Below are 72,089 nucleotides of genomic sequence, written 5' to 3'. Positions count from 1 at the left end.
TAGACATCCTTCTTTGTTATGTTGTTCAAGCGGCGGTAATCAACGCAGAATCGAAGTGCGCCGTCTTTCTTTCTCACTAGAACAACCGGTGCTGCCCATGGGCTGTTTGAAGGCTGGATGACGTCCTCACGAAGCATTTCTTCGACTTGGTCCCGGATGGCTTGTCGTTCTCGCGGTGACACACGGTAGGGGCTTTGACGGAGAGGCCGGACGTGTTGATCCGTTATAATGCGATGCTTGGCAATTGGTGTCTGTCGCACCTTCGGCGATGTCGAAAAACACTCACTGGAGCTTTGAAGGAGATTGCGGATCTGGTCTTGTCTGTTCCGGTGCAGGGCTGGGTTGATGTCGAAAGTGGGTGAGTTCTCTTGGTCAGGCGAATCTTCTGCGGAGGGGTCGGAGAGGGTGAAGGAGTCTCGTACATGGGATATTTCGCCGAAGAAAGCAATCGTCGTTCCGTTGTTAATGTGCCGGTCTTCCCTGAAATTAGGGAGCAGTGCTTCGGCCTGGCCATTGCGGAAATGTGCGATGCCTCTTGCGATGCTGATTCCTCCGTCTAGAAGCAACTGCCTGTTCCCCTCGATAATGGCTTCCGCGTTAACGGCTTTCGTGGCGCCTACGGTCAAGATAACGCTTGAACGGGGTGGGACGCTCACTTGTTCTTCCAGGACACTCAGGGCAACATGCGGTTCCATGGTCGTCATTGAGTGGATGCGTTCGTCCGTCGAAAGCGTGATGAGCTTAGAACGTAGGTCGATGATCGCCTTATGCTCATTAAGGAAATCGATTACGGGTATCACTTCACGGGAACATTGCTGTAGTACTACGAAGGTAGCACGATAGGTATGTCCCTTGACGGTCACTCGCGCTGTGCATCGCCCCGATGGCGTATGAGGTGGTTTCCGGCGGTGCGAATGTGTGGGCCATCCCATGCGGTCATGACTTTCCTCAGCTGTGCGGCGAATGTTCTTTCATCACTGAGTAATTGTCCCCGGTGTCGACAAAGAGCGGCAACTTTCCGGCCGTTGATAATCACTTCTATGTCGGATGTCCCGGCTCTTGCATTGCATGTCGCTCCCGTCGTCGGGTCACCGCTTCGTCGCGTATGCGAGTCGCGGGTGGGGCTTGTGGCCGAAGCTTTTCTGGGTGGCGGCGTTGTTTTGAAGGCAGTTTGCGTCGTGGTCGGGGTTGTCATTTTGTGCGGTGTCGGTGCAGTGAGTTTAGGTTCTTCATGCGGCGTCGCGGGTGCAGCGTCTTCATGGGGCGTGGTCGGTGAACGATCTTCGGCGTTTCGCTCTTGAGCAACCTCACCTCCGGAGGTTGCTTTCTTTAGTTTTCCCTACGTGGGCTGGGAGACCTTCTTTGTAGCGCGGCTACTTAGCTGCGGTGTGGCGACGCAAAGCGCGAGGTTGACGGCGATGGTGAGCGAGAAAGGCGGTTAGGCGTGTACTCCCCTCGACGCAGGTACTCGTCGATTTCATTTCATTTGTTGAAAGTTGTTCGTGAGCGTGCCCGACAAGATGGCGACCTGCAAATTTGACCCGGACAGTTAAAAAAAGAATTCCCGGCCACTCCCGAAATTTGACCGCGGCCGATTCGGACAAAGAGTTATGTCCAACCGTAATTGAGCGTACCCGACGCGATGGACACCTACAAATCTGGCCGGGCCAGTCAAAAAAAATTTGCCGGGCCACTAACGTAATTTTAGCACGGCTGATTCGGACTTAGAGCTATGCCCTGTCATAAATGAGCGTGCCCGACACAATGGCAACCTTCAAATTTGGCCGGGCCAGTTAAAAAAAATGCCGGGCCACTCCCGAAATTTGACGACTGCCGATTCGGACTAAGAGCTATGTGCAACCATAAATGAGCGTGTCCTATATATGGCGACCAGCAAATTTGGCCGGACCATTTGCAGATATGGCTGGGCGATTTCGAAAAATGTTGCCCGGCCACTCCCGAAATTAAACCATGGCCGATTTGGAATAACAGCTATATACAACCATAATTGAGCGTGCCAGAAATGTTGGCGACCTGCAAATTTGGTCGAGTCATTTCCAAAACATTTGCTGACATTTGGCCTTGGCCGCTTTGAAATAAGAGGTAGGTCCCAGCATAAATTGCGTGCCAGACACGATGGCGACCCGCAAATTTGGCCGGGCCATATTCAAAAAGTTTGCCGGGTCACTCCCGAAGTTTGAATTTGGCCGATTTTGTCTAAGAGCTGTGTAAAATCATAAATAAGAGTGCCCGACGTGATGACGACCTGGAAAATTTGCGGGACAGTTGAAAAATTTTGTCAGGCCACTTTCGAAATTTCATCTTGGCCGATTCAAACTAAAAGCGATTTCCAAACATAAACGAGCGTGCTGGACACGATGGCCACCTGCAAATTTGACCGGGTCATTTCGAAAAATTTCATTGGGCCACTCCGGAAATTTCACGTTGCCAGTGGCTGTAGAAGCCGCTATTGGATACACAGGAATAGGCGCAGCTCAGCTGGGGCCTACGAAGCGGCACCAAAGGACAAACGGGATCACTAATACCGGAGAAGTAGCCGGCGATGCGCCTTCATTTCCAACCAGGCGTTCCTGACCGGCTGGGAACGCCCAATGTTTCGAAACCTTAGCTAGAACACTGAGGCTTCTTTTCTGGTATTTCCAATTTCTTCTCGGCTGCTCTGTTCCCCTCTGCCAATGTTGGTTGGTTTATGAGAAAATAAAGGGCACACTAACTGTCTCACAGTTTAGTGGACACCTCATCGTGATGTGAAGAGAGGGAGGGAGGTGGGAGTGAAAAAAGAGTGCGAAAGAACTGCCATAGTGATCATGCGGCGCCGTGTGCTCAGTGCACGTTGAAGATCCCGGAGCGGACCCTCCCCTGCGGGGCCTGGATCACCTAACCTCCTGGGAGGAAGGGAGACCGTGTTACGCTCCGCAGACCCTGACACGCAGAAGATCGCAACCGACCGGGTCGCCGGCGTCATGGAGGGTCGTGGACTCATGGACGTCTGAGTGCAGCGGGGCCGTCCACGGGCCAGGAGGTCTATGGGTTTCAAACTCGTTTTAGTTATTAAAGTTTTTCCTCCTGCAGGTGGACGAACTTATTGGGGAGCCCACCAGTAGGGCACCCCTTTCCCTCTTTTCTCTTTCACTCCAACGTTCCTTCCTTTCCTAAACAAGCGGTTGAGGTGTGCACCGAAAAGTGAAATGGTTACCGGGCCTTACGTTTTCTAATAACCAATCTTCTTCCTCATGCGCTTTTAAATCTTTCATGTTATCTCCCTCTTTGACGAGTATACCGTTTGCCCCGTCATTCTTCCACGCCCTCCTTCTCGTCATTTTCTTCCTCTCTGACCGCCGTAAATCTTGCAGCTTTTCGTTTTTTCTTCTTTCACCTCTGCTTTTTGTGTGTCAGAAGGCACAAAGTTTTTTTTAGAAAAAGTAATCGATGTCCATGTTCTGTCACAGCAGCGGGAAAGGGCCTTCCACCTGGACCAAGGTATTGAAGATTGGCCTCTAGCTGCCGGCCTTAGCCGGCGTGTGTAGATCTCATCTCGTGATTTCGTTGCTTGCGCCTGTTTAAAGCGCTGGGTTATTTCTAATGCGACAGCGTTAAGGCTCCCGTTGTGCTGAAATTCCGGCGTCGTCGGCATTGCGAGCGAAAAATAGGGTGAGGTAGGATGGCTCAATTGGCCACCCTGTCCTTTCGAGGTGGCCACCCTGTGGCCAACCTCCGGTAAAAGGTTCTGCTTGGTGTCGTGAAGCCCACCATGGTCAAAAAATGGCCACAGAAGCAACCTGGATGGGCCAACAGGGTCATGTGACCTTGTGGCGTTATCACAACCTGCCCACCGGAACTGAGAGCAAACTGACCGTCGTAGCAGGCGGCTGTTAAATGCATGATGGATCGTGCGAGATTGCTCGGTAAGGCGGTTTGGATCTCACAGGCCCCATCGGTATCAGCATATGCCTTTGCAGGGCTGTGCTGCACCCCTTAACCGCTGCACTACAGCGCAAACAGTGGTATCAGGGAGGCCGCGCTCTTCATCTCTGACCGAAAGATCTAGCGTAATCTGATGTTCGAGGCAAGAGGAACATCCATGACTACGGACACCACCCGCAGCAGAAGACTTGGGCGTTATTTTTTGAATTGTCAATAATTATTTCTTCAACTACTACTAGTGTTTAAGGCGCCGCTAAATTGTCACCTCTAATTTTTGGCGTCGTGCAACGTTCTCTTCGGCTACGTGTGTGCGATCCTTTTTTTGCTACACCAGCCACAGTTCCACTAGCAGTTCTCGGCTCAACTGCTCTGGGTAAGAAGGTGCTCACCGGGACAAAGAGCACACACGACGCGAAGAGATATAGTGCTCCATGGAGAAGTATCAAAGTGAAAATTGCTTCACTGGCATCACGCTGCAACGATAGGGTCTAAGTTGCGCCAAGGCGAAGGAAACCACAAAAAATAGCGGATTGATAATTGATGACGACTACCGACTGAAGGAGGAAATCGGAGCCAGAAAAGCCGTATGCGAATAAGAAAAAACGGTTTATAGTTTATGCCTCTAGAATTTCGCCTCCATTGAAATTCGACCACCGCTGCCGGGATCAAACCCGCGTGTTTTGGGCCAGCAGTTCAGCGCCATAACCATTCAACCCCCGCGGCGGCTTTAAGAAAAAATGCGGCGGTGGTCTTCAAAGAAAAAGCTTTTTTTTTCTTACCCAGAGTATTTAATGCACGCCGACTGTACGGATCGCCTAGTGGGTCCCTTCTGTCCTACCCGTGGCTTGCAGGCAATGAAGAACGAACAAGCCGAGCTACGGCGCCTACGCACCAGATTCGTACATTTTTCTACGCTAGTTTAAAAATACTGCAGCTCTCCGTAGTTCGTACAATTCGCTATACGTCCTAACAGCCATGATTAACTCCGAAAAAACGAGAGAGAGTTGCAACAGCGACTGCTGAGAAGACTAAAAATAGCATACAGGGAACAAACTTGTGACCAAGAGGCTTTCAAAGCAGTCAGCAGCAAAGCGTAGTTTGTTCGGAGTGTAACTGTTTTGACAGGGCATACATATCTACCATTAGTTTGTGCTATCAGTTTTCATTCCCCGGAAGACTCAGCTTCTATTGGTTCTATAATATTTTCCCCTCTGCCTTTTCACCTGACCTTTTGTTCAATATTTTTCTTCTAAATTTCTATCAACCATTTGTTGTCGTTTCGCGTACTCGTCATATAGCAATAAAAACACACGAGTAAACTGAAGACAGAAACTTTAAGAAAGACAACTGAAGTGAAGTTACCATAGCAAATCATAATTTTTCTCTCAAACACTGAGGTTGAAGGTTACCACAAAGCACTAAGCAATCTGGACATGAGATGTCACTGGGAAGGCGGGGAAACGCTACGCACAAGTAACTTGACTGACCGCACCTCCCAGTAACGGCAGCGTTATTCGCTGAGTTATTATAGCAGCGCTATTCGCACAAAGAATTTCAGAACTGCGATATCAATTTGTAAACGATTGGTATAACACACAATCTACAGTACTATTCAGCAAAGTGGAACAAGAAGGCGAAATGTTGACAAGCAATATACAAAAAGCGCATGTAAGTCATTTTCAGGAAGTGTGCGAAACTTCTGTATTGAGAGGTGGTATTCATTCAAAACGTGTGAAACCCTAAACTGAGCCATCTGAAATTCATAGTTTGTGCGTGATCTTGGGACCTGCGTAAGTTCCGTTTGCCACATTGAGCGTAAGGAAGCATTCGTTTGCAAGTTTGTCAGCGTTGTTGCCAGCGTTGTCCTTACGTATTTCGGATTTAAGTCTTGGCAGTAGTTAAAACTCATACAGCTTGTATAATATCACGATTTGGAGTTTAGTGAACAATGGAAGTGTGTGGGCATCATAAGGCTGCTTTAAAATCGGTCGGAAAGCATTTTTTTGAATTCAACTTAGCTTATACAGCGCCTTCAATGCCCGATGGCAGTAGCGAAAATGCGATTGAAACAGGGCAGTATATATTTAACCGTTTTGGCGGACTGGGAAAAAAAACGCCCACTTTCCACTCATATAACCACAAATACTCATGCGGGCTTAAAAATAATATTGTTTATTAATTTTCCTCTTCCCCAGTGGCCGTCTTCATCAAACAATATAATAGTAATGCGGCACCGGGGAAATGTATTGCCTGTCCGGAACCTTTGTTTGTTGTTCCTCTCCTTAGTCTCTGTGGAGTTTCTTTAACTGCTGCTCGCATAGCGGTGAATTGTCACACAAGTTCTCATTTGCATTGCAAACAATCTGTTCTTTTCATTTTGCTCTGCTACAATTTTCATTTCTATGAATGAGTAATTCTGCTACGGAAAGGTCTTTAATCGACATTCTCTGATCTCTTGGAGGAAGAAGAAGACGATGATTAACAGGCCGGCTATCTGAGTCCGGTCCTTAACTTTTGGCGTTTTTTTATTCGGCATTCAGTCCTCTTTCGGTTTGTGTCCCCGACATGCGACGATTTGGGGGTACATGACCACCGGCAGAAGCAGCGACCTCCTAGGCGCACTGCGCCGTATCCACGCCGAGACGGAGCATCACCGCCACCTGAACTCCATGCTCCACTGATGGCAGCAACGGTAACAGCTAGTCCAGCGGCCCCTTTAGCCGCGGCTACAGACCAGGGTCCTGCGAAGAATAGACTACGCGACGAACATGCCAGCGACGAAGGGGCTGACCATGCAGAGGACATGAGCCGGGCATCCTTCACGGTTGTGTCCTGCAAGAAAAAGAGAGCTGCTGGTGATCCGGTCATCTTCAAGCCCACTGATGTAGGAGGAAGCCTATGGAAAGCCAACCGTAATATCGTGGCTTCGAGAGTTGTAGCGTCGGCTAAAGAGAAAGCATTCAACCATTGCCTAAACATTAACTAAGCAGGTTTGAGTGGCTATAATGGGCCAACTCCCCATAATATTGCATGGCCCGTTGTGGCAAAATTCATGATGGTCCAGTCACCCATTCAAATGAAGGTCTGCAGGAATATCTACCTGACCAAGGCGTCCTCCCAGCCAGGAGGCTAACCACTTACACTCCTGAACACGGTGACAATGTCAAAGAGGCACGTCATCGCTCTGTAATTTTGGAATTTGCTAAAGATGCACCACTGCCCAAAAGAGTTACGCTTGGCCTTTGTAGTTACCCTGTAACTGAACACTTCGGAGCAGAAACACAAGGTTACAAATGCCAGAGGCATGGCCACATATCGAGACACTGTGCCGACCTCCTGTGCTGCAAAGTGTGTTCTGGTCCCCATTGTCACAAAGAATGCAACTCGAGTGCGCAACGTAAATGGTGAAACTTCAGTGGCCCCAACCCTGCTTTGTACGGAGGGTGTATTAAGAAGAAAGCTGTTACACTTGCTTGCGTGGTGGAGCAAGCACAAAACAACCCAAGCGCCATGATCCACCACCTACCCCGGGACCTGGTTTGCACGAACAGGTCAGATCTCTCCCAAAATCAATCGTCGCAATGTGAAAAAACCACGCTGATAGCACATATGTAGCTGCGCTCAAAAAGAAGCGTGGGAAGTCCGTTTGTTCTCCTCCATCAAAGCAGCCGCAGTAAGTTGCACAATACCCGAAAAACAGCATGTCTCACTCTTTGTCTAAGGTGCCGCAACGCGAAAGGGCCATCAGCGGATGGCAGCAGAACGGAAGCACTGAACAAGACATCACATGCCTAGTGATTCCGATGCTGTTTGCAGCCATCAAGGCTCTTATCCGCGCCAGCCCCTCGTCACAAGGTCTTCCAGAAGTAGAAGCTGTACTTGAATTGGAACCGTTGGTGTCGGTATTACGCCTCGCAGTATCTTTCGCACATGCACCATTTTTCAGTGAACCGCTCGTGGTTTACGCTCGAAGCTCTCCGATTTCCGGCAGCCCGTGCGAGCGTACCACTTCCCTTTCATAGTCATCTCTGAGTGGCGCGTCGAGGAAAATTTTAGGCTGCACGGATACTGTTTTCACAAGTCAAAACGACCAGACGATGTCATCAGTTTGCTAAAAAGCTTTCATAAGGATATCCGGGCCGCCTTGGTGTATGTCCCGCCTCACAACAACAAACACGTGCGTGCCGTAACAGTAATTGGCAGACAAGGGCACACACTCATGGGAGTGTACCTTGAGCCAGACTGGCCATTCGATACTACGAGGCTTAAAAATTTTATAGAAGGACGCCCTCTCAGCATAACACTTGCTGAGGCTTCAATGCTCATAATAAAATATGGGGCAGCTCACATACCTGTGCCCGAGATGCTAAACTTGCAGAGCTCTCAACGCTTTAGATTCAGGCGCTAAATGATGGCAGCATTACCTACCTCCGAGGGCTGATGACTCCAAGTAGAACTGACTTGACCTTTGTCACAAGTTCAGTTGCCCACTACTTTGGCCGGGGCATCGATTGGGAAACACGTGGAGGTGACCATTACCCAATCCTCATATCAGCAATCCGCGTACGGGTGGCTAAGAAGAAATTCCTTCGAAACTGTACAGACTGGGATGTGCACAAGGACGCTGCAAGCCGAGGAATTACTGCAAGAACCAGTAACGAGGAATTAGTATCGACAATAGCGCATGGTCTGAGAGGAATACTCGAATTACGGCTTGAAATAAAGGGCACATGAGGCATTTCAAAGGCTCAGCGCCATTCGTAGGAGAGCTGAAAGAAAAGCTCTGCGTACAAAAACCTAGAAGACCTTCGTGCCTGTCGAGGGGCACGAAGGGCACAAAATCAGTCGGCAAAGATGGCTTGATTTTTGTTCTACGATCCTTGTGCGCCAACCAGTAACCAAAATTTGGCGGATCTTCAGAGGTGTGCGCACTCTACTCCAACAGCATCACCCCTTCGCTGCCCTTTCTCTGCATGAACCTAAATCCCTGAAACAAGCCTCAGAACAATACTGCAGACTACTGTCAGCGGGGTCAGGGTCTTCAACACTCACCGCTGATGGTCAGTCAGGCATCCCAGAGGCGGTGGTGACAGCGTCGGACCTGCGTTTCACAACTGAAGAGTAATTCACAGCTTTTGCGGAATCAAATCGACGCAGCTCTCCGGGTCATGATGAAGTGACCTATGACGCTGTCGCAAAGCTACCTCACAACTCCCGTTTTCGACTACTGCAATAGTACAATTCCTCCTGGATGACTGGTGAAATCCCCACAGAATGGAAGTTGGCGAAAATTGTGCCTGTTTTGAAACCTTGTAAGCACCCAACACCTTCCGGCTCAACGGTCTACTGGGCTGCGTAGGTAAGCTAATGGAGGGAATCATGTTCAAACGCATCACTTGGTTCCTCAAAAGCCACAACGAGCACCCGCAAGATATGAGCGGGTTCCGTCAAAACAGGTCTGCGACTGATAATTTTATTACCCTCGTCTCATCAGTTGAAGAGTACCTTCAAGCTAGGTGCATACCGAGAGCCGTTTTCCCTGTCATCAAGGTCGTTTTTGACTGCTGTTCACCACGCAATTCTCGTTGCCTTGGCCAGTCCTGGCCTCGGAGGAAAGATGTACAAGTGGATTGCACACTATCCGAAAGAACGGCAAATTTTTATGAGCACTCCAAATGGTCCATCACTCTCACGCACTGGAGAGGGGCGTAGCGCAAGGAGTGGTGCTCAGCCGTCTCCTGTTCAATATTACCCTTATACACCTAACAAGAAACCTTAAGCGAGGAGTACACGTAACGATCTATGCAGATGATATCTGCATCTAATAATAATAATAATAATAATAATAATAATAATAATAATAATAATAATAATAATAATAATAATAATAATAATAATAATAATAATAATAATAATAATGGGTTTTTGGGGAAAGGAAGTGGCACAGTATCTGTATCGTATATTGTTGGACACCTGAACCGCGCCGTAAAGGAAGGAATAAAGGAGGGAGTCAAAGAAGAAAGGAAGAAAGGGGAGAAGTGTGTCATGGACTCCTATGCATCTGGAGCGCGTCACGTTCGCGCTATATTACCCAGAAACGTATTCAGAGAGCGTTACTGCATATCTCGATGTACCGTTTTCCCCCCAGGTTTTCGTCTCTCGCCAGAAAAGAGTGTTGCTATGGTGTTTACCAGAAAAACGACGGCTCGATATCCACTCCTCCTAGGTAGACGGTCACTGCCTTATGTAAAATACCAGTGATTCCTAGGTGTTGGCATAACAGTAATCTCTCGTATTCACCTCAGATAAACTACGCGAGAGGATCGCTGCAGCATTCAAGTTTTCAGATTCATGGAGGAACACGGTGACGCAGCAACTGCCGGTCATTTGTTCTGCTGGAAAAAGCCTCTGTTGAAGGAACCTTGCGCTTCTGTCTACCAGTGCTTCAAAAGAATATCTCCAACAAGCAAGAAGATCCTCGTGGCTGCGCGATATAGAACTGCTTGCGAATACGCGTTTACCACCCATAGTGTTTCTCTGCATCAGGAACAGAAGCGAAAGTAGGCTGTCTCCCGCTAGATATGATTGCGTCCCAAGAAAATATGTATACCAATCTCCGCTATGTCCCCAAAGGGAAGAAACACTTCCTGCACCGTGCTCACCTTGCTCACTGATACTCTGGCTTTGGCCAAGCTGTGCAGCTCTTGTCCCTGACCACTATTAATCAGATGCAGGCGCTTCTACCTTTGACATTTCCGCCCTGGATACTCTCGCCTCTAAAGGTGAAGAAATTTATTCCAGGTATGCATGCAAAGAGTCGCATGCCCCAGGCAGCGCTTTTACAAGCTACTCTCGCCTTCATAACCGAGGAGTATACGCAGCACACCCACATCTTTAAGCCCGTTTCACATGCAAGCGAACCGCTCGCGAACTCCGCCGCCGCGGCGCATACACCCTCTCTCAAGCGGCGGAGGAAGCCCCAGCGGCTGGAGCGGCGAGGTTCGGGCAAGTTGGAAATTTTCGCGGCGGCGACGCGGCAGCACCGCATCTCAGCCAATGACCGCCCGGCAAGGGTGGCTAGACTGGCCCGGCGTTGCCACGCGAGTTTGTACGCCGCACGTACGAACTTTTGTTTAGGAAAGAAATTGTATAAAGCGCTGTTTAATGCTTAAAACGCAATAATTATATTTATTTAAATAAACTATGAAAAGAAATGACAAAACGATGCTTCTATACTACGCTTTTTTTGTGTTTGCAGGCCACCGAAACCGGTTGCAGGCGCGTATCTTTTGCCCGCAACATTGGTTTTCGCAGCGGTGGGAAACGCGTAGCGGCGATGCATGTGAAACGAAAGCTCGCGAACCGCTTCGCAGCGCCGCGCCGCTGTTCGCTCTGTTCGCCAATTCGCTTGCATGTGAACCGCCCTTTACCGACGGTTCAATTACTATAGAAACTTCTTGTGTCATATGTGCGTTCTCAACAAGCCATATCCTTTCTTGCCGGCTGCAGCGTAGGACATCAGCTAAGACAGCTGAGCTTCATGGCATTAAAGAAGGTGTTTCCTATATTCTGCGCCACAACCCAGACCGGTGGGTTATCTTCACCGACTTCAAAGCATCTCTGCTTTACTGTCCAACCTGCTTTTGAAAAGCAATCATCAGTTCGTTTTTCATGACGTCGGTTATCTACACCATTTGGCTATTGCCGCAGGCCACCGCATAACATTTCAATGAATACCAGCACACTGTGGCATTTTTGCCAATGAAAAAGGAGATCAAGCGGCCCGTAAAAGCCACCAACATCGGAGTTATATTCGGACCTTCTTCGCAAAATCTGATGAGTTCCAAATGGCTAAAATATTTGCTTCAGAAGAAATGTATCGGATTTGGAGCTTGCCGGCACATCACTACCAATTTCTTTACTCAGTCGATCCACATCTGAGATCAGGACTCCCACTCAGAATTCTTCGCCGCCTGGCAACACTTTATCACCGACCTCACCAGAACGCTGCGTTTACAAACGGCTTGCGATGCCGTTTCAGTCAAACGGAAAGTCCGCTTTGTGACAACTGCGGCTTGATCGAATCTGGAACATATCCTCCTTGAGGCAGGCGGGCAGGTGGGCAGGCAGGTAGGTACGTAGGTAGGCACGTAGATAGGTACGTAGGCAGGTACGTGGGAAGGTAAGTGGGTGGGTGGGTGGGTAGGCAGGTGGGTAGGTATGCACGAACCGAAACTTTACTGACGAAACTTTATTGACGAACCAAGCAAGGGAATGCGATAGAGGAAGTTTGGTTTGAGTAATGATGTTGGAGTTTTAAGAAGATGCGCTTTTCATGCCCTTAGGCACCTCGTCAAAAGCCTCCAAGCACTGATATTTGGCCATTCTTTTTGCGTTTCCTCTACTATCTCGTTCCTTCGAAAAAAAATAGATGTGAAGGAAATTTCTTTACATGTACTTTTTATATGCTCGACTGACACATAGGGCCTCTCAGGGATGTAAGGAGCATCGCCACTATACGAGCAGCCCTGTTCGACTCCTGGTTTGTGGACCCCTGGGGTTTCGAGATGTAGTGCTTTTAAAGCACTCATGCAAAGAAGCGTCGTTAGATTCGCTCTTTTTTCTACCTCTTGTACATGATGCATCTATTAAGATCTTTGTTTTCTGTCTAGGAAAGAAGAATCCTGGAGCATTCGTTCATGCCAGAGCTTGGGCCCCAACATTAACGTTCCTCGATGCATATCATAAGGTATTTTGCATTCTCAAGGCAAGGTGTGAAGGAAATGTCGATGGCTGGCCGTTTGTTCTTACCACCGAGGGCCAGCAGCTTGCGGCCACGCAGCATCATTGTTGAGACCGTTGATCCTTCGAAATCACCCTGTTGAGTGGAAAACTGCTCCGTGCTTATAGAAATTGAACCTGGGGTTCAAATTCGCCTCTAAAACAGCCCTCAATGGCCTCGGTTCAAACTGTGCCAAACGCCAGCAACACCGGCGCGTCACCAGACGCTGCATCTGGAACCTCTTGACTCGCGTTTAAGGAGACGCCGCAGCTGCTACGCGTGACACGCGCAGTTGTACAAAAAAGTAAACAACTTCCTGCACTGCCGGCGGGAACAATCCAAGTTGTCATTCGCCCTCTAGGCGGCCTTTCCCTGGGGAAGCTCCCTGCTCCAAGCATCCTGCAGGCACTTCACTCCACACTCAGCTGCTCGGTGATGGGCGAATTGCACATCACAGTTCATCCCACCAACAACAGCTTCACAGTGGCGACAGTAGCGGAGGGGAGCGATCTGTGACTACAGTCCGGCTACCTTCCCGAACTAACCAGCAACCCATCTTTTGGCCGGATTGTCCTGCTGTACGCTAAGCATCTTGCGCATCGTCAAGTGAGTTCGTGACTGCTGGCACGCGCGCAACGAAAGCACGTGCAGTCGGACTGCTAGCGTCAGCACACGCAAGTCTACCGCTGCCATGGAGTGGCACGTCTAGCACTGTCTGGCTGCTATATAATCCGGCTGCCATCGACGCCATAGGCCATTCACAGGGGAGCGATCTGTGACTACGGTCCGGCTACCTTCCCAAACTCGCCAGCAACCCATCTTTTGTCCAGATTGTCCTGCTGTACGCTACGCATCTTGCGCATCGTCAAGTGAGTGCGTGACTGCTCGTGCACGCGCGACGAAAGCACGTGCAGTCGGACTGCTAGGGCCGGCACACGCAAGTCCACCGCTGCCATGGAGTTGCACCTCTAGCACTGTCTGGCGGTTACATAATCTGGCTGCCATCGACGCCACAGGCCATTCACAGGGAAGCGATCTGTGACTACGGTCCGGCTACCTTTCCTATCTAACCAGCAACCCATATTTTGTCCAGATTGTCCTGCTGTACGCTACGTATCTTGCGCATCGTCAACTGAGTTCGTGACTGCTGGCACGCGCGCAACGAAAGCACGTGCAGTCGGACTGCTAGCGTCAGCACACGCAAGTACACTGCTGCCATGGAGCGGCAGCTCCAGCACTGTCTGGCTGCTATATAATCTGGCTGCCATCGACGCCACAGGTCATTCACTGGGGAGTGACCTTTTACTACGATCCGGCTACCTTCACGAGCTAACCAGCAACCCATCTTTTGTCCAAGTAAAGGGCACATCATCGTACCCACTTTTCTGCAAATACTGACTTTGGGCAGCTAGTCTAAGATCGCTCCTTGGATTATGGCTCCCACTTTTGCTGTTGTTGCTAAGGTACTCCAGGAACAAATTATCCTTCGAAGAAAAACTGCGAAATCTCACTCATGTACTTGACACTGTGAAAAGTTCCGTTGCCTTGCGCAGTGATGACACTGTCAAGGAACTTCAAAATGAGGTTGATGAGTTGAATAAAATTTCTTGAGTTCATGAGAATGAGTTTGAAACCTTAAAGAATCAGATGGCCGTCTTGCTGCCGAGAACAAGAAACTACAGGAGAGCAATGAGGCCTTCGTGCGCAGGGTTGCCCACCTGGAACAATATTCGAGTCTGAACAATCTTGAAATCAGAGGTGTCCCTGTGAGCCAGAGCGAAGATTGCACCAATATTGTTGGGGATCTCGGCAGCAACATTGACTGGCCCGTAAATTCAGATCTAGATACCGCGCACAGGGTTTCAACTCCCAACAAGAATGAAAAAAAGAATGTTTGTTCGTTTCCTCTCAGAATACAAGAAGGCGGAATTCCTTGCAAAAGCTAGGAAAACTTATCCTACAACGACATGCTTGGGTTTCCCTCAAACTCAGGGGGCTCCTTTTTATGTTAATGAGCATCTTTCACCTGATAACAATTACCTTTTTTCTGTGGCACACAAGCTCAAGAAGGAAAACAAATGGGGCTTCTTGTGGACATCGAACTGTGTTATTCTGGCTAGGAAGGAGCAAAACAGCACAGTCTTTCCCATAAATTATGTATACGACCTTCACATTTTCTGCGAAAAGACATACTGGTGCTGACGTCCTACATCTTTCTAACCACCATCATGGCGTAATTTTCCCCGGAAGATGCCCGTTCAATCTTATCCCAATCTAAAGGTCTGTCTGCCATCCACATTAATGCCCGTAGCATACGGAAGAATTACGATAGCATAACCGCTTTGCTTACTTCCCTTTAGCATCGATATTCCATCATCTCATTTTCTGAAAACTGACTCTCATCCCTTGATAAAGATTTGTACGCTTTTCCCGGCTATTCATGCGAATACGCCCACTGTGTTGATAACCCCATGGCGGTTCGGCTATCTACATTTCAAAGCACATTGCCTACAAAAGACGCCTTGATTTGTGTTTGAATGTGAATAAATGCGAATCGGTTTCGATAGAAATTTACTGCCGATTTACTTTTGACACACAGAAAATTATATATGTCGGGTGATGCATCTCATATGCGGTATGATGCGTATGAATTCTGCCAGGCTTTTGAACTAGCACTCCATAAACTACCGCTCTAAAATAAAAATGTCTTCAATATGGGCGATTTTAATATCAATATGCTTGAAATGACGAATCCCATCTGCATCGAATACACGACCCGTTTCTACAGCTATGGTCACGTAAACTTAATTAGCACCCCTACGCGTTGTACTGACCATGGTTCGCATTCATTACTTGATCATATTGTCTCCAATTTTCCCACTGGTCCTCCGGTTGGTGTGAGAGAGTGTGATGTCACAGATCCTTTTCCGGTATATCTTTATGCACTATCATCTCGTTGCAGTAACTACATGCCTACTAAGAAGTTAGTTTTTGATAACGAAAAATATATTGAAATCATGTCTAATACTGATCTTTCATAGATCTTGGGTCTCTTGGACCCAGAAATGGCGGTACATGAGCTGTCGAAAATGATTATATCAGCAATCAATAAATGCACTTCGCTCGAATCTTCCACGAGAAAATATAATACCCCCGTTTCCCAGTGGATAACTACTGCTCTGTTAATCTCTCTGAGGAAAAAAGAAAACATGTATAAAAAAACTAAACGCCAGCCCTTCAATATTTTTCTTAAATTGAGATATAAAAGGTATTCCAGTATACTAACATCGCTTGTAAAGAAGGGTAAACGATGTTATTATGAAAACCAATTATCCAGACATTCTGACAATTCTAAACAAAAATGGCAGCTGCTTGACGAATTTTTGAACATTCGTAAGTCACCTAATGTTGTTAAATCTATTTTTAACTGTGGTGTGATTTTATCTGACCCTGAGGAAATGGCGAATACATTTAGCAACTCTTTTTTCAGCTCATCTAATTAGCCTTTTTATTCGTTGTGCGCACCTTCTGTTGAGCGCTGCCGTCATTCCTTCTTTCTTATTCCCACGTGTCCAAACGAAGTTCTATCCGTAGTTGCTAATTTAAAGACGACCGGCTCCGGCGTTGACAATATCCATGGAAAGCGTGCGAAAAGTATCCGATCATTCCTTGCACCAGTCCTCAGCCTCATCTGCCATCTCGTTTTTAAATGTGGCAGTTATCCCAGGCAGCTCAAGATAGCGAAAGTAATACCGGTCTTCAAAAAAGGTGATCCTGCTCTGCAAAATAATTATCGAGCAATAGCAATTCTTTCCCTTTTGGAAAAAGTTTTGGAAAATCTATTTGAAATAAGGTTGCCAAGTTGGTATTGAAAAATTTAGATATTGACAGATTGTCAACATGGCTTTCGGCGCGGACTATCTACAGATATTGCGATAGCGTCTCTCATAGATTACGTTACGCTGGATGTTGATAAAGGAATGTTCTCAGGAGCAGTATACATAGATTTTAGTAAAGCATTTGATTCTATCGATCACTCCATCTTGTTTCGCAAATTAGAATCACGCGGTATCGCTGGACCTCCCCTAATGGTCTTGAAGAGCTTTCTCTTCGACCGAGAGCATATAGTGTCTATTAGTGACCACACATCTAAGATAGCTTTTATTAACAAGGGTGGCCACAAGGTTTTATTCTAAGCCCTGTATTGTTTTTACTCTACATTAATGATTTCCCGTCCTGTTTAAAGCATTGCAATAGTATACTATACGCAGATGACTTTATCATGATATCACCGCACCAGGATATTAATAAGCTCATACATAACCTACAATATTACCTTAATTCTCTTGAGTGCTGGTGCCACATTAACCGCGTGTCCGTGAACGTCACTACGGCTTGTTTTCAGATTTTCCATCGGCCCCCAGAAGCCATTCCCCATTACACCACTACCATACCTCAATTCTGCTGCTATTTCGTCGCCAGATCGAGATTCATTGCTGGGTGTTATCATTTACCCTCACTTAAAATTCCATCATCTGTAGCTGAAACGCGCAAGAAAATTTCGTATGGGTTACGCGCACTAATTAAAGCCCGAAGCTATTTCCTAATCCAAACGTTATTATCCCTTCGCTACGCATTCATCCACAGCCACTTAAACTGCGGTATCTCGTCTTGGTGTAACGCCTATCATTATCATCTCTGGCCTTTAATAAAACTGCAAAAGTTTTGGCATCCATGCGCACCCATGCGCCTCATAACCTATATCCCTCGAATGGCACCCTCACGCATTTTGTTCATAAATTTAAACGTTCCTCCTATCTCGACCCTTTACTTTTACAACATTGGTATCCTATTCTTTACGATTCGTCATCACCACTTTCCGGTAAGCATATTTTATTTTCTCCCGGCACGATCATATGGAACATCGTCTCACGTTTTGCACTGCGTAATAACTTTTTACTACCTAAGGTCAGAACTACGAGAAAAAATGCCTTCATGTTTCATCCATATCATTTTGGAATTCTTTGACCGAACTAATAAGGTTTCTTTGTTCAAGTTCAAATTAAAACTTTCTTTTTTTAATGTGTGATTTTTTTCTTCTTTTTGTTATTGATCCTATGTATCGCGGCATCTATGAGTGTTTTACTGTACATTCTCCTGCATTATATTGTTTGTATTTAAATATTTCGGTAACTCATATATCATTATGTATTCATTTTCTGCGTCGCTAATTAATTTGCCATGCATTTTTTTATTTTATTGCTTATTGAAACTTACTGTCATGGAAGTTGACACTCGCGGTCTTATACCATGGGACCTCTCGCTGTATACGCTTGTAACTTTGTTTGGATTCATTAGTAACCTTTCAACTTCAACTTTCAACTTGAACAGCTCTCGCTTTGGTGAAAACACAGGAAATCACTTTAGATGAGAAGCAATACCCTGTAGCCGCGTACATCGCGGCCCTTCCAGCGGCCGTCAAGAGTGTGATTTGCGGCGCATAGTGGAATGAAACACCAGAGCAAATCCTGAATGACTTACAATATCGGAGCCCAGAGTGTAACATCATAGCGGCCCGAGGCATGGGAAAAACATCATCTATTCTAATAACCTTTGCCTCAGGTACCGTGCCCCACACCACTAAATACATGTGTGTGGTATACCGCTGCGCTAAGTATAAAGGCTGCCCTGATGCTTGCAGGAACTGCAGGGCACCTTGTCCCAGGTACGATGCATGTCCTCTCGCAAAAGCTGGAGTCTACCCGCGGTGTGGTGAAAAGCACGGCACTCAAGAGGCCCCTTGCACGCCGAGATGCATTCTCTGTAGTGGGAACCGCCTTAACGGTACAGGCTCATGCAAAACCACTACTCCTCAGACTCGGCTAAAGACCATGCCGGAATTCAAGCAACCAGTGCCCCAGCCACATGACTTTCCACCGCTAGTGCCTCATCCAGACCGCCAGCGAGCCTGAACCAAAGCCACCAGTACCCCCCAAACCTCGTAGCGGGAGGAAGAGATAGGTCTCCTGCGTAATGGCGTACCCAGAAATTTTGTGCGGGAGGGGGGGGGGGGAGGGGCTCAAGTTGCACCGCGGCCTCCTCATAGAATTTGTGGAAGGATCAAACGCAACAGGAATAACTGCAGTGTCATTGCCACTGACAATGCCATTGTGTATTAGATAACGCTACGCACTGTCTAAACAAGTGAAATATGTATTTTCTAAATAAAAGAGTGTTTTCGCATGTCTTAAAAACGTGGCAGACATTATTATAAGACATAAAAGTGAGGAGGGGACAAGACACAGGAGAGATTCAAACAGGGCGAGCTCGTCCTGTTTGCTTCTCTTCTGTGTCTTGTCCCCTGCTCTTTTATGTCTCCTAATCATGTCATACAAACTACGCCCTTATCGTTCACTCGTGGCAAACTTAACTGATGCCAATATGTTTCCATGTTTTGCGTATTTAGTGGGCAAAGAAAATATCACAAGAAGTTTAGAACTATTTCGGTCCAGAACTAGCAAAGCACTGCATGCCGCTGATATGAAAAACGCAAAGGCCATGAAATTAGCAGGTAGAGGAAAAATAATTTAATGAATGTTTGCCATTCAAAAACCTTTACATTTTTGTACATATGTAACGGCCAGGAAAAAAATCTCAATGACGTTGTCCTTCGTTCCAGTGTACTGCACAGCAGCAGCTGTCACCGGTCATGTATTGCGAGTAACTGCAACGAAATTTTAGTCGCAACAGCGAGCCATCGATAGGCCCTTGAAAGTTTGTGCTAGCATGGGGCCCGTTGCGTTACATGACTTCAGGTGCATGGGCGTTGTCACGAAATCCAACCCGCCGTAGCAATGTCCGCGCCAAAATGTATTTTCTAGTCTGAAAAAGAAACTGTATGTGACAAAATCCAGAATGATTTCCGGTGCCGGTTGTTGTTTTGGTCAGCGATGCGTGACAGTTTTGAAATAATTTGGGCGGGGGGGGGGGGGTTGAAGCCGCATTACCCCCTTCCCCCCTTGGCTACGCCTCTGCTCTTGCGGGAAGAGGTAGGGCTTCTCAGGGCATCCATTAATTCTACCCTTCTACCGTCCCTCTGCCCTCTCCTTCACCAGAACAGCAAACATCTTTACCAACAACCGAACCGTCCACACGCCGTCCACAAAAGAAACGCAGGCCAGACGACATTCCAGATGTGGATTCCAAATTCAAAAACTTTGCCCAACAGATGAATGCCAATATTCTGGCTCAGACTCAAAATTACATTGAAACCGCCTTCACTAAGCTTACAGAAACGATTATCAGTCAGGTAACCACAGCCACTCTAGAACAAATTCCTCAAATAATTGTTGGAATGTCTTCACATATCCCAGCCAGTAACCCCATTTCAACTCCCATCCTTCACCCCCTATCGTACAGCACGGCCCTGTTGACGGGTAATAATCTCTAATTAGGCATCCTACAGTGGAACTACAGGGGGTTTCGCCGAAAACGGCATCCCCGGCAGGAGCCCCCCTCTGCTTCCTCCACACCCCCAGATAAAGTAGCTCTACAGGAGAATGGCACAAATTTATCACTTCCAGGATACGGCATGGTGCCCGCTGACATCACTCCAAACCCCAGGGTTATCGCGTATGTTAAACGTTTTGTACCATACAAATTTATCACTTCCAGGATACGGCATGGTGCCCGCTGACATCACTCCAAACTCCAGGGTTATCGCGTATGTTAAACATTTTGTACCAGACACTTGTAATGTACTAACCTCTCCGATTGCCCACACATTGCTAGAATTAATCCCCTTTACTCACGGATGTCATCCTCTCTTCATCCCCAGCTGTTACCTCCTTCCGATGCAACCGGTCTAAGATTTAATTGCGCTCATTAATGCCGCCCCCACCGCTGCAAACAAGGACCCCCTCATTATCTTGGGGGACTTTAACTGCGGACATATAGACTGTAGGTACACGCGCACCAACAAGAGAGGAGCAGAATTGTACAGCACCCTTCATATGCACGGCCTGTCTATATATAATAATCTGAGCACACCCACAAGAATCGGCAATAGTGTCACCGCCGACGCTAGCATAGATCGTACTTTTGGCAGCAATCTTCCATCACCGGTCTGGATTAACTCAAATGATGCCCTGGGCAGTGATCGTTATATTCCAACTACAGACCTTGATTTCGCAAAAAAAAACTAAAAACTGCCGTGTCCGGATAACTAGCTGGGATAATCTTCGAAAGCACAGAGAGGCCACACATTCTAATTCCCTTTTATCTTCCACACATGAATGACAGAGCTTAAACAGGATGTCCAGGCATTCGCGCGAACGTTAGATTCCACCCCCGAGACCCCCGTTGCAAATAGTCGCTTAGCGCACCAGCTACAAGCACAGATGATTATTCTCACTTGCTGGAAAAGCCAGAGACAGAATGGGAAACAAACGAAATCTGGCGCAACTTCAAAAATAAATAGAAAAGCGCAGTGCCGCGCTCAGTAAATAGAACTGGCAGCAATTATGTGACTTATTACGAGGTAATCTCTCCTCCTCCAGGACCTGGGATCTTCTGCGATATATGATAGACCCCACTCAACCTAAAAAGCAAACTCGCCTTACACTCAAACGACTTACTCATTAAAATAGATATAGTCACCAAGCACTAGTATGCCAGCTTCAACTCATACCACTGTGGGCCAAGCAGTGTCATATCCCAGCTATACAGGCCCCGATAAACCCTGGAGGTTAAGTCAGAGCAGCCCTCATTAAGGTCCGGAACTCAACCACTAGTGAGGACCAAATCACTAATGTCAAGCTCAGAAATCTAGATGACTGTTCTATTTTTCTTCCCACCGAGTACTTCAATGAGTGTTCGGAAACAGGGGAGCTACCTGCTGAATGGAAGCACGGGAATATAATATTCATCCCTAAGCCTAATAAGCCCATTAATGTCCAAAATCTCCGTTCCATATCAGTGACTTCGTGCCTGGACAAACGGAGCATGTCATCCTCACCCGTCTCAAGCGACATATGGAATCACATAGACTTTATCCCTATAGCATGGTAGGATTGCGAGCTCAGTTATCAGCATAGGACGCTCTGCTGCAGATTTCACATGCTATCCTCAATGAGATGTTACATCACACCAGAGCAATCCTGGCACAAGACGTCACCAAAGCATTTGACAAAGTTACGCACAGCGCCATCCTGCAAGGCATACAAGAGCTACAGTTAGGGCCTAAGATCTTTAGCTATATCGGGGCCTTCCTGACGGCCACACCGCTTCACTGCTTAGAAGTAATGTACAGACACACTCCTTCACACATGGTAACATTGACACTCCTGAAACGGCAGTGTTATCATCCTTCCTCTCCAACCTCACCCTCATTCCCAGGCGAAAGTTCTCAACCGCATCCCGAACTTAGAACACACACTTTATGCGGATGGTATAACGGTCTGGATGACATACGGCTCGGATGGCGACTTAGAATCCACCCTTCAGGAAGTCACTAAAGCTATCGCTACCCACGCGGCAAGCATTGGCCTTGAATACTCCCCCACAAAGTCAGCACTCCTCATAGTTCGGCCGCAGCGAGTCCCTAGCGCCCCCCTCGCAATTTATCTACATGACACTCCCATGCAGCAAACACCTACTCTCCGTATTCTTGTCCTGCATTTGCAGGACACAGGCAAAAACTACCTTTCCTTAAAAGCACAAAAACAGTCCACTTTCTCCGTCATCCATCTTCTTAGAAGGGTTTCACACACGTCAGCCGGCCTAGACGAAGCAGACAATCTCAAGGTGCTGCATGCCTTTGTGCCTAGTCGCATTCCCTACGCCTCTCTTCACATGAGCCTCTCCTGTGCGGATAAAGATAAAGTCAATGCTCTCATCCGCATGGCTACTAAAGCAACACTCAACCTACCAAATAGCACTAGCACGGAGAGGATCTTAAAATTAGGAATGCACAACACCATGCAAGGACATTGTATGCAAGAATACAATGTGCCTCGTAGAGGAACATCGACACACACAGCACCTTCGTCTTGCTGGCACGTAAACAGGGCGGCATATATTGGACTTTCTGGGAATTCACATACCCGCACATTCTACACATTTAATCTCTCTCTCTCTCACGCCACACATGCCGCCCTTATCATCAAACTCCTTCCAAGGAATGTCCACCCAGAATACCATCAATCCCGGCGAGTCGCGCGAGCCAAAGCTCTCCATAAAGAATACGGCACTTCAGAAGATGTGCGCTGGGTGGACGCCGCGTGTATTCCAGACCCTTCAGTGGCTATGGCTTACCATCCAGTAGCCCCCCCCCCCCCCCCCACGCCCTCACCCACTTCATAGACACCTCCTGTGCCCAGAAAAAGGGAGAGGAAGCTGCTATAGCATTAGACATCACCCAAACCAATGTGGGTTATATATGCCAAAACAGCCATTTTTATTTTCGCCCGCGGACGGGTTCATCCCTCCATGTGGCAGATATTGAGAATGCGCACACTGAATTCCTATAAGCGTATTGAGATCATTTGGGTTCCAGCTCATTCTGGCAATCCCGGAAATGAGGCCGCTGATAACATAGCCCGAGGACTTATTTGCCGGGCAAATGACGACCCAAGCCGGAATTTCTCGAGGGAGCGGGCACATACGTTCTCAGAACTCACACAACGAGCACGCCCCGCCCGTCTACTCTACCCCTCTCTCTACTACCGCCTATCCTACTCCGAACAAATCTTATGGAGGTGAATCCATACCCGAATTCTTGCCACCCCTTGGCTCCTATCCTACACCCGCCCCGTTTCCCGAGAGTGCCCTCTGCCGAGAATCGCACGCCACCCTGGAACACATCTTCGCCGGCTGCCCTGCCGATCCTCCTCCGCAGGAACAGCCCGCCATCGGAACATGGGGGGAATGGGAGGACCTCCTGTTGTCGCAGGACACGGACACCCAACTTCGCTGAGTGAACCGGGGTGCCAGTGCCATGACCGCACGTGCCCTGGACACATGCGGATAATGTGAGAGCTGTGCCGTGGCCCTGAGACCTTAAAGGTTCGAAAGTCTGTTGCTAATAAAGATCTCCATCCATCCATAAATGGCGACAAAGCTTCTACATTGAAAAAAGTCTATTTTTTTTAGGAAAGAAAATGGAAGGAGTGAAGGAAGAAAGGGAGAAAGAGGTGCCGTAGTGGTGGTGTCTGGTAAAAGTTTCGGCCACCCGGGGATCTTTAACGAGCACTGACATGCACAGCAGACGGGTGCCTTTGCGTTTCGCCTCCATCGAAACGTGGCCGCCGCGGCCGTGTTGGACCCCGGGAACTCCGGGAGCAGACCCCGAGAGCAGCCACCGCGGCGGTCTGCTACATTTCCCGCGTGGCAAGTTATGTGTGGCCGAATTCCTGGCATCGTGCCGGTGATTAAGAACAATTGTTATGGCCTGCGGTCTACGCTGGCTCAGGTTATTTGGCAAGAAATACTTAGAACAGTGAAAAACATTACAAAAAAAGGTTTTGGAGATGACATATTGGTGCGTTTAAGGACCGCTATCCTCTAGAGGTTGCTGTTGGGGAGAGGGTGAGGTACCACTTGCACGATGTATTTGTTGGATTTTTTTTATAGAGAAAAAGGAATGGGGTGGGCATGATTTTATCGTAGACTGTTTCTTCTTCAGGAGGGTGACCCGTACTTCCCTTTCGTATATGGCATTCTTAAATCCTGTCGACTGTGAGGTGGCGGTGAAGTAGAGCGCGGCGGTAATTGGAGCTGCGTTGTTTCTCATGAAGAGCAAGGAGCCAGGGGGCCATTTTGCGGTTGTATTGAGCCGGCTTCTTGTCGCGTTTCCCTCCTTTGTGCTTGTACTGCGCATTCTGCGCCAACAATTCAATGCTTGAAGCAATGTGATTCAAGTTCATAAATTCCGTCCATGCGAATTAGATGCTCATATATTTTACTTTTTGCAGATAATATTCATTAGATTTCCGCAGTGACAAGACAACATGCAATATGTTCGCAGTATGCACGCTTTGGATTCTTTATTTTGAACCCATATCTCCCTACTCCATTCTTTATGTACACATGAATGCTTTTGGACAACATCTAGGATAAGGCGCGTGCTCAACGAAAGCAGGATAGCACCATGGGTCGCCGTAACCTCGAAGTTTAGGGCACCTAAAAAAGAAGAAAAAAAAATAAAATTGTAAAATATATTCACTTCCTCGTCTCATGAATTCTACCGACTCTGTCGCATATGGCAAGGAGCCTTTATTGCGCCAAATTCCCCTTTTTTTCATGGTAGAAAACTCATAACATGAAGGCTTTAGGGTTAGTTCAATGAAAAAATAGGTCTTAGTTATTGACGCCAGCTGTTTTGCTGACGTATCAGCGCACATTATAAAAAGTACTGAAGTAGTAAAATTGTTTTCAGGCAATGGAGCAGTAATTGTCTGATATTTTGGTGATACCCGAACCGCAACGCAAAGGAAGCGAGAAAGGCGGGAGCGAAATAATAAAGAGAGAAAGAGGAGCTGCACTGGAGGGCGGCGGTTAAATTTCGACAACCTGGGGATGTTTAACGTGCACTGCCATCGCACAGCAGACGCGCGCCATTTGCGTTTCGCCTCCACAGAAACGCGGCCGCTGAGGTCGGGTTCGCACCCAGGTACTTCGGCTCAGTAGCCGCGTCCCCTGACCACTGAGCCAACCCGGCGGGGATTGGTACGTGTTCAGAAAAAGGTTGCTGGCGGACAGGTGAAGACAGAATTCAGTACAAAAAAAAAACTAGAAGCAGTCATCCTATGCTTTCTGCCCTGGCAACTCCTCTTTGCGCTGGAGATAGAAATAAAGAAAGACAAACTTTGTGCAACAATTAGCCTCCCACACATGGTCTCTTAGCCAAGCAGGCCAGCTATTAGGACAAAAATTCCCGGAAGTACGGGGCAGAACGCGGATCCTGCTGTGTTTGTGAATCTGCAGATCGAATGCTGGCATTCTCTATAAACCAGTCTGGAGAAAAACACCCTGGTTGTTCCGTTATAGGCATAGACGTCTTTTAGGTAAGCTGCAAAAAGACAAGCTTCACTTTTAGAACTCAATTAAATCAATCACAGCTCATCGTCACGCAATACCAACATAGGCTACGTTCGTGGTAAATTTTTTTTCGCCGGCTCTACCTGCTTTTTCCACCATTTTCCACCTTCCATACGTCGTTTCGTTGTTCGCATGAAATTACTTCTCACATAGCGAAGCGACAATAGCGATTGTTAAAAGGCCATGAAGCGAACTAATTCGAAATGGGTCATGTGATTCATTGAGCAGGCCGCATGCTTCATGCACATGACCATGCCCGGTATATATCGTGACGAAGACGACGGAGCTGGCAGTGGCGCAAGGCGGAGCACTCGCGCTTCGCAGGCTGCCATTAAATTATCTCTTCACCATCGCTCATCGCCCCTCATTCTTCGGCTCGCCGCCACGTAACATTTAGTGGGGGTGCGACGTCCCATCCAGCTCCTAATCTCCTGGTCATCGTTCTTCGGAGCCCTGTGTCGGCATCCTTCCTTCAACTACAGGTTCCTGGTCCGATCATCCGGCTGTGCCCCAGCCTGCCAGACCCGAACCGACCTCGCAGTTGACCCCTTTTCCAGACCATACGACACGACGAACTGGAACCGACGCCATGACCGACCCGACTTGCCGACCAAACGACTCGAGACGCCGCTCACATGTGACGACACCGTCGTCCTGCACATGACATTCGGCGCGTCCAAGGGCTTTAGGCCGTCGCCTCCTGGCGACCTGCGGCTTGGAAGCTACCTGGATTAGGACTAATTCGCTCATCTCTTTTATCGTGGCGGCCAGCACTACACCATCCTGCCATCTCTGTTGTAACCTCATCTCAAGCCCATCACCACTTCACGCGCATCTTCGTCAATGTCTTTCATTCACGATCCGGACTATCGCTTGGTGGGTACGGATAATGTGACCAAGAGGAAGAGGCTGGCAATGGCGCCGGACGGAGCGCTAAACCTAAACCTTAACGTTAATAACAGAAGCCACGCTGGTCCGCAAGGAAGCAGAACCTGGATTCATCGTTGAAGCTTGGCTATCTTTATCTTTATATCTTTATCTTTATAGCCATGTCTCAGTAAGAAGGTCAGGGGGAAAGGGGGAGAAATAGCGGCGATAGCGGCTGCCGGAAAGAAACACAGGCTTTCTTGGCCGATCCCCCAGTGTGGGTATGTGCCATCTTTTGATAGGTAAAAGCAACAAGAACAACAACAACGGGGCGCTCGCGCTAGGTCAGCGGCCGTTAAGATATCTCATTGCCATCGTTAATCATGGCTAATTGTTCGCCTGGCCGCCACGTAGCAATATACCTGGTGTTTCAGCGAACACTTTCAAAAATTTTCAAAAATTGGCTCTTTGGGGTAAAAATATGGCTTTCTTCAATATAGTATCACCAGTGTTTGTGGGCGCCAGGAAACCAATGAATCGTCTTAAGCAGTAAGCTGGTTAATTAATTTTTAATAACTAACTTTTTAACTAGTAAAGTTAGGTACCTAGTTTCAATTACAATTTGTAGCCGGTCATTAGAAATAGCCATATCCTTTTTCAATTCTCGACCGCAGTGGTGGCCAAGTGCAATAAAGAAAAGAAAGCAGTGGTGGCCAAGTGGTTGAGCATCCGCCTCACAGGCGGGAGATGCGGGGTTCGATCCCCAGTGCCGCCGGGTACCCATAGGTCATACAATGGGTACAAGCTTTACCCGGGTCATGTGCTCCGCTTAATTAGGGTGAAATTCTTGGGAAATGGGTCTTCGACCCCACCTTGAGAAGTCAAACTGCCTTGTGCCATGGCGCTCTTTGGCCATAGATGCCTTTGCGCCAAAAAAAATCCATAATCATCACCTTTGTGAATTTAGAAAACGTGATTGCCCTTGGCGCTGTGGCTCGACAAAATTGGGCTTTTTCGAATAGTCACTTTCACTGGAATGGTTGCTTTGCCTGCATGCTTTCGAAAGCGCATGTATTTTCGAATGATGCAGCCATATTTCTTCGAGCAACAGCGGCGAGGGTAATCTCGTTTTAGAAATTATAAAAACTGATATGGCTATTACTAACGACCGGCCACAAATCACTAATTACAACCAGTTGCTTATCGGTGATAGTTAAGACAATTCACCGCTTTCAAGCGTCCACCCACATTCGTAATGTCATTCCCCAAAAGTCATATTTATACACCAAAAAGCCTAATTTTGAAAATTTTTAAATGTCTTCCTTGAAACGCCTGGTATATATCACCATGATGCGCCGCACACAACACAACTCTATATTAGCCGCCGCGGTGGCTCAGTAGTTACGGCGCTCGGCTGCTGGCCCGAAAGACGCGGCTTTGTTCCCGGCCGCGGCGGTCGAATTTCGATGGAGGCGAAATTCTAGATGCCCGTGTACTGTGCGATGTCTGTGCGCGTTATAGAACAACAGGTGGTCGAAATTTCCGGAGACTTTCACTACGGCGTCCCTCATAGCCTGAGTCGCTTTGGGACGTTTAACCCCCATAAACCAAACAACTCTATACATGACGCTGAAACGTCACATTATACGTGAAGGACACTTCCAATGTTTATATGTTGTTTAGAACATGAAATTTTCGCCACAAAAAGGCACACATATTCACCTATGCTTTGAAATCCAGTTGTGAGTTAAAGGAAGTATGCGGCATGCATGCCAGGTTCTAGTGCTGCCCATGTTCTAAGTCCAGTACAGGCCTTTGTGATAACGGCTACGGAGGTTCTACCATTACTTAAGCAAAACTCATTTTATTGCTTGCGGCATTTAAAGGCGGTTTACTAATAGAATTTGGTTAGAAGTCACTATATGCAAATTTTTTTATTTTACCCTTACAAATGTTCAGTCGAAACACTTCTGAAATATTTGCTCAGAACTGCCGCATATGTGCATCCGCTTACTACTGCGGGCAAAGCAATAATCGATACTTTGGCATATTCTGTTCAGTAACCACTGCATTGCGCGCTCGTCATCAGCGTGCATCATTTCGTTTCGTTCGGTCAGCCGCTTACGCCCCTCTTTCTCCCTATTTCCCCCTGACTTTCTTACTGAGCCATGGCTATGAAGAACTTGCGCTAAAGTTTGCGGTGCCGATTGCAGCGCCATAACACACTGCCTAGCGAGAAAAGCAAGCAGTTTTGGGTAGTACTCTTAGTACTTTTCCGCGCCACCTTCAGGCGCTTATTGACGTTAGCCTCAGCGCTCTGTCGAAGGCGCACGTGCCGTGCGTCAGCTTTCTGGGCTACGCCGAGAGAAGCTAGGCAATGAATGCTGTCAGCCAAACGCGGGTATCTAATCGCGCAGAATGTATTCTCGCGTTCGCAGCGGCCCAAGCGACTGACAAAAGCAGTCTTGAGTCACCGAATGAAACAATTGCAGTGCCACCTTGGCAGCGCAGGTTCCCCATAAAGCCAGCCCAGCTTGAAAGACGGATTCAGGTTCTGCTTCCTTTCTGACCGGCGTGACTTCTGTTAGTAAAGTTTAGGTTTATTGGGGTTTAACGTGCCAGGGCAACTTGGGCTATGAGGGATGGCGCAGTGAAGGGCTCCGGAAATTTCGACCACCTGGGATTCTTTAACTCGCTTTGACACCGCACAGTACACGGGCCTCTAGAATTCCGCCTCCATCGAAATTGGACCGCAGCGGCCGGGATGGAACCCGCGTCTTTCGGGTAAGCAGCAGAGTGCCATAACCACTGAGCCACCATGGCGAGATGAGTTGTTGGGCAAGGTGATTCATTGTAACGTAAAGATTGGTTGCGCAAAAGGGACAATCACATGGAGTAATACGGGCCAAATGTTATTCGGCGCACCTCTGGGGCGGCCGTTGCAATCCAGAAGTGGTGGCGAGTATTGACGACGCACGAGTCGTGAAACAACCCAAGGAAAGCAGCCCGCCGTGGAACATGTCGGCCCATCTCAAGCTACCAGATTTGATGAAAGTAAAGATAAGTGGAAAAGACAGCTTTTCAAGGTTGACGCGTACTTTAAAGCACACGCTGTTTACGACTCAGAAAAAAAGCACTGCTTTTGGGCGCATTAAGCACGCACACTGTACAGACAACGGCAGGAAAAGTAGCCCCGCGATAGCTGAATACATTGACATATAAAAATCTGTGGCAACCCTGATCGAGTATTATGATCCAAAAAGGAATGAAATTGTCGAATGCTAAACATTTTTCAGCCGGTGCCAAGCATAAAGGAAACCAATACATATTCAATGAATATCCGAGGGATAGAGGATAATTACAACATTTAAAGAGATCGGCACTGGATGCTACGGGACCATATTGTTTACAGTGTACATTCGAGTGCATTGTAGAAAGAGCTCTTGTCAGAAAAGTGGCAGAAATAGCAATGCCAGCCGAGGTCGCAGAAATCGATGCAATAAAAAATTGAAGGGGAACTTAAACTCCACCTTAAGGATATGACGCAATAACATTAATGAGTCAATGCCCATATACGTATAGAGTAGAACCCCGCTATAGTAAGCTCGGTTACTGCAACAACCCGGATATAGTAAAGGGTAGCTGTGGTCCCATTTCGCCTTCCATAGACGACTGTACAGTTTTTCTGCTATAGTAACAATTTTTTTGAGCAAACGGTTATAGGAAGAGCGTCTTGCTGAGGCGATGTACTTCCCGCGGAATGAAGACATAGCGGCACGCGCGAATTCTAGTATCTCAAGACGAACACCGAATGCGCTCATAGAGATGGCTTCTCCATTAAATTTTGCAGTCTTGAGGAGAAGCCAACTTTTACAAATCCTTCAGTCCGTGGGGCAAGGAGCGCGCACGGAAAACGCTGGCTATGAACGTAAAAAGAACGCGACGTGGGTCGCTCAAAAAGAAAAGCCAGTAAAAGTGCAGTGAGGATTATAAAATTGAAGAAAGGGGCGTGTGTTCGTAGCACGGCAGCGCGAGGCACGGATAGGCGTGGCGGAACTGCGCAGGCGGTTTGTCCGCGTTTCGCTTTGTAGCGCGCGTTTCTGAACTAATGCCTGCTAAATGACGCTGAAGACGCAGAAAAAGTCGCCGTGATCATAGAACGCTTTGGGTTTCACATGGAATAAAACTCGTTTATTTTTGTAGCCACGTTGCTATCGTGTAGGTGCGGTACTTCCACAAGATATAAACGGTGTCGAAAACGTCATATCATGTGATAACTGAAAATAAATAGTTATCACATAACGGAACAGTAAAAGCAGAATTTAAGGTGATCCTTAGTGTTTTCTTATAATGAAACACTTCGTTCTTATTAAGCAACAGAGAGCAAAGTCAGAGAAAATGACTATTCGAAAAAAGATATTGGCCTGCAGAGCGATACTGCGCGATTTCCTTTTCCCCAAAACCAATTAATATTATTATAATTATGCAGTGCGGCTCAAACCCAGGACCTCTGTGTGCCAGGCGGCACGCAACGCACACGCAACGAAGGGACATTTTCTTTCCGAACATGGTATGTAGTATACGAGGTTATGTAAGTACAGAAGGGTCATTTACAGATTGCTTATAGAGGTCTCAGCTATTGGCTGCGCTCCATCAGTTTGATAGAAGACAACACAGCTAAAAGAGTGACAGAGGTAGACACCGTATCATCGGCGGAAACCAGTCGGGTAGAAAGTCTCTTTGATAATAAATGTCCCTTAGCTGGAGCATCATTCGGCTATAATGACGTGTGGGTGAAACAAGAGGTTCAGCGCTGGGGTCTAGCATGCACGTTTTTCTGAGGCCCAATGAGAAAAATAAAACATGTCATTGTTACATATATTAAGGACCCTAAATTAAATTTTAAAGGAAAGAGGTGTGAAGAAGACGACGCGAATTAACCGAAGAATAAAGAAGAGGAAGAAGAAGCATTCGGTGAGGTGGAGAGAGATGATTGTTGGAGAAGAGAAGAAGACGGCGACAAGGCTTACGTGGACTAACACCGAGGCTATAAAAGGGCGAGTGAGAGCGAGGCACGGGGGGAACAGCAGAGAAGCGGAGGCTCCGGCGGGCCAGGGTCACATCGGCTGGAAGACAGCGACGCCGGCTTCTGCTCCGGTAAGCTCGCATTCTACGGCATCGCATCGTAGACTTCCTGCCCTGCCTGAGCCAGTTCCGGGGAGTCAACAGAGGACGCTACCACCTGCTACGTCCAGGGGTGTCTCCAGCGCTGTTGCAACCCATCCGGGTGGTGCCCCCAAGGCCAACAACACCGGCATCATCTCCACGGGCGCTTGGACCTGGAGCTTATACGACGCAGCCAGCGACGCCGCCACCAAAGCCAACACCGGCATCATCTCCACGGGCGCTTGAACCTGGAGCTTGTACGACGCAGCCAGCGACGCCAGCCCAATCACGTCGGACGCCGCCAGCAACGCCAGCCCAAGCACGCCGAACGCCGCCTCGACGCCGGCTACGGGATCCATACAACGCCGCAGCCGCACCGAACCAACCGTGAGCACGAACGCCGACCGCTAATAGTAGAACGCTAGTAGTAGACGCCGGTAGCAGTGTGCCCGGGTCGTGTGTATTTATAGTCTTCGTGTTTTGTGTTCGTTAGTTTGTCAGTTTTGTGTTCTAGTGGGTGTGTCGCGTAGGGTGTATTAAATGTGCGTTTGTGTGGGTACACATGTCGCCTAATCCATTCTTTCGGTCCGAGTGTTCTCCGGAGAGATCCGGGACAAATATAAGTGGCGAGCCTGTGCCAGGATACATTTCCTTTTTCTTTTTTGCTTTGCCTCAGATTTTTCCGATATCTCGACGACAGAAAGTATGGGTTTGGCAAGAACGTTAGAACTGGCGCTCAAGCTATGGTTAAGCAAGGAAGAGGCGATGCATCTATATGACGAGGAGGCAAGAAGGCAGAGAGAGGAAAGGGCGCAAGCACGCGCAGACGTTCGTGAGGCAGAAGAGCGAGAAGAGAAAAGAGCTCGCGAGGCAGAGAGAAGAGCTCGCGAGGCAGAAGAACAGGAGAAAAGAAGGATAGAACGGGAGAAGAAGTTTATTTTGTGGAAACAGGCGCATGTCGTGGGAGGATATGAGGAGATCACGGACAATTATCAGCGTTCCTTAGCGGGTACAGAATCTCCTAGACCGGCCAGAGTTTGCCCAAGAAAGTTGATGGCTCCTTTCGATGACAAAAGAGATAATTTGGATGCATATCTGCAACGTTTCGAGCGGATAGCTTTGGGGCAAGGCTGGGAGCGCAGTGAATGGGCCACGGCATTGAGCATGTGTTTAGTCGGAGAGGCGCTGAATGTGTTTGGAAGGATGCCTGCTGCTAATTCCATGGACTACGAGAAAGTCAAAAAGGCACTCCTTCAAAGATTCAGGCTCACGGCAGAGGGTTTTCGTGAGAGATTTCGCACCGCGAAACCTGAGTATTCGGAAACCGGTAAGCAGTTTTCCTGCAGAATAACCAACAATTTTGATAGGTGGCTTGATATGTCAAACACAGAAAATAGTTTTGAAGGTGTGCGTGACAAGATGGTCACAGAGCAATTTTTAGCGTGTTGCAGCTCAAAGCTGGCGCTATTCCTGAAAGTTGTGTTCGTTGGAAGAGTTCGCCGACAGTACAGACCAATTCCTCGAGGCTCAAGGGTTAAGAAATTTAGTAAGGCAAAGGAGGAAACCCAAAAGACCCTAGAGACAGATGCGGCAAAATCAAGAGCATATGGCGGTGCGTCTAAGGCGCCACTAAGGTGTTTTCTATGCGGCAAGGTGGGACACCGTGCAGCTGACTGTCGGACTAGTAGCACTGCCCAAAAACACAGGTTGTGCGTCAAGATTGCAAGAGGAGGGGTCATACTCTGGATGAGTGCCGATACAGAACGCAGGACCGAGCTGCATGCGTTGTCAACTCTAGGGTAGAAGTCACGCCACCCGAAGTTCCACAGCTGAAAGGAGAGCAAACGTCGCTGGAAAATGAGGCAGTGAGTGGAACACCGAAGTCGAAAGCAGCAGTGCCAGTGGTGGTTGTGCAGATAGGGGACCGTCCTATATTGGTGCTTAGGGACAGCGGAGCCAACACAGTCTTGATTCGGAAAAGACTGGTGAAGGACGACGATCTCATAGGGGAAGCATCGGTCGTCAATCTGGTAGACAGCACAGTAAGGTACCATCCTGAACCCAGGATTCTAGTGTCCACGCCATATTATACTTGGAAGGTAGTGGCAAAATGCGTAGACCAACCCATCTACTATCTTATCTTGGGGAACATTACGGGTGCAAGAAGTGTCAAAGACCCCGATCCCGAGTGGAGGATGATCGACGTTGAAGAGCATCCAAAGGAGGAGAGGCCTGCGACAGTTCAGACGGGTGCAGTCAGTTTTTCGTGGGCAGTGGAGACAAGAGCTCAAGCGACAGCCCGAGCAACGCAGCGTCTGCTCTCTACTCCTGTTACGATGTGCCTGAGCGTAACACCGGGCGAAATTGCAATTAGGCAAGAAGACCCGAGCTTGAAGACCTGCTTCCAAAGAGTCGGTGAAAAAGTGAAAAGAACGAAGAGTCGTACGTCCTTCGAATATCAATTGGTAAATGGTCTTCTGCACAGGGAATGCATATTTAGTTCAGGAAGGCGGGTCCAACAGCTGGTGTTACCGAGAGATATGCGACAGACCGCGCTACGCTTAGGACATGACGCATTATGGCTGGACACCAGGATTTTCAAAAAAACGGTGTCTAGGATCACCGAGAAGTTCTTTTGGCCGGGTGTTCAGAGTGACGTTAAGCGCTTTGTTCGCTCATGTGATGTGTGCCAGCGCACAGTGCCGAAGGGAAGAGTTGGTCCTGTATCTCTGGGCAAGATGCCAGCCATCGACCTACCATTTCAGCGAGTGGCAGTTGACATTCTGGGGCCAATCTCTCCAGTATCCGCCAAAGGCAATAGATATGTGCTTACTCTGGTTGGCGTGGCCACTCGTTATCCTGACGCCATTCCACTGAGAACTATTGACAGTATCCATGTGACGAAGGGTCTGGTCGAAATGTTTTCGCGTTACGGGTTCCCGAGGGAAATTTTGAGTGACCGGGTCTCGAACTTCACATCTGAACTAATGAAGGAGGTTAACCGCCTTTTGCCAGTAAGGCAGTTACTGACAACGCCTTACCATCCCATGTGTAATGGGCTTGTAGAGCGGTTCAACGGCACCCTCAAAAATATAATCAAGAAAATGTTCCAGGAGAGACCTACTGATTGGGATAGATATCTCCCAGCTCTTTCGCTCGCATACCGCGAAGTACCGCAAACGAGTCTTGGTTTCTCGCCCTTCGAGATGTTGTATGGAAGAACCGTTTGAGGTACACTTACGATACTCGAGGAGCTGTGGGCTAATAAGGAGATTGCATCAGATCTCAAGCCAACGTACACATACGTTCTTGAGTTGCAGGACAAGTTGGAAGAAACATGCAGGCTTGCACATCAAGGCTTGGAAAGGGCGCGCGAACGCTATAAAGGCTACTACGACAAGAGAGCCACTCACAGGAATTTGAACCCGGGGACAAGGTTCTCATCCTGCTACCCACGGATCATAATAAGTTAATGATGCAATGGAAGGGCCCGTATCTTGTGACGCGGAAGAAAATGGATATCGATTATGAGGTGTTGATAGATGGTATTAAGACGGTTTTCGATGGAAATATCTTGAAGAAATATGAAGAAAGAGGCCCCGTACGGCGGTACTGCCCCAGGGCAGCTTGTTCGGTAGTGGCCGTGGAGACAGGCGATGCTGCCGTAGTGTCCACGTGCAGTGGGAAGGAAAAATGCAGGAGGGATGAATTAATGAAGAAGCCCATTTGGAATGAAGACAGAGGATTACAGCTCTACTCCAAATCAAGGGGGAGATGTTTTCGGATGGGCCAGACAAAGCGGAGGCCATATGTTACAAATTAGACTTGTATGGAGATAGAGCTAACTGAACAGCTCTAGGTACCTATGGGATTTATCTTGTTGTTGGTGTTATGTGATTATACAAGGGAATGTGTTGTGGACACGAACATGTTTATTAAGGACTCTACGGACAGCGGCAGTGGTGTGTTAGTGTTCTGAAAACGCAATTTGGTGTGCTGTGTTAGTGGTGTGCGTTTGGTGTGTGCTGGACATCTTCGTTGTGGTGTGTGCTGAGTCCAGAATCGCCACAGAAGATAGTCGGCTGGCTGGATGGCTTGAAGATGAGGATGACGTGGCAGTTTTTCATGGAAAAACTCTTGAGAGAGGGGGCCCTTGTCACATATATTAAGGAGCCTAAATTAAATTTTAAAGGAAAGAAGTGTGAAGAAGACGACGCGAATTAACCGAAGAATAAAGAAGAGGAAGAAGAAGCATTCGGTGAGGTGGAGAGATGATTGGTGGAGAAGCATTCGGTGAAGTAGAGAGAGATGATTGCTGGAGAAGAGAAGAAGACGACAAGGCTTACGTGGTCTAACACCGAGGCTATAAAAGGGCGAGTGAGACCGAAGCACGGGGGGAACAGAAGAGAAGCGGAGGCTCCGGCGGGCCAGGGACACATCGGCTAGAAGAGAGCGACGCCGGCTACTGCTCCCGTAAGCTCGCATTCTACGGCATCGCATCGTGGACTTCCTGCCGTGCCTGAGCCCGTTCCGGGGAGTCAACCGAGGATGCTATCACCTGCTACGGCCAGGGGTGTCTCCAGCGCTGTTGCCACCCATCCGGGTGGTGCCCCGAACGCCAACACCGGCATACCTTCCACGGGTGCTTGGACCGGGAGCTTGTACGACGCAGTCCGCGACGCCAGCCCAAGCACGTCGGACGCCGCCAGCAACGCCAGCCCAAGCACGTCGGACGCCGCCAGCAACGCCAGCCCAAGCACGCCGAACGCCGCCTCGACGCCGGCTACGTGATCCATAAAACGCCGCAGCCGCACCGAACCAACCGTGAGCACGAACGGCGACCGCTAATAGTAGAACGCTAGTAGTAGACGCTTGTAGCAGTGTTCCCGGGTCGTGTGTATTTATAGTCTTTGTGTGTTGTGCTTGTTAGTTTGTTAGTTTTGTGTTCTATTGGGTGTGTCACGTAGGGTGTATTAAATGTGCGTTTGTGTGGGTACACCTGTCGTTTAGTCCATTCTTTCGGTCCGAGTGTTCTCCCGGAGTGATCCGTGACAGTCATGTGGTTCGTAATCAGGTTGAGTGGCCGAAAGGTAACGTACACTGAAGGAATTTAAAATGAAGTCCTTCTTTAGCGTCCTTTGCAGCACATCCCAAAACAAAATTGGATCCTTGCAGTTGATAAAACAATGTTCAATGGTTTCCAGGTACATTGCACAGACGACAGTTACCAGAAGGCACGAAAAAGTTCTTCCTATGGAGCCACGTTTTTAGGAGAGAGAGCTTCAGTGTATAATTTATAGAAAAACGGTCTGGTGCAAGGAGGAAGCGGCATCTTGGCCACGTGCTTTAACACATCATGACACTTGAGGCCAAAGTACACAGAATGATATTATGGTGGCGGAAAGAGCATCGCTATAAAACCTATATATATTCTATTACGCGAAACAGAATACTAGTGCTTCCTGCATAAAGCCTAGTAAACAGGAGTGCTCAGAAAAATTTCAAGAAATCACTGGAATTCTAGTAAACAGGAGTGCTCAGAAAAATTTCAAGAAATCACTGGAATTCTTTTTTTAGCGCAGAAAGACACAACACGAAGAAAAGAACTTGACAGGACACAGCGCTAACAAACAACTCGGTATTTATTACAGGCCCTTCGCTTTTCTGCAGCAGCTGCTTTATTATAGTGTCTTTCTGCGCTGAAAAAATGCACCAACTAGCCAGCAAAAACGCTCCCTTAAGTTGAAGAAACCACTAAGCTTGAAAACAAGGTCAAAAACATAAACCACAAGAATGCTTTAATAATCAGATGGGAACAATCCCGTAAAAAGAAGAAACGCGCAACTGTCTCTCGTACAAGTCAAGTAAGCCCAATTTTCTTGCGCGAACAGGCCTCAAAAGATTATTCCGTTGTGTCGGCTCGGAATATATGCCCTAAGAAAGTCTCAAATATTCGATAAAACGCTAGATATAATGTCAAGCGTAGTGCAAGACCTGGAGTACATAATAAATTATTGTTGCCAGAAAGGTGTTGCAGGCCTCAGCTGGACCAAATATCAAAAGGTTATGTGGGACGAAGCTCTGAGCGTAACGCTGAATGGAAGAACTCGCTCCTTCCAGTGATGTGCACTTCACTTAAATGCATGCAGTGGCACGCCAAGATATTTGGGTATTTGGGGAGCACACATGATCATTCTATTCCTTCATAACGGAACGGCGTTGAGCCCCAAGAACAAAACCACCGGCCGGAACATTTAGAGCGATTCATTAGAGCGCCAAAATCGATGCCCAATTGATCTATTGTAAATACAGTTGCGTCGAGGCTGCGCCTGTCAAGGCACAAAAAGCGAGGTCGTCAGCATATGCAAGCAGTTTGACATTATTACCCAAAACAAAGAAGACCCGGGTTCGAACCCGACTGTGGCGGCCGCGTTTCGATGAAGACGAGACGCAAGAGGCGCCCATGTGCTGTGCAATGTCAGTGCACGCTAAAGAACCCCAGGTGGTCGAAAAATATCCATTGCTGCCTGAAGAATTTCTTCCCTCCCGACTGAGAAGGAGAGCCGAAGGGTAGGATGGAGGTCGCCTTCTTCTCTTGGACAATAAAGTCCTCCACTCACTTCCGGAAACCTCCACTACGGCACCTGTTTATTCCTCTCTCCTTTCGCTCCCTACTTTATCCCTTCCCTTGCGGCGCGGTTCTGGCGGTGGCGAGAAGCGTGAGACATTTACTGAGCTATTTCCTTTCCTCAAAATCAAATTTTACGGATATTACTGTAACACACAACAGCCAAACAAAGCGCCTCCAAATAAATGGCAATAAGCAGCGTGGACATAGCACAGCCTCGCTTCACAAAACAGCGGATTGGCACTGGGTTCGACAAACGACCACAAATATTTTAGAGAGTCGAATAATTGCAATAGCAAAGCTGCACCCGTTTAGCACGTTAGCACCGAGAAGAGAAAACAAGTATGAGTGGCGAACATTGTCAAACGCCTTCGCAAGATCGATCTGAAGCAAAGCAACTGAACATGAAAGCAGAAGCAAGTTTCAAGAATTGTACGCGCAATTGTAGATTGCATTGAATTGAGCGGCCTCCCAAAGAGCACGTCTGGTGAGGGCCAAAGAGAGCCGACATTGCGAGTTGTAGGCGATTTGATAAAACTTGAGCAAAAATTTTGTAATTCACATTTGCCAACGTGAAGGGTCTATAGCGCTCCACTGAGCGCAGTTTTTCTTCATGAGCACTTTTCGGTATTGATACTGCAGGGCTTCGTGTAAGAGAGTGGGAAAGCCTCTACATCAAAACTAATCGTGAAGACCTGCAGCAGGGAAGAGTTAGAAGGGATTTAAATTATTTGTAAAATGCACTCGAAATCCAGCCAGCACCAGGCGTTTTTGACAGAGGTAACTGATCAATTGCTAGTTTAACCTCCTGATAAGTGAAAGTGCCGCTAATTAGTTGCTTTTTACGCAACGAAGTGTCGTAGGTTCAAACGTGTTAGAGGCGCACGAAGTGAACGAGTTGTGGTGTGCACGACGGTAAAGTGTGTTCGGGGTGTGTACTGATGTTAGGCAACGATGACTGGCAAAAAACTTTCTGACGTCAACTGAGGATCACGTGATTAGTGACACGTGACAAGAATGACTTGGAAAAATTTGCCGTCCTAATCTAAGGGTGATGTGACAAGTGTGACATGACAACGATGACTTGAAAAAAAAGTTGCTGACGTTCAAACGGAACTGCTTTCGCATTTATCCAATGCAGCTGACTGCAGTGCTCTCCAATTTTTTAATTTTAAGAAGAAAGAAGTGTGGGATAGTCTGTTCAGTAACCGTTGCGTTGCGCGCGCGTCATCAGTGCGCACCTTTTCGTATCGTGGCGGCAGCCGCTTTCGCCGCTCTCTCTCTCTCCTCTTCCTCTCTCCTCCTCTTTCTTTGTCACGTCAAGCATGACTATAAATCGAGCCTAGCTTGAAAATAAATCTAGGTTCTGCTCTCTCAGGGAGCGGCGTGGCTTTCATGCTTCGGCAAGTCTCTGGGGTGGCGGATACGATTGCGCCTGCAATACGGTAAACCGTTGCGTCTAGCATTTTGATTCATTTCTTAAAGTAGTCATTCTTTTTACTTTCAGAAGTACTCTTCCGCCTCTTTTTCTTCTCTAAAAATTCTGACAACTGAAAATATAAAAAACATTGGAAGTTGAAGACCAGATGATTTGTAGTAGCCGCAGGAACACCATAATATCCTGTCTGGTTTTGAGAATAACAGTGACCGTCACGGCGGCAACAGAAATATAGTACAATTTGGAGGTTGTTTTTTAATTTTTATCTGTTCTAACAAATAACCGTGCTATTAAATGTCTTCCTTGAGGCTAGAAGTATTTTGTGTCTATTATTACACAGGAAATATATGACTTACTTTCTTGGGCGAAGTTTCCCATTATTGCACCTATACATAACGCAAGGTTTCTGTGAAGGCTTCCTTTGTCCATTTGAAAGTGTGGACCCATTTGGTAATTGGCATCCTCCTGCAAAGCCAAATAGAAGAACCACCGATAGGTATCTTAAAGCCTCATTAATATTAATTTTCACATCACTGCGAGGTTCGTACTGTCAGTAAAGCATTTCGTTTGCTGAAAGAGTGCTATTTCAGAGAACCGGATTAGTTATGGGCTTCAAGGGCTCAGTACCTCTCTTCAGATGGTTATGCAAAGTGCTTGTTGTTGCTCCAAGTATCTTTAGCCGAAGTTTTGGTCGTAGCTGTGCAAAGACCAGTGCCTTCTCGGACGATAAAAATGAAATACGCCTCCGTGACGACATGACAGAGTAGGCCCATAAGGCTGCAGTATTGACCGCCCCTCTGCGGATTGTTGCATGTCAAAAGGAATCCTGCAAGTACTTTGGAAATGTATCACCGGAGTCACTCACATAAGAAACACTTGTGTTTGATTCTTCGACAAGGAGAACTGTCTTCGACAACGCAATGGAGGCAGTGTTCTACACGAATTTCGCCGACACTGCCCCAAAAAGTAGCTAGCAGAGGGGTGACATAGAAAGCTTGAGGGCATTGTAACTAATGCCCAGCCCAGCGTAAAGGGCTTGAGAAAGTAGGCTATGAGCAGGAAAGCGGCCTTCAGAAGATTAAGTATACGTGGCTGTCGACATCTTTTATATGCCAAGCAAAGTGCTCAGTGCTGATCTTAGAGGCGTAAGCTATGTCAACTGGAGCTTTTGTACAGTTTACATCAGAGCGTTTTGTTGCAAGTGGACTATTGCAGCACCTCGAGGAAGCACCTTAAGATCCTTGTTTTTGTTTCGGTTTGTTCATTACGGATGGGCTGTGTTGTCTTCGAGTTCCTTTGTCGTCATTGTTAGAAACGAGTTGTTGATACAATCTCCAACAAAGAGTACCTTGGGCAGATTTGTAAAGCTAGGCATACCGACTTCGTGCTCGAATCAGCTAGAGATGTTATATTTTGGTTTAGCCATATAGGCCTGCATTCTGTCGTAGAATGAACCTCTGGTTGCGCATTCCTTTACCCTGGTCGTAACCTCTTCTTTCTACGGCGGTCCACCCTCTAGGTTCTTCCCGTGGTCGTCGCCTTCTAGCAGCGCATTCCTCCCCTTCTAAAGAATGGAGTTCGGTGAAGGGTAGATGTGAGTGGCTGGGTGGTGGGTTGAGGCTGGCAGGTGGGTGATGCATTTTTACCGGTAGATGCCCGTATGCTTTGTTACCTGTGTGAAGCCGTGATGAGTGAAGCATCTGTGTAAAGCTTCCACCCTCCAGAAGCGCCACCAGCGAACCTAAATCCCCTCTCCAGAACCCATACACCCACTAGAAGTCCACACAGCAGCATACGAGAAAGCGACGGCAAAATTGAATTCAAAGCCACAATGGGAAAGACAGTCGCTCTCTTGAATTCCAACCTACCAGCCAACTCCCCAACACAGCCCCCAAATATGGGGCTGCCTGCACAGTCACTGGCAGCTTCTACCCATCTTACCTTCGCACATTCGCCCCCCCCCCCCCGCCCCCTCTAAAGCTCCCCACCCCGAACTAAGTTCCTACAGTTAAAAGCAACAATGTCGTCACAGCGGTTAAATGGAACGGCTTTAGCAGCTTTCTCGCATCACGTTTCATGCCTATCTTATCCATGTTTTTTGCCGAAAGAGGCGTTACAGCTAATGCAGAATAACATAAAGAAAAAAGAAAAGGATGTATGTATGTATGTATGTATGTATGTATGTATGTATGTATGTATGTATGTATGTATGTATGTATGTATGTATGTATGTATGTATGTATGTATGCATGCATGCATGCATGCATGCATGCATGCATGTATGTATGTATGTATGTATGTATGTATGTATGTATGTATGTATGTATGTATGTATGTATGTATGTATGTATGTATGTATGTATGTATGTATGTATGTATGTATGTATGTATGTATGTATGCATGTATGCATGCATGCATGCATGCATGCATGCATGCATGTATGTATGTATGTATGTATGTATGTATGTATGTATGTATGTATGTATGTATGTATGGATGGATGGATGGATGGATGGATGGATGGATGGATGGATGGACGGACGGATTTATAAGTGGCTGGCTGGTTGGGTGCGTGCGTGCTTTAGGAACGTCACCTTTGAAGTATGTTGGTTTCTCGTACAATCAGGCTTGGTAAACTTGGAATTTGCAGAGAATATACAGCGAAGCTCCATCCAATGAACTCCTAGCGGCGTGCTCCATCACTTGGAACATACGAGATAGAATATCTGGAGCACAAGCCTCTGGCTCAGCAGGCTTTTTTCTGCTCCATTCGCCCACAAGAGTTTTTCGGTTACTGCAAGGGTATAGCACAGCTACATGAGTGCCGTTTACTTTCAATGAAATCTTATACGGCCGTTGTTTTGACGCTTCTAAATTTTCTCGCTTCCTTTGACGAATAAGTAAAGGGGTAACTCTTCTTGAGTTTTCTAGTGCTGTGGATGGACGGATGAACGGACGGAGCGTGGAAAATAATTCCAAGGATGATTAAGATTCTTCCTGATGCGAAATTTGCGCACAGCTGTGTAGGTGTCTCAGGCTCTGTAGGCTCGATTGTTTTGCTTTGCCGGGTCGTCGGCCCTTGTGGCGAGGATATTATTTCGATAGTAGTATTAGTAAATGAAGACAATGATGTGCAATGAACAGCGCGAGAGTGTGCGGCGGCTTAAAGTGAGGCGTGAAGGTTGCGGCTACAGCCTACCATCGAAAAAGCGGTAAGCTTTCGCCGCATCCATATTTTCAGTGTAGTAAATATCATTCGCTGATATGTTCATGGCGCTGCGAACAGATCAGCGAATGTTTATTTATTTACTTATTGTTTGGCTCGGTTACACCGATGGCGGCGACGCGGCTCAACCTACAAACGCGCGCTTAAAAACTGCGCTCTAAAATGCGGTCAGGGTGGTGCCAGTACGCACTCGTTAAATGCACTCCTGAATTAAAAATCTGTGAATCTTTTCAAAGGAGAACCAAGGGCTAAATGGACGAACGGAAGGACGAGGCACACATCTGAGCACAGTCTGGTACTCGAGTCTAATTTTTTATCCCCATCCTGCTTTCGGCGCGCGGATGCGAAGAACGTCAGGGGCCGACGTCTGTAATTTTGCTTTGTAATGGCCTTTGACTTACCTTGCGGAAGTGAAAGCGCCAAGCTCAAAAAAGCAGTAGTCATAAGAAGAATCCAAGGAATGCTGCCCATCCTTTTAATTTTTATTCTAAGCCACCTGGAAGACAAGAACAGTCGCTTAGCGTACGGAATCAGACGATGCTATTTTTTATTATTGGCGCTCGTTCTTTCGACCCGACATTTTTTCAAGTTTTAAGGGTGACGTACCGAAACTCTTTCACAATATTTTCCCAAACCTATATTGCAAAGAAAATTTTTATTTCTTTTCATGTTTTAAATTGAAGGAACGCAATGATCAACGTGCACTCGGCAGTGCTGTAAATTCTAAAACATATTGCACAGGTCATTCGTGCCATGTAATTTCGGTATTTTTAGTGTATATGTTTCATATCTCTCTAGATATCAGAAATCTCTTCAGACAAATTGTAGCCTTATCTGTCTGAAATATGAAATGAAACCTGTCTTGAACTTTTGCACTTGTTGCATGGTACCCAGCTCTTAAAACTGCCACTCCAAATATTTTGTACAGAGTGAGCTTTTTTATTATATTGTTGTTGTTGTTATACTGTGCTTTCATACCACTTATTACCGCAGATCAGGGAGGAGTGCGTTGTATGTCAAGTGTCGTGCTCTGCTATATTTGCAGAATCTCGATGCTAAGATGTTTTTTCTATTTGTGTGCTCACAGAGAGCAGGTTTTAATGAGGCCTGTTCTATCGTTAAAATTTTTCTTTGCAATCTCTTCAGGCAAGTGCTTGCTTGAATGTTTCCTATGACTATACGCTCATTATTCGGATTTGCTCATTCTCCCGTACCTTCTCTTGCTTCTTTATTGTTTGAGCATTTGATTACATGTCGCATCAGGTCTGAGTAGCTTTTGGTCATATTAGTGAAAATGTCTGTTGTTTATATGTTCTAAAAGGCTGCCACAATTTCACTAGAAATATGCACCGCTATTTACCGCGCTCATGCCTTTTGTGCACAGCAGGAGACTAGGCTATCAACTCTGCGCTCGTAGATTTCAAGTTTGTCGCCTGCGCTAGTTCAGCAACCCCTGTTGCGCTGCCATTTTGAATGAAAGTTGGGTTTTGACGTTTTCGAATAAAATATGACTCCTAATCAAATTTTGTACTCTTGCTTCTTTTTATGACGGAGCAAATCAAGCATCGGAATTTTGTCAAGGCCCATTGCTCGCTATCCCTTTTGCTCGAAAACGGCACTCAGAAAGAGGGAGTAAGTCTCCAATTACGGCTGTACTATATGGGCATCAAGACAAGTAGCTGACCTTCTTAGTGCGTTCACATCTTGAAGTTCAGTGCGACACACGAGAAGACGAAGGAAGAAGGCACAACGAGCGCTGATTATCCAAAACTGCGTTGGTAGTCATCAGTCTTGTCTGAATGTCGAGAACTGAACGTCGAGACGACACTTACGATATGATGTCACGCTTGTTTTTTAAAGCGATAGATGTTAGGCGCTCGTCCTTGACTTCCGCGTCGTAGTCGTTCGCTGTCGGCGTAACCGGGTGGGGGCGCTAGTCGGTCAACCTGGGTCGCGTAAGCCTACGGGTGGCTCTGTTTGCCACAGCCGCCGGCCAGTGCAGGGGAGCATCACGTGACCACTTCACCAATGCGATATGAGGTCGGTTTATTTTTCCTACCTCAAAATATCTCCGAAACTAAGTGCCTAAACAGCTATCGCTGAATATCGCGTTACATTGTCGTAACCGTGCTGATATTTCTTTTTTTAAATTGTGACCTCAGTGCTTAGTTGTCCACTGACTTCGAAGATGGCGTTTGTTCCGCACCAGAAGCCGTCATGTGTTCAACGTATGGGCTTCTATGGAAACTATGCTACCACTATACATGTGCAGCCTTCTTAAAAAGTTTAGAGCTCATGGGTTTTACTTCTAGGCTCTTTAGTGGGGCTCTTGTTGCATCCGTAGCAGCCGTAAGCTTCGCAAAGCTGACGATGAAGATTCATCTCACCATAAAGAGATTATGAACGCTGGGAATGCACAACGAACCACACGAAGCGTCCCAGAAGCAAACCCCACGAGCTCTAAACTTTTTACAAAGGCTGCAGCTCGGTGGTGGCGCGGCGCTCTTGGAGCGGCGATCTGGACAGGAGCACCAGTCGAAGCGAGAGTATGCACTCAAAACGAAAATATGTTCTCTATAACTTTAAATATATGTGTGTCGCTCTGAATTTCTTAACCTGGTTATGTCCTGAAATTAAACAAAATTGAATGGACACTTGAGCTCCGCCTTAAGAGTAATGGTAGCGTAATGGTCATATTCTATTATATATGCTGAACGTCATTCTCTACTTTGTATTAATAGATAATAATTCCTGGCGCAGTGGTGCGTCGGTTAATCCATGCCCCACTGTCCTGCGATGGCAGGTGCTCCCAGCGGTAGGGCTTGTGCGACCCAGTTTGCTTTTGCTGAGCGAATAATTATTCGAACTACCACCTGCCACTGAGGGCAGTTTTCAAACCATCCGGAGGGCAGGATGTGAAGACGCCACAAGGTCACGTGACCTGGGTGGCCCACCTGCCTCTTAGGTTGCTCTCTGGGGACCACCTGCTACAGCCATGCCCGTTATTTTTAGCTCACAACGCCCCCGCCAAGGCCGACGTCGATAACACCAACACCGGATATTTAGGTCAACGAGGCCTTCAACGCTATCGCGTTAATACCTGCACAGCTGTGGATGTAATCACGTTGTGTTGTACATTATAAGCGTTCTGTAAATTTTAGCGCGACAGAGTGAAGTAGCTTGTGTAGCAAAAAATCTGGCGCCGCCTTTGGCGTCGTGGACCGTGGGCAAAAAATCCAGAAAAAATCCCCACCGAAGCAACGTCGGAAGCAGGTGGGCCACCTAGGTCACGTGACATTGCGGTGTCATCACAATCTGGCAACCGGATAGGGCTCAAACTGCCCATCGTGGCAGGCGCCACTTAAATTGATGATAGGTCGCTCAGGACGAGCAGCCTAGGTCGCACTAAGACCACAGGTTGTAGCATCTGCCATGCCAAGGCACTGGCGCTTCGCTTAAGTACTGCATTACTGCGCCAGGAGTGGTTTGAGGACACCCAGGAATTTATTATTGTAAAGTAGAGAATGACCAATTCTGCGTATATGAGACAGCTATCCCGTCATACGCTTAAGGTGGAGCTAATACCCCTGTCACACGAGCACTTTCGATCCTCATTGAGCTCGATCTGCATCGAGATTTTCGAGCACGCTCGAAACATCCGTTGCTACACGGGCATTTTCAATGCTCATTGAGAAGTTTCCCTCATGTGTGTTAGGTGGCGCCAAATGTTCCGCCGACAGCCATAACATGGCGATGTCCGGCAACACTGTGCAGTCGGGGGCAGCGGCAGCCAAATCCGTAGCCAAATCTGTACATTGCGTATCTGCGCCAGGTTTTTGTGGCGCACCTCTGCTGCTGTGCGATGCAACCCAAGGATCCGCAACGCCTCCGCGATTTCTGCATAGACTGCGGCGTTTCTCTTCTGGCGCCGCAAATCATTTAGGCGGTACTGTCAGCAGTCGATGAGAGCGGCTGTCTCGCGCTCGCTCCACAGTTTCCGCTCCGACGAGCAGGAGGACGCCATCTTTGTTTACACTGACGGCGAAGCGTGGAGCGTGATGTCGAGATTACTTTCAAATGTTTGCATATAAGCAGGCGTAGTACCTGAAAAATGTTCTGTATTACATTTTAATCGATCACAACAACAACAATTGTGGTTTGGTTTTGTTAACTTGTGTTTATTTTTATAGCTTCATGAGAGCGAGAGTTCTCGATTGTGCTTGGAACCTCAAGCACTCTTGAGGAATCGGCATCGAGTCAAGCAGGATCGAGCTCGATTGCGCTTGAAAGTGGCCGTGTGACAACCGTCGATCTGCATTGAGTTCGATGAGCATTGACTCAATGAGGATCGAAAGTGCCCGTGTGACAGGGGTATAAGTGTGCCCTCCAATTTCTTCTCTTCTGTCTATTTCTTTCTCCACAGCAGCGCGTACTCTACACTTTTTTCGCTCTTTGCATCTCCTTTCTCTACTATTCTCTCTTCTGAATAGTCGAGGCGGGTGGAGGTGTACGGCGAGACTCAGGCTCACGCGCCTCTACTTCTCGAAGCCATCACCACGGCAACATGAAGTTGACCTCCTCTCTTTCTTGGTTTTCTCCTCCATCGTTTGAGAAAGAGGCCCACAACGTTAACCCAATGTCGAGCTTGATTTTCCTCTTTAGACATCTAGAGGCCCCACGTGCTATTTTCTCTTTTTTATTTTCTACCCAGCGTGGTTGATTGTACGGCTTCTCTACTCGCTCTTTTCTGGGCTACCTTGGCTTCCATGCAAGAAGAGGGAACGAGCCGGTCCGCGGCGCAAGTGAGCCGTCTTCGTCCGCTTTTGAGCTCTGGCTACTTTACAATGTAGCAACTGTTTATACCACAGGACAAACGGCTAAGAGTCTCGGAAGCCGTATAAACTCCGAAACAATGAGTGCTGCTGCAGCGACTGCTGAAAGGACCCAAAACGCTTCGTGCGTACGTACTCGCAACCTAGCACCTTTCATGGTAATTTGCTGGGAAGCGTACTTTGTTTCGAGAGCAATGTCTTGACAGAGTATCCCTGAAGAAGGAGGCAAAAGGGACACTACTGATGGGCTTTGCCGGATTGTTAACAAACATCAAGAATCTGACGCAGTAATAGAAAGGCACGGGCATTTTGAGGTCACAAAATTATCGCAGAAGAGCAAAAAAGACAAATGCAATGAATTCACTATAGAATGCTTTATTTGGTATATGAAACTTACGGGCGGTAACATTGGTGTGTTTGTAAGAAGAAACTTTCATCCTATCTCTGTTTCTGTATCCTCAGTGAACCTTTTTAAAGAATATAGAAGCAAAGACAAAATCTATTCCATAAATTCGCGCTGTCATTTATGTTATCGCTCATTTTCGTGTCTTTATTTCCTCTTAGTCTCTTGTTTATTGCGTTTAGCCTAAATTTCTATCAAGCTTTTTTTCGAATGTTCTGCATATATCACGTATAGGCATAAAACTTAGGGCACTGTGAGGTCACGAAATCCTTACTGAACCGTAAGAAAGGCAACTGACATGAAACCACAATTACGAGTCATATTCCGCGTATGAAACACTGAAAATCATACGACTGCGGACACTCATGCGCGCTTAAAAAGAATCATATTTGCTATGTTCATCCCCAAATGGTACTTCTTAACAGAGTTATAGTATCATTTCAGAGTGAAAAACTATGAAGACTCTTGAGTTACCTTAATAATGGAATGCGATAGCATAAGCTTTAGCATTTGTCGCAGCCTCTGCGGCAATTTATGTGCTTGCGGCTTTTTTTCTTTGCAATTTTCGGTTCACCACTACCATATTCGGACTCCTATCTGCAGTAGCAAGTATCTGCTATGCCGTGACTGGGCAGGCATTTTCACAGATAACGTTTTGAATTTTCTAATAAATTTCTTTCTATCTACTAATCTGTCCTAATCTCTTTACTAATCAATATCATTACCCTGTGTATATAATATAGATAATCGATTTTTCTCCATTTTTTATTCGGTTTCTGTGGGTAGTGGCATCTGACTGAATCTTTTGCGGTCATGTGACGTTGCAGCGTAATACCTATCTGAAACTTTCGGAAAACCGGAGAGCCTGGGTTGCTCCTGACGTGAACCCTAATTCTATCTAGGTTGCTCACAACCCGGTGAGCAGGTTGTGATGACGTCTTAAGGTGACGTGATCTCTTTTGACCAATCATTAATTTTAATTTGATTGCAACCTGCAATAGTGAGTAGCCTGCTCACAATCTCGAGCCCAGGTTGACACCTGTCATGGTGGGCAGGTTGTGATGACGTCAAAAGGTCACGCCGTCTATCTCGATAAATCAGCCAGTCTTGGGAGATCACACGGCAGATTGTGCTCCTGACATGAACCCTAGCGCCATTGGAATTTCTTAACCCTACTGGGAGCTCGTTGAACGCCCTTCTTCGTGTCTATCGAGACTTTTTTTTTAAACGCACCGCCCACACTGGTAAATGACCTGTAACAAAGGTTACGGTTTGTTTCACGCACAATCCTTTTTTTTTCTGTTGAGATTTCCTTGTCGATGGAGGAGTAATGGTTTAACCTACACCCCGAAGGTTTTTTATACTGATTTTTTCTCTTCCTATTTTCACTTGTTTGCCAAATAATTGAAGGGAAACAGTTCCTAGCTTTGATACAAACTTCATGGTGGCTGAACAAGCGAACGGAATGGAACAAGCACACACTCACGATCGCGTATTTGGAAGGAAGAGAAGGTACATGCACAGAGGAAAATCCGTAGTAATCTTTCGTTTTTCTTCCTCTTAATACAGAAGTTTTAATGACAGTGCGTGCTTGCATGCGTCGTTTTATTAAGTTTCAATCTGTTGACTTTGGTGTATTGCTTGTCAGTAAACAAGCTGCATTTTGCACTTTGACAAAATTATGTTTCAGTCGTTACTGAGCTTCTGAAAACTAGTTTTAAATATTTCAAAAAGTATGCTTCCTTGCTGTATGCGCCCTACTTTCATAGCTCAGGGTTAGAGCGCCCAACCTCTTCATCACACGTTGGAAAAAGTTTGAAGATTTCTTTTCAACCACCGCCGGATTTATCTTCCTCTTGTGCCCCTTGATCGTCGCAAATTCATAAAATTGACTCCACGTGTACTCTTCATGTGAAAGCGACTTCCAGTGATAACGGGGGTGGTACGAACTGCTGATCCTAGTTGGAATGTTCCATGCCCAGCTTTCCTTTGAGCACTTATCAATTAGCACCATCTATTAGTCACAAGTAGCGAACACCGCGTAACTCAATGGGAATGCTTTAAGGTTGTAACTTTAAGAAACCCAGGAGTGCCGGAAGTTGCTGAGCGAATTTGGTGATTATCGGAGCCGGCTCTTCGTCTTTGGTGCACAATGTGGCCTGTAAAATGCTTCCTGCGATCACATCAACAATTTCCGACTGTCGTACAAAGTCAATGTGACTTATCGAACGTTCGGAATTCCCGTATTTATTTTGAGCATTCAGCGCCACGCGGCACATGGTGGCAGCCTGCAAACTAGAAACATTTGTCTAAATATTTTGGGCTTGAGTAACTCTGGTTGGGACGCAGCACAAAACAAAAAGGACAAAGGCTGCGGGACATCATGAGTCTGAAAACGCTGACAGAAGTCAGCGTTTTCAGAAGAGGACTTGTCTTCGTCTATCCTCTTCTCTTCTTGTTGAAACGCTGGTTTGCCGACTGAGGATCTCTCTGAACCTTTGTGATGCGTTATCAAAGTGTTATGCGTTATCAAGAATCATATCTTCCTGCTCTCTCGGCATCGTGGGTAAGGGGTGTAGGAGTGTTTAGAAACTCTCTGAAACAGGTTAGCGCTAAAAAGACGAACACAAGGCAAGAGAACGACGACACGACACAGATCTGTGTCGTGTCGATCTCTCGCTTTGTGTTCATGTTTTTTAGCGCTAACCTTTTAGCAAATTTTACCCAACTAGCCCAGCACCAAGTATTACTCTGAAACTCTTATTATGAGAATATCTGTCGGTACATTGCATTAGCGCCGCGGGCTAGCTTCAATGGTAATCTTCTGTTCATACTTTTGAAGGAGCTGGCTGAATTACTAGTCATGGGATCCAAGGGAAAGGTGCCGGGTACGCTGGAGCGGCGCGCAAAGCTTATGCCGGTCGGGATGTTTCACAGCTTTGGGTAGGCTTGCGTCACGAACGATCGTGCGCAGTGGACGGTCATGCGCGGTCACCCGGCGCAGCGGCAGGGAGCACGGTGTAAGCGGTTGCGTGCGGTAGGGAGGGAGGATGTAAAAGCTTTTAGAATTCGCGGATGACGCCGACGACACTTGGCAGCGACAGGGGCAGCGGGACAAAGCCTGACCGACCGCACGCTTTTTCTTGTCACCCACAGATACCCCTGATCTGCTGTGCTGTGCCGTAATCCACGTGCCAGGATTTTTATCCTTCGGAAAAGAACTTTTTGTGACGTCACGGCAACGCCTGCGGTGCCTACGTCTCGCAAGTCATTTCTGCTCATCGCCGAGGGCTGCAACGACAGGGAACCACCACCAGGGGCCATCAACTACATAAGCGCCATCGGACCAGCGTCTACCTCAATTGACAGCGACAGGGGCAGCGGGACAAAGTCTGACCGACCGCACGCTTTTTATTGTCACCCACAGGTCTGTGGTTATTGCTCCTTTTTACGTTTATAGTATTATAGTACCTTTTGCTGCTGTCGCTGCCAAGCTGACGTTGCCTGTGAAATATGCCTATTGATGTCGAGAAGCTACGTGAAGAACTCCGAATAGAATTTCGAAAGGAAATTGCTTCGTTGCGTAGCTCAATCGAGAGGGATGTTCGGAAAGAGTGCCGCGAATTATCCAACAGTGTTGAATTTTGCTCCAAAAAATTTGATGACATAGCTGCTGAGTTTACAGCGCTTAAGGAAGAAAACAAGGTACTCAGAGCTGAAAATGCTACACTGTCATCCGAGCGTGATGGACTCAAGAAGCTTTTAGAAGACTTTCAACAGCGATGCACTGTTCTAGAGCAGTTTTCCAGAAATAAAAACTTTGAAATTAAGGGTGTTCCTGAAACTGAGCAGGAGAACCTTCAAGACACATTACAGAGGGTTGGTGAAGTGATCAATGAGTCCATAGCGCTCGATGACATTGATGCTTGTCACCGTGTTCCTACCAAGAATACCACAATCCCGAACATCATTGTGCAGTTTCGCAACCGCTTGAAGCGGGACACCGTTCTAACAAAGGCGAAAAAAACCAATATGACTACAAGCGACCTTGGCCACCCCGGACAAACTTCCATTTACATAAACGAGCACTTGTGTCCTGCCCTGAAAAAGCAGCTAGGATTGGCAATTTCGCGTAAAAAGGAGAAAAGCTGGAAATTCGTCTGGACACGTCATGGCCACATTCTAGCTAGAAGGAACGAAAGTTCGGATGTGGTCAGGATCGCTTGCCTAAAAGTCTTAGACAAGATAAACTAGGCGTCCCCTCCCATGCATTATTTTTGTTACTAATGTGGTATCCGGCTTCTTTACACATGATGATGCTTCATCTTTGTACGCAAAAAACAAAAAAAGCCTCAACTTTTTTTCATCTGAACGCACAGTCACTCTGTAACAAAGAAGATGAAGTTGTTGCCCTTTTGGATGTTTTTACCTTTGATTTTGATGTTATTATGATAACCGAAACGTGGTATAAAAAAGATACGGTGCCACTGAAACTGCCGCAGTACGATATTTATCTCCAATCTCGCCTGAATAAAAAGGGCGGAGGCGTGTTGATAGCTGCTAAGAAATGTTTCCAATGCTGCCTTATTCCAGAATTCTCAAAAACGAACGAAAATTATGAGACAATTTCTTTGAAATCTGGCAGTAATGTATTTTCTGCTGTATACCGTCCCCCAGCTGGGAACATCTCAGTCCTTTTTTCCTTTTTAGATTTAATGTTATCTTGAGTAACCGAAAATGACTTAAGGCTAATACTAAGTGGTGACCTTAATATTGACTTTTCGTCCTCATCTCCTGAGTCACAACAAGCAAACAGGTTGTTCGAATGTTACGCCCTTACCAACTTCATAAATGAAGAAACGCGACCGTTAACACAGACATCCATTGATGTTTTCTGTAGCAATGTGTCAAAGGAATTTATCAAGTCTGGAGTGGTACTAGCGCAAGTTAGTGATCACCTGCAATTTTTCTTTTTGTCGAGTTGCCAACGGCATTTCGAAAGAGTAAGCCTTCCTATATGACATACCAGTGCATAACAAATCAAACTATCAAAAATTTCAGTAATGAAATACGAAAACTCGACTGGAATCACGTCTACAAAATAACTGACCCTAGCAAAGCATATGACGCATTTATAAACACACTAAAATTTTTGAACAATAAATGCTTCCCTTATAAAACAACTAAGAGGCCTAGTAAAGCGCGCAAGCCCTGGATAAATCGTCGTTGCTTAAATATGATTAAAAAGAAAAATAATCTTTTTAAACGGTTTCTTCGAACTAGGTCTTCCGACGACTTAGCCAAATTTAAATCATATCGCAACAATGTAACTTCATTTCTTCGAGAAACCAAGAAGGAATACATGGAAAAATTATTTTCTGGTAATGTACAAAATCGAAGCGACCTCATGTGGAAAGAAATAAAGTTCTAAACCGTACAGAACAGGAACCCGTCGAGCTAGAAATCTAGTCCGAAATCAGGAACTTTCGGGAAAAGAACTAGCAGATACTTTTATTAATTACTTCGTGTCTTTAGTTAACAGTGTACATAATCCTGATTCCCTGAGCTATCTCAAATCTAGAAATCACACTAGTGCATTTTTATCACCAACGGATCGCAGTGAAATTGAAAGCTGTTTTCTTGCTCTCCGAACGAGTAGTACAAGGGACGTAAATGATCTAAAAATTAAACCTATTAAACATACCATTGATCTAATTAGTCCTGTTTTAGAGCACATATTTAATCTATGCTTTCTGCAGGAAGTTTTCCCACAAGCCATGCAAGTTGCTAGGGTGACAGTGGTTTTTAATGGTGGCGAGAAAAATAACTTGTCGAACTATCGTCCCATATCAATCCTCTCCATTTTTTCAAAATGCCTAGAGAAACTACTGTACAAAAGGATGATTGGCTTTTGTATCAAACATAACCTATTGACACCTCATCAACATGGGTTTAGAAGTGGCCACTCCACAGATACAGCGCTTTTAACTCAAAAGGAAATGATCCTGCAATCTTTCGAACCGCACCAATTAACTCTGGGTGTATTTGTAGATTACTCAAATGCATTTGATTCCATTATTCATCAGACAACGCTTGCTAAACTTGAGTTCTATGGCTTCCGTGGCGTTTTTCACAACGTATTGAACTCTTATTTATCTGCGCGAGTACAAGTAGTAATTAACAATAAATTATCCGACCCGAAATCAGTTTTAGCAGGCGTCCCGCAAGGAAGCATGTTGGGGCCTCTACTTTTTATCATATACATTAATGACATCGTTCTCATTGACCCACGCCCAACATTTATAATATATGCTGATGATACCAGTTTATTTTTCAACTCTAGCAATATACAAAATCTGACTGAACAAGCAAACACGTGTTTACATCTTTTAAATCATTGGTCGATCGTCAACTCACTATCTATAAACATAAATAAAACAAAAGTCGTGCTTTTTAGGCCAAGAAATAAAATAGTGTGCGATAGCGACATTTCACTTCGGATTGGGTCTGTGCCTTTAGAAGTTGTCTGCGCCGTAAAAAGCCTTGGAGTATATTTTGAGAAGCATTTATCGTGGTCAACACATGTCGATAAAACAGCGGACAAGCTGTCAAAAATAACTGGTGTGTTAAGTAAACTACGCATTTTCTGCCACAAAAAGTGAAACTAATTCTTTATAATTCCATGTTTACTTCCGTTTTAAACTACTGTTTCACGGTATGGGGAACTACCACACTCTCAAACTTAAACAGGTTACATGTCATCCAAAAACGAGCCATAAGAAGCATTGCAAGCATCCCCCGCGACGTTACGCCAAAACCCCTTTTTAATGCCTTCCACATAACTCCAATACACGAGCTATATAATGTCAACTTAATGAAACGATATAGGAGAAGTAATACCTATCGTAATTTTCTTGAAACTTTGTCTCAACTAACACCTAGAGAACACACTTATGCCATAAGAAACCGCGATAAATGGTTCATTCCCCAAATACGAACTAACTATGGACGTCAAATGCTCAGCTACCTCTTACCAATATTGCTAAATGCTTTGTGTTAGTCTTACAAACCAGTATTTTTGCATCTTATTTCTTTTCCTGTTTTTGTCTGTTTTTATCTCTTTTTTATTTATTCCGAGTCAGTTGTGTCTCGCTTATTTTTCCTCAAACGCAATTGTTTTGTTAGTTGCTGCCAATATATGTAATGAAACAAACCCTGAAACCTTGTACGGGGGCGCAGGCGCGCAATCAAGCTCCAGTGAGAGCTTTTTGTCTGCGTCCCTAACATCTGGATGATGTAAATAAAGATTTGATTGATTGATTGATCTCGCAGAATGACATCTATACAGCCGTTGGTGCCAAAAGTGTCAAAGGTTTCTGTCTTCTATACTGATTGCTGTTTTTTTTTTTTGAAGAAAAAACTCTCCCATAGAATATTCGTCCTGGAGGTCTGCTATAAGCATCCGAACTCTACATGAATTGATGACGAATGTGCCGCACTTAACGATATTCCTCAAGGTCCTCTTTTTTTTTCTGCCAACTTGTCTAACGCTTTCTTCGCAGCTCCCAAGAAATAGCGGCGAACACTATTTCATTCGACAAGTAACTTAAAAGTTGCGGAAGTCGTATGAAGATAATACGATTGCTTTTTGTGGCTGACTTGTGCGATATCAAACTGGGCATTAACTTCAGTATTAACCTTGCTTTTAAATACTGCCGCACCCGAAAGAAGACAGCACACCAGAAACAATATTTCTTACCAACGGGAAAGCAGAGACAGTGACTCGCAACGGTAGTTTCTCTACACCGGTGTGCATCTGGTAAGCTGTAAGCAGGAACTACGCTTTTATTAGTTCCAGCCGTCAAGCCAAACAAAGGCCCTTCACAAGACATCCATAATACTCAACGTGCGGCAAAAGCTAATATTAGAACGACCTTTGTTGTAGAATGCTGTGTCTCAATGTATACACGCTAGACAATAGACAGTGCACACAAGAAAATGAAGAAACATATTGTCACAGGCCAGACGAAGAACAGTCGTAGACGTAGAGGGGGACCGCAGAACGGCCGAGGTTTGTAATCGCCCAGGACAGAGCCAGCTCGAGCGCGCCTCACGCGAACGCGACCACTTCGTCCTCGTCACGGCTTAGCGCGCAGGTAGCTCGAGCCAGGTCCGTGGCATTAGTCCCCCGAAAAAGAAGAGCATCGTCCCGATGCGATGGTATGTACAAAGCAGAAAACGAACAAAAAGAAACAAATTAAAACGCAGAACCCGAACACAGTTTAAAGTGGAGCGTCATCGCTCTCACGCGAGAAGTATGACTTAAGTCGCATTACATGCACAATGTCAGTCCGTGGTTGCCGACGACCGGTAGCCACAGTTCCACGTGGAACAACCTCATAATCCACGTTTCCAACACGACGGAGCACCTCATAAGGTCCGAAATATCGGTGCAGCAGTTTTTCGGACAATCCCTTTTGGCGGACAGGGGTCCACACCCACACACGGTCACCGATGTTGTAGGTAACCTCCCTGTGGCGCCGGTTGTAACGTCTGGAGTCCGTGCCTTGTTGAGCTGTGATGTGCAAACGAGCAAGCTGGCGAGCTTGCTCGGCTTGTTCGACAAAGGAGCCCGCATCTGGTGTCAAGTCATCATCCACGCACGGGAGCATGGCGTCCAGCATCATCCGCACTTCTCTGCCGTAGACTAGACGGAATGGTGTAAAGCGGGTTGTTTCTTGAGTCGCAGTGTTGTACGCGAATGTGATGTAGGGGAGTATTTGGTCCCAGGTTCTGTGCTCCACATCCACGTACATGGAAATCATGTCGGCCAGTGTTTTATTCATGCGTTCTGTGAGCCCATTTGTTTGGGGATGGTATGCTGTCGTTGTTCGATGGCTGGTGTGACTCAGCTCAAAGATGTCATGGACAAGCTGAGCTGTAAATGCCTTCCCTCGGTCTGTGATGACGACGGACGGAGCGCCGTGTCGAAGCACTATTGCACGCATAAAGAAGTGCGCAACTTCGAACGCTGTGCCTTGAGGGAGAGCCTGCGTTTCGGCGTAACGCGTCAGGTAATCGGTTGCAACAGCTATCCATCTGTTTCCTCCCGACGACAAGGGAAATGGTCCGAGGAGGTCCATGCCGACTTGTTCAAAGGGTATGTTAGGAGACATGATAGGTTGCAACATGCCAGGCGGTTTCAGAGGCGGCGTCTTCCTACGCTGGCACTCACGGCAGGTCCGAATATATCGCTTCACACATGAGGCAAGGTTGGGCCAATAGTAGTTCTGCCGCACTCTGGCAAGTGTGCGCGTGAATCCAAGGTGCCCAGAGGTCGGCTCGTCGTGGCAGGCGAGGAGGATCTCGTGGCGGAGGGCGGCTGGTATAACCAGAAGGTAACTCTTACCACTGGAGGCGGAGTTTTTCTTATACAACACTCCGCCTCGAAGACATAGGGATGGCAGCCTACGAGCCAGGTGGGAGGGTATCGAGGGATGGTGACCTTATAGATGCTCCATGAGCAGCTTCAACTCGTCGTCCGCACGTTGTTGTGCGATGATGTCGGACGACGTGACTGCACCAAGGAATGCTTCGTCTTCTGCGTTACCTTCGTAAGGTTGCACGGGTGAACGCGACAAGCTGTCAGCGTCGGTGTGCTTGCGACCAGACTTGTAGATGATCGTGAAGTCAAATTCCTGTAAGCGTAATGCCCAACGTGCTAGGCGGCCACATGGGTCCTTCAAGTTTGTCAACCAGCACAATGAGTGGTGGTCAGTAATAACCTTGAACTGCCTGCCATACAGATAGGGGCGGAACTTTGTGATGGCCCATACTACGGCCAAACATTCCTTCTCAGTTGTAGAGTAGTTACACTCTGCACGGGAAAGTGCACGGCTAGCATAAGCGATTACTTTTTCGACACCGTTCGGACGCTGGACGAGAACCGCTCCAGGACCGACGTTGCTGGCGTCCGTGTGAATTTCAGTGGCGGCATCATCGTCAAAATGGGCTAGTTAGTACTGGTGGTGATTGTAGCCGACGTCGTAGATCGTCAAATACAGTTTGCTGCTCGGCACCCTACAAAAATGGCTCCTCATCTCGTGTCAAGCGCGTCAGAGGACTGGCCAGCTTAGCAAAGTTTTTTATGAAACGTCGGTAGTACGAACAAAGGCCTAGAAATCGTCGGACGGCTTTTTTATCAGTGGGAACCGGGAAGTCCGCGACGGCAGAAATTTTGTCAGGGTCTGGCCGGATGCCCTCGGAGCTGACGACATGCCCGAGAAACTTCAATTCAGTAAATCCAAAATGGCATTTTTGCGGCTTTAGAGTAAGATGAGCTGATCGGACGGCTTCTAACACCACTCTGAGCCGCTGCAAATGTTCCGAAAACGTTGTTGAAAAAATGATTACATCATCCAGGTATACTAGGCATGTTTGCCATTTAAGGCCGGTGAGCACGGTATCCATCATTCGCTGGAACGTTGCTGGAGCACAGCAGAGTCCGAAGGGGAGCACACGAAATTCATAGAGGCCGTCCGGGGTGACAAAGGCGGTTTTCTCCCGGTCCCTCTCATCAACTTCTATTTGCCAATATCCGCTGCGCAGATCTACCGAAGAAAAGTATTTTGCTTGGCGCAGTCTGTCGAGGGAATCATCTATACGAGGTAGCGGATAGACATCTTTTTTTGTTACGCTGTTAAGTTTTCTGTAATCCACACAGAAGCGCAGCGTGCCATCCTTCTTTTTTACGAGAACGACAGGAGACGACCAGGGACTATTCGATGGCAGGATTATGCCGTCATTGAGCATCTCCTTCACTTGCGTTTGGATGGCCTCCCGCTCTCGGGGAGATACGCGATAAGGCTGTTGATGTATTGGGCGCGCGCCATCGTGCGTGACTATCCGATGCTTAGTGATGGGCGTCTGACGTACCTTAGACGACGAGGTAAAGCCGTCCTTAAACTGCAGCAACAATTCTTGCAATTGCTGCCTTTCTGCGGGCGGGAGGCCCTCGTTTATGTGAACGGCGCGTACTGCCTCTTCGTCAACTTCACCAGGCGTGTCTTCTAGGCATGCGAAACACTCAGCCACCTCTTGGACGGGGTCGACGTGGGCGATGGCTGTGCCACCAAATAAATGGCGGTGTTCATTACTGAAATTGGTCACGAGGACTTCAGTGCGACCGTCAGATAGAAAGGCGAGCTCTCTTGCTACGCAAACACCCATGGTGAGCAAAAAAGAGACATTTGGCTCAACAACACGTTGTCCGCAATGTGGCGCGTCGCAAGTGACCCTAGCCAGAATACTCGCCCGTGGAGGCACCGTTACGGCATCGTCGGATATACGCAGTGCGGCTCTGCAATTCTCGGGGGCGGGTTTGGTAGCAGCGAGTTCAGTTGAAAATATAACCAATCGATTTCGAAGGTCTATAGTCGCACCATTTTCTCGAAGAAAGTCGAGACCGAGAATGACGTCTCGTGAGCATTCAGGCAAAATGAGGAACGTTGCCACGAACGTGCATCCGCGCACCGTAATTCTTGCCGTACACATTCCGAGCGGCGTAACCACGTGGCCACCAGCCGTACGTATCTGTGACCCTGCCCACGGCATCATAACTTTCTTCAGCACCTTAGCCATCCTACCGCTCATTATCGAGTAGTCCGCACCCGTATCCACTAGTGCGCTAACCTCCTTAGAGTCAATCAGCACGGGTATGTCAAGGGAGACCTTGGTCTTACCAGACCCAGTCGTCGGCGCCGTCTTCGTCGTCGTCGTCGTCGTCATCGGTATCGTGGTCGTCGATTCGGGAAGGGTCAGTCGGCGCGTCGGTGGAAGCTTTTCGGCAATACGGCGTTCGGCGGCCTCGCCTCCAAAGGTCGCCTGTTCTAGTTTTCCTGGTGCGGGCTCGAGGACCCACGCTGTGCACCAGGTCCATAATCGGACTGATGAGGCGACGGATGGCGAGGTGAGGGCGATCGGGACGTTCGGCGCGGAGGAGGTGGTCAACCACGCCGGCGGGTGACGTATTCGTCAAACTCCTGAGGCTGTTCGGCATGCCGCGGACGGGGACTACCTGCAGACAAGCCTCGCAATCCCAGAGGCCGATATGGACACCGCCGGAAGATGTGACCAGCCTCGCCACAATGGTAACACAGGGGACGTCGGTCTGGCGCACGCCAAATATCGGTCTTCCTCGGCGCCTGTCCTCGAGCTTGCCAGTAGGGAACCGGCTGCTCGGCGTGTACTGCGACTACCGAAGGGGCATACGGTGGCGCTAAGGGAACCGGCGCAGGACGGCGCAGCACGTCCGCATACGTCGCTGGCGGCCAAGCAGCTGGCTGTGGTGGCGGCTCTACTGGAGCGACGGGCGATCTGAGCGCCTGCTGAACTTGCTCCCGAATGGCGCTAGTCAGAGAGTCCACAGGAAAAATCCCCTGAAGCTTCTGCAGCTCCTCACGGACCACAGAACGCACGATGTCCCGAAGGGAGCTTGTATTGGCCCCCGAAGCAGCATCCAGGGGGTGTAGAGCCGAGATAGGGTTTAGCTGCCGGTCGTAGAAATTGTACCGTTGCTGGAGCGCCCTCTCCATGAGCACAGCCTCGGAGAGGAACTCGGCGACTGTTCTGGGCGGGCTTCGCACAAGACCGCAGAACAATTGCTCTTTCACGCCTCTCATCAGGTGTCTGAGCTTTTTCTCTTCCGTCATGGTCGGGTCCGCTCGGTTGCAGAGGCGCGTCACTTCCTCCACGTACATCGCTACGTTCTCGTTTGGTAGCTGAATGCGAGCGGTCAATTCACGCTCGGCCTGTTCACGGCGATCGCTGCTGGTGTAAGTCTCCAACAGCTGGCGACGAAAGTCCTGCCACGTCGTTAGACTCGTCTCGCGGTTTTCGTACCAGATCCGAGCGGCGTCTTCTAAGCTGAAGTAAACGTTCCGGATCTTAGCACTGTCGTCCCAGCCGTTGAAACGCGCAACGCGCTCGAACTGATCAAGCCAGTCTTGGGCGTGCTCCGAGTATCCGCCGTGAAAGGGCTTCGGGATCCGGGGATTTTGCAGGCTCACAAAAGCAGCAGGTATGAACGGGGCGCTGTCTGACCTTGCTGCCGTGGTCGTAGCCATGGGTGCGCTCTCTTGAGGCTGGAGTCCGAATTCTGGAGACGCCGCGGAGCCTGCGGCTGACACGATGGACGGGGGTTCGCACAAGAGGCACCGGGCTTGTGCTTCGGCTCTCCGAGGAAGGATGGAGCATCAGCCGAGAATACCCAAGCGACCTCCACCAGATGTCACAGGCCAGACGGAGAACAGTCGTAGACGTAGAGGGGGACCGCAGAACGGCCGAGGTTTTTAATCGCCCAGAACAGAGCCAGCTCGAGCGCGCCTCACGCGAACGCGACCACTTCGTCCTCGTCACGGCTTAGCGCGCAGGTAGCTCGAGCCAGGTCCGTGGCAATATTTACTTCACGCAAGCAATCATTTATGTCACACAAGCAAACAGTCGTTTGCTGGTACGAAATAAACGATGTTTGCTTGGTCTTTACATATATAGCATCAGCCAACTGATACTGCATCACGCAGTGTGGCACTTGTAATTCCTAGGCACAGCGATGAGTATTATACAATATTATTAAGAAGAATGATTGATAAATTAATCAGTGCGAATGTCCTCGAAACGACACTCTCAAGGTAACAAGGTCTATTTGTTAGTGACTCCTCAGAACACTTCAGCGTAAAAAATTAGTTACGATGTTCTAGTTATGCAGACATGTGGCAACTATCGTTTCTGTGATATGGACTTAATTTACTTCAATTATCCACGTATTGCAGTGATACTTATGCGATAAAAAGAACTGGCAGATTCGTTCTAGCTGCTATTTCATAAGCTGCGCAGTCGAGAAAGCTTTATTCGTTACATTTGAGATTTACTTACAGTCGCGACTACAATATTGTGGGACGTAGGGAAGCGTGTCAGAGCTGCGTTCTCCGCCACCTAATGGCGCACCGCTGCTCTTTCGCCACTTACAGGGATCTCTGTACCGTCACTGTTACCTTATGTGCGCCGTACATAGATCGGAACTGGCGCCAGGTGACGCTTCAATGTCTGGCAAGCATTTGCCTAAGCCTCTGATGGGTGAAGCAGATCGCGTGTCTTTCGCGGCGCAGCGCCTAGTGATAAAGGACAGGGGCGTGCAATTACGTTTTCTCTATCATTCTCGTGCTCCCTACGGGCGTCACCATCAATTTTCAATGCGCAAGCGCGGAAGGAACGTGCCACAGGGCTAAGAATGCCGAGATAAGCAAATGCTCCTGGTCTAGAAAAACGTTATTATGCCAACCCCTCCCCCCACAGCCAGCGACCATCCCCACAGAAAAGAGAGATAAATGCACGCGCTGTGTTCCCTTTCCACTCCAAACAAGAATCATAACTCGCGGAATGGCAGCGCCTCCCGCTCGTCTCGTTCGAGCGCAGTGGTATCGTGCGGGCACGCAGGAATGATGTGGTGAGCGGCGAACAACGCAGAGCACATCCAAAGCGCGTTCACCACGAAGCTCGCGTCTTGCTGCCGTTCGTTCGACCGGAAGCTATGCTGGCGTTCGTGGTATCGGGTTTGCCCAGAACAATATGCCCTACGAACCACAACTGCAAATTGAGTCCCGCGCGTTTCGGCAAGGCGCCTGGCAGCGGTTCTACGCGGTTTGCCACTCCGCGCGCCCGTTTCACCATACGTAGAAGAGTGATTTGTCTAACGGGCAAGGCGTCGCGCCGAACGGGCGATGACGTTCCGTGGACTCCCTCGCAGTACTTTCGGGTTCTACTCTTAAAGGCGAAGCTTATGCGACCTCTAATTTTAATTACTTCGGTATGAAAATTTTCTACGATTTAGATAAAATGTGTGAGTCGTTTCGTCATATTTTAAGCTGGTAAAACTGTAACGCGGTAAAGAGATGTGAATTACTTTACAGAATGTGCACAGAAGGAGGCCTTGAGACTCTAAGTGTGTAGATGTATTCAAAAGCACTGCCTCTTGTTGCGGTGGTAGTCAAGAGATAGCGCTTCCGGCTGTCAATTGAAAAGTAAACAATTAGATTCTCTGCTAGGCTGTAGCTTTCCTTTTCCCGAAAGGTTTAAAACAGAAGGTGTAGATATACTCCTGCACATTGTGTGTGCTGAATTCTGGCTGTCAGGATTGCGGCTGTCTTTAAAAAGCAGTCAGATATGGAACAAGCGTTCATTCAATCGAAAGACGTTCGTAGAACTCCGTTACTGCCAAGAATATACGACGTCTGGCCCTCCATTAATGTCACAGGTTGTTACACGTAGATCTAACCTACGGCCGTTAAATGTGAACCTCGCATTGCACAAATGAAGAAAGCAAACTACTTAAAAATATTTAATCAGGAAACAATATTTACTCAGTACTGTCTACATCACGTATCTACATAATCGAAAACTTCAATCGTCTCTCCTCGTTGGCTCTTGAACGGCAAATAGAAATCGTAATTGGCACTCTGTCAAACAAGCCAGTAAGCAAACGCCAATAATTACATTATTTGGACTTTGTTGATGAAATACGAAAGTATGCCAACAATACAATGAAGAACAAGGCCAAAAATAAACAAATTCCTGGGCGCTCTGATTAGCTGCCGTTTGCAAACGTCATACGACGGATGACCTATCGCAATGCGGTCGCGTTTGGCGCCACACGAGTTTTTGATGTTCATTCAAAAGGCTGCCGTAATGCTATTGAACACACGTTCTTGGTATAATATCTTATTTTTTTCCAGTGCTCGGTTTCTCTTTTACCAGGGTAACACTAGTACGAACCAGTCGAAGAACCGGATTGAAGCAGTGTGCAACAACACGGGGACCTGCCACGCATGTAGGTGTAGGACCACAATAAAGCTGTTCATGTAAGACTAATAAAAATATCTGTATCAAACATGTCCACAAAAGTACACTGTTCTGTATCGGTCAGGCGGTCTGATAAGAATGTACCAGCAAAGACGTGCCCCTGACCGGCATGCAGCGTTATCTATAAAAACACGCTGCTGCCTCGAATAAAGAGCTTTTTTGCGTAGCTGCCACTGAAGCGTCTGTGTGCTGCCTTAGAACAGAACATCTGACGACGAGGATGGGATCCGGCGCGCAGTGAACCACTGCCGGACTGCAGCAGTCACGAGGCGGAACCGCCCACGGGGCAAGATGACACGGAGCCCTTGCAGCTACGATTTCATCGACGGCCGGGAGAAGCGCAAGAACGCCGCGAGGAAGCAAGGTGTCACGGAGCACTTGTGTCACGACGCAGCTGGCGTACGTCGTGGTAAGTCTTGAGGAGTGCCGCTGAAGGGGAGCAGGGGAACGCGCCGACAAAAGGGAGAGGCTCTCAGGGCGGCGTCGCGCGCGACTTTCTGGAACCTCGGCCTAAGCGAGGGGGAATGGCCCGATCAGACGCATGTGTCGTAAAGTGTTTCTCTCCGCTCGTTGTGGCATGTTTCTAGTTAGCCACGGCCGCTTGCTCGATGGGCCAGCGCCGGAGGCGAGCGGGCATCCGGGCACCCTAGGCCAGAGCGGCTAACAGGACGCATGTGTCGTAAATGGTTTCTCTCCCCTCGTTGTGGCATTTTCCCAGTTAGCCACGGCAGCCTGCAGCGAGCCGCGTGTTCGATATTTTGTGCTTTTCTTTTGTGTTTCAAGGCATGTGTTTTATATTGTGTGCTTTTCTTTTGTGTTGTGATATGTTGCGTCCGAAATGTGGCGGGAAAGTCACCTATTAGCTGAGGGTGTAGTTTTGGCGGGAGGACAAGGAGATGGGTTCGCGCTAAGGAGAGCGCGGGGAGGTTGGTTGGTGGGAGCCGGACAGATCGGTCGTGTGCGGCCAGTGGTGGTCCCGGGGTCGCGGAGTTGGAGAAGCGAGTTCCTTGAGCGGCGGCCGGGCGGGTTGGCCGTGTGGTGGCCGACGGTGGTCCGGAGTCGCGAGAGTTTGGAGTTTTTTTTTTGGTTCTTAAAGCGGAGAGGCCGAAAACTTTCGGCGTATGTAAATCAGTTCTGTAAATATTTTAATAAATACCTTTTTGAGGAAAGCCTTTCCAAGTGCCAACGTCAGAAGACCTGCACGCCTGTTTCAAACTCTCCAGTCGCGAAGTACGTCCCCCGGGTCACTCACGAGACCTGCCCTCTACCACTCACGTCAACATCTGGATGCAACAACATCGCACAACACAGGAGAGAGGGAAACAATTCGTGACTGGCGCAGTCGACAGGATTAAGGTACCGCTGCTTTGCGATGGGAACGAGGAAGACAGAAGCGACGCAAGTTAAGAAGACGTCGAGCTAGTCAGCTCACCAGCAACGTTTGCCCTTGGGTAGCGAAGAAGAGTGGAAAAACGGACATCAAGAAAGAACGCCAGCACAAGTACAGGAGACAGCAGACGGATCTTCACCGATCACCGCAGCATCGACACCGATGTAGGTGTGGAGAGAAATCGTGGACCCGAACAGAGCAAGGGAGGACGGACCCAATTTCAGCGGGACTTGACAGTGTGGCGGCGATTCGTACCAGGACTGGTGGCATGTTAAAACGAAAGTGATTGTGAGAGAACTCTGGAACTTGGCCTGATCGACGATCTTTGAAGCAAAGACGACGAAAGAAAACGGTGAGCGAACAGCGCTGCTCTCAGCTTCTGTTGCTTTATGCTCACGAGGGGAAAGAGTAAGCTACTCTCGCCAGAGATGGATGATAGCACGACTGGGGTAGTGATCGAGGCAAGCACGCAAGAGGGCGAACCTGGACCCAATATGCAAATCGAAATGGAAATAGAGAAGATGAGGCTAGAGAGGGCCAAAATTGAATTCGAGACAGAGAAATTACGCAGACAAGGCACAGCAGATATATCAGAAGGGAAAGAAGCAGTAAAATACTTCACAATGCTGAGCAGTATACTGCCCCGAATGCCGAAAAAGGAGTGACTTATTCCGGGGTAGTTTGATTCCGTGGAGATGCTGTTCCACTCCTTCAGTGTACCGGAAAGCGTGCAATCCATCACCCTGATTCCTTACCTCACTGACAGCATGCGATCAATGGCGATGCAAAATGGGTCAAAAGAAATGCTTGCATACAAATAGCTAAAGGATGTAATTTTGAGGGAACTGAGACTAAGCCCGGCAGAATATAAAAGAAAGTTTGACACGGCTAAGAAAGGACCGCAGGAATCGTGGCGCCAGTTCGGCTACCGGCTCCGCAGTTCCTACTCATATTACACCAGCAGTAGGAAAGTGACCGAAACGGAGGAGCTGATGGAGCTGGTAGTGGTGGATAAACTGAAAGAGGCTCTGCCCAATGACGCGCTGCGACAGATAGCACTTCAGGAGAACAAAAGCTGGCTGAAAATAGACGGACTTACAGAAGTAGTCGAGGCTGTGGAGAGCAGTCGGGGGAAACCATCGGGAGCTAGCGCTCTGCGCATGGGTATAGCCAGTGGTGAAGGACGTAGAAGAGAGATGGGTGGGGCATCGCCACTCCATGGGCAAGAACAGATAGAGGTGAAGAATCCGCCATTCAAAGCACATACGACGATGCGCCAGTGTTACCGTTGTGGCCGATTAGGTCACATGGCTAGGGAGTGTCTAGAATCTGAAAAAAATAGGAAACAGAGGTTTAAGGGTTCATAATGATGCCACGGAGGGGCATTCTGCCGGCAGGCAATGAGAGAACGAAAGAGGAAAGAAGGCTGCGTCATCCTTCTTTGCTACCGCTGTGGCCGTTTAGGGCATATTTCCCGAGAATGCCTAGAGACAGAGGCTAGGAAGATTACCGCCAGTGTGATAGAAGTAACCCCTCAAAGCGATGAAATTCGGTGCCAGGATCAGGAGCCAAAAGGGAGCACTCAGTTGGCAGGGACACACGTGGCCGATGTTCCTCTGTGTTCGGGCGAATCAGTCATCTTGGCGCGATTGGATTCGGGCACGGACATCAGAATGGTCAGGAAGTCACTGCTGCCGCAGGAATTGGTAGACCCACGAGACAAGGTAAAATTGAAGAGAGCCTTCGGGCATCAGATTGAAGTGGGGCTGGCGTATGTACCACTAAGAGTGGATCGGAGGGGCGCACATGTTGCCATCTTGTGCGCAGTGACAGACGAGTTGGCGATCGAAATTGACTGCTTGTTAACAGTTAGTGACTACAATGAACTGGTCAAGCAAAAGGAAAACGAAAAGAGAGAGGACCATTGCAATTTGGGGAATCCACGTGCTACATTGGCGGCAATTGTTTCACAACCAAATGAAAACGAACAGCTGGGGGTAGCAACGTCTTTGAGCTTTAGGGCACTACAGCTGGAGGATGAAAGCTTGAAAACCTCATGGCAACAGGCGAAGGCGGGCACCCATGGTATGCAGGTTACCGATGGTCTGCTATATCATTCAAATAAGATAAACGGGAGGATGGTGAGACAGCTCATTCTGCCGAAATGCAAGCGGCAAGCGGTGCTGCAAGTAGTACATGACAGAGAAGTTGGTGGGCACCTCGCGGCAAAGAAAACCAGGCAGCGCATAAAGAATTCATTCTTCTGGCCGAACATGAACACCGAGATTCTGAGGTATTGCCAGGCTTGTCCACAGTGTCAAAAGAATTCCATCAAGAGGAAGTCTGACAGGGTACCTATAACGCCCCTGACTAGACCACCAAGACCATTTCAGGTTGTGGTTATAGACTGTGCAGGACCGATAGATCCCCGTCGTCTAAAGGCCATAAGTATGCTCTTTGTTTGATGGACGTGTGCCCTCGTTGGCCAGAGGTAGTCTGTTTGAAATCTTTGGCGGCCGGAGTAGTGTGCGACGCCCTGGTGGAAATATTCTCTAGAGTTGGAGTGCGGGAAATGGTTTGCTCAGATCAGGGAACAAACTTCACCGCAAGGGTGACCCAGGAACTGCTGGCCCGTCTAGGGGCGTCACCTAGATTTTCAACCCCGGGCCATCCGCAGAGCAACGGCCTAGTTGAAAGATGGAATGCGACATACAAAAGAATGCTGCGGCATGTGATTGGAGAACATGGGTGGGGCTGGGACCGATTAGTTCCGTGCCTTTTGTGGGCATATCGCAAAGTTGCTTATGAAACAACCGGAGTGTCACCATTTGAACTCCTCTATGGGCGCACTCCTACAGGGCCATTAGCAATATTGGAGAAATCTTGGACTGGAAACTGGACCCTTCCGATCACGCTTAAAGAGTCGGCAGAAAAATATCTACTGGAGCTACGTCAGCAGCTGGCTGCCATGTCAGATGTGGTGGGGAAAAATGCTGCCGACAACCAAAGAGCGTACGCGACACGGTAAAATCTGAGAGCAAGGCCGAAGAGTTTTAATTGTGACGATCTCGTCCTATTCAGAAATGAGGACATGTCTAAAGTGCAATACGCCTGGAGGGGGCCGGTAAAAGTAGTGGAGAGGAAGCGAAAGGATAGCTACGTTGTGCAGATGCAGGATGGGTCCCGAAAGTGGATACACCAAATAATTTGAAACCGTTTACGGTGGGAGTAAGGACTGTCGGAGTTGTATTTGAGGACGAAGAGTTTGGAAAGGTAGAAGTACCGGTAGTATCAGTCCGCATGAGTGAAGCAGAGGTAAAAGACTCTCGTATCCAGAAAGTTGTGCGTCGGCACAATCAGGTGTTTTCGGGAAAGCCGGGGAAAAGTAGGGCAGGTAAGCCCACGATCCGCATAATGCCCTACGCACGCCCTGCTCCTCGTCACCAGTACAGGGTCCCCTAAAGATGAGGGTCCAAGTAAAGAAACAAGTACAGGAGCTAGCGGCTGACGGAATGATCTATCCAACCGAATCCCCGTATGCCCACCCTGTGGTGTGTGCGGCGAAAAGCGACGGGAGTGTGAGGCTCTGCGTTGATTACAGATTCCTCAACTCCATAACAGAGGTAGATGCCTTCCCGATGAAAAAGGTAGACGACCTCCTGGCGACTGTGGCAAAATCATGCTGCGTAACAATTCTGGATTTGACACGCGGGTATTGGCAGTTTCCTCTAGAGGAGCAGAGCCAAAGACTAACCGTATGCGCGACCGGCAGCGGACAGTGCACCTGGACGGTGATGGCGTATGGACTAAGAAATTCCGCAGCCACATTCCAGAGAATCATGAATGAAATCCTTTTTGAACGCAGAGCGTATGCGTGCGCCTACATAGACGACATCGCAGTTTTCTCTGATAACATAAGCGAACATGTCCAACACCTCGATGCAGTGTTGGAGACACTCAAGTCTGTGGGGCTCAAGGTAAATGCTGAAAAATGTAAATTTGCGCAGGGAAGCGTAAAATATCTGGGGCACATAGTCGGCTCCGGAATGCACTGTCCCGATGCTGAGAGGGTCCGGGCAATAGAGGCAATGCAATTACCACGAACAAAGGCGGAACTCAGAAGCGTACTAAGGGTAATCAACTATTACCGAAACTATGTAAAAGATTACTCGCGTGTCGTACTGCCCCTCACAAACTCAACGAAAGGCCGCCGGTACGGCCCAATAAGCTGACAGAGTGAACAAGAGCAAGCATTCCAAGGGGTCAAGAGTGCACTAGCAACTCTGGCGGTTTTATGCCCGCTAGATCTGCCCAAGCCTTTCATTCTATCACACGACGCGTCCCAGGAGGCAATCGGAGCATGCCTAGCGCAGAATGAAGACGGAAGAGAATAGCCAATTGCCTTCTTGAGCAAAAAGTTGAGCGAATCCCAAGTGAAGTGGTCGACGATTGAAAAAGAAGCGTTCGCTGTGGTATGGGCATTGGATCAGGTGAGCCCATGGGTACTTGGAGCGGAGGTGCATGTCAGGACGGATCATAACCCCCTGCAGTATGTGGCCACGGCCGCATCGAGCAGTGCACGGCTTACGAGGTGGGCGTTGTCGCTGCAAAAGTACATCACGGTCCAGCATATAAAAGGGGGCCACAACGTGCTTGCGGACGCGTTTTCTCGCATTCAAACCTAACATGAAAAAAAGGGGAACCCCTGAGCACTGAGCATGAGAGCAGCGATGTTCGAGGCTCGCCTCGGTGGACTGTTGTTGATTTTCTGTTTATTTTCATGCATGCTTCTTGTATACTCTGCCTTCACTTTAAATATGCGATCCTGTGGCGTACAGTGTAGTGTGTAGCAGTGTATCTTGCTTTCATGTACTTGCATGCCTGTCATCTTTTCCGGAGTGAATCTCGAGGGGAAGATTTAGTGCATTATCGCGCTGGAGAGAGCTGTGGCGTCCTGAGCCAGCCTAGCGGGAAAGCTTGTTTTTTTCGAAGTGACAAAAAAAAAATAGGGGAAAAAGAATGGAGAAGAAGAGGGGAGGTGTCACGACGCAGCTGGCGTACATCGTGGTAATGCTTGAGGAGGGCCGCTGAAGGGGAGCAGGGGAACGCGCCGACAAAAGGGAGAGGCTCTCAGGGCGGCGTCGCGCGCGAGTTTCTGGAACCTCGGCCTAAGCGAGGGGGAATGGCCCGATCAGACGCATGTGTCGTAAAGTGTTTCTCTCCGCTCGTTGTGGCATGTTTCTAGTTAGCCATGGCAGCTTGCTCAATGGGCCAGCGCCGGAGGCAAGCGGGCATCCGGGCACCCTAGGCCAGAGCGGCTAACAGGACGCATGTGTCGTAAATGGTTTCTCTCCCCTCGTTGTGGCATTTTTCTAGTTAGCCACGGCAGCCTGCAGCGAGCCACGTGTTCGATATTTTGTGCTTTTCTTTTGTGTTGCAAGGCGTGTGTTCTATATTGTGTGCTTTTCCTTTGTGTTGTGATATGTTGCGTCCGAAATGTGGCGGGAAAGTCACCTATTGGCTGAGGGTGTAGTTTTGGCGGGAGGACAAGGAGATGGGTTCGCGCTAAGGAGAGCGCGGGGAGGTTGGTTGGTGGGAGCCGGACAGATCGGTCGTGTGCGGCCGGTGGTGGTCATGGGGTCGTGGAGTTGGAGAAGCGAGTTCCTTGAACGGCGGCCGGGCGGGTTGGCCGTGTTGTGGCCGACGGTGGTCCGGAGTCGCGAGAGTTTGGAGTTTTGTTTTTTTTTGTTAAAGCGGAGAGGCCGAAACCTTTCGGCATATGTAAATCAGTTCTGTAAATATTCTAATAAATAACTTTTTGAGGAAAGCCTTTCCAAGTGCCAACGTCAGAAGACCTGCACGCCTGTCTCAAACTCACCAGTCGCGAAGTACGTCCCCCGGGTCACTCACGAGACCCGCCCTCTACCACTCCACGTCAACATCTGGATGCAACAACATCGCACAACACAGGAGCGAGGGAAACAATTCGTGACTCCTTGCATGAAATTCAGCGGCTGGCTGGAGCAAGCGAACAAGAACCGGCAGTACGGGCAAGGCACGTCAAGGAAATCGACTAGGCAGATAAGTGAAATTTGCTCATTATGGCAGAACCAGGACATGGTCCGAAGCTCGGCAGAGTGACGGAATACAACCCGATAATCGACAGCATATGGTCGTATTTTGAACGCCTCATAAACTACGTAGACATAAATGATGTCTCTGCACACAAGAAACTGAATTTGTTTCAGAACGTACTCGGTGCCCAAGCGTATAAAGAGCCAAAGAAGATACCTGTGCCTCATTTGCCTTCTCAGAAGACATTCGAAGAAAATAAAGAGCTTCTGGAAGCTCATTTCAGCCCAGCTCACTCAATTATCGCAGAGCGTTGTAAATTTAGT

At 47.8% G+C, this 72,089-nt stretch overlaps 1 long non-coding RNA gene across 1 annotated transcript; it reads right to left on the bottom strand.

The window, feature by feature from the left end:
* Positions 1 to 24,762: 24,762 nt before the first annotated feature.
* Positions 24,763 to 56,227, bottom strand: LOC144110688 (uncharacterized). The gene is made up of 4 exons (XR_013309900.1): positions 56,146 to 56,227; positions 43,553 to 43,647; positions 40,281 to 40,389; positions 24,763 to 24,907 (listed from the first exon to the last, which is right to left on the bottom strand). It is a non-coding gene; the product is annotated as an uncharacterized LOC144110688 (long non-coding RNA).
* Positions 56,228 to 72,089: the final 15,862 nt, after the last annotated feature.

The sequence above is a fragment of the Amblyomma americanum genome, chromosome 11, assembly GCF_052857255.1.
Source record: "Amblyomma americanum isolate KBUSLIRL-KWMA chromosome 11, ASM5285725v1, whole genome shotgun sequence".
NCBI classification, from domain to species: domain Eukaryota; kingdom Metazoa; phylum Arthropoda; class Arachnida; order Ixodida; family Ixodidae; genus Amblyomma; species Amblyomma americanum.
Note: the sequence above shows the minus strand (reverse complement) of the source record. Positions and strands in the feature narration are given on the sequence as shown.